We start from the raw sequence: 72089 nt of genomic DNA, 5'->3' as shown, positions 1-72089 counted from the left end.
CTCAGCCTCCGAGGGGGGCCGGCCAAGCAGTTTGCCAGGGTCTGTTTCAGTTCCCAGTCTGGCCCAGTTGGCTGCGCTAGCAGGGGCCATGGGTGGAACAAGCTGCAGTGACCCCCTGATGAGGGCATTGGCACGTATTTGTTTTTTTACAAATTAAACATTGCATGAAACATGGCAATAGCACCTGGAGAAGCAAGAGAAGTATGCCTTATATGGAGCCTCATGATGAATTCTTTGGTTACCTCGAGGAGACCGTTCACCCAGTGCTTCATTTGTAAAAGGATGAGTGCCTGTTCCCAAAGCTCTGCTCAGAAGAGTGGAGCTGGCACTAACACCGAAAGTAAGGCTGCATTGTCTGGAATCCATCTCATGCCTCTCTAATCCACTATCAGACACTCCCTGCCACTTTACTTCAATCTTGCAGCATACTGCTTTCTCCCATTGAGGTGTTTTTTCCGCCCCTTACCTTTTTGATTTGGTTTCACTCTCTTGCACTCTGTCAACCACGGACTCAAATTAGCCACTGAGTTCAACTGAGAAACGATACACCGCCGGTGGGCAGCAAGATTTGGTCTGCCTCTGGCTGAGGCTTAAAACCTTCCACAAAGGAATTAATATCAGCATAAGAAATGAAAGGAAAACAAACAGTAATGTTAGAAATCCTGTGACAGCTCAAAAACACCCACAGATTAGTGCACAAGGTCATTAACATCAAAGAAACCTTGCCTAAAATGAAAGCAAGGACAGTGAAATCTGAAAACAAGTACAGATAATAGTCATGGAAAGGATAGCGATGAACTCCTTTGACAGAAATAATTGCACTTCTATTATTTGCGGCTGTTGCTCATCTGGAATCTATGAACTCATTTTTTTATAAGATTATAGGATCGGCTAAGATTAGAGTTCTGGAGTGCCGCGTTCTGTAAAATTTGAGAGATGTAATTTTCCTTTCTTCAGAGGCTGTCAGCGGTGATCACTTCCATTCGGCGGATATCCGGAAGGCTACAAGGTTGCTCACTAGACAGACTGAAGGAGAAACTTTGTGACAGACGTGATCATTGTCCAAATGGAAACTTGCTTCAGAGAGGATTGGCCATCTCTACATCTGCCCATACCAAAGGTGTGCAACTGACAATGAAAGGCAGAGTTGGTGGATAAACTAAACACGCATTGTCATAGCCAACAGTTCTCACCTTATAAGTGTTTAGCCATGCAGCACATTATCTTGGGATAAATACAACATGACTTAAATTATGTTATGCTTGTGCAATTTATATTTAAGCATATTTTACTTGTGTTTAATAGCACTCGATTTAAAACACAGTAAGTGCATTGCTAGGATAACTTGGTGTGTTATGACCAAAAGATGTTTTTCAGAAAAAAAAAATATTTCCTAGAAGGGTTACCTTGTTAAAGTCATCGAGACCCATCAACAAAAGCAACAGCTCATTTATTGACCAATAAATATGGCAAGAAATATTGAAAATAATGTTACAAAATTAACTAAACATCGTTGAATATAAACCTGGACATTGTATCTAATACCTAAGCGTCCTAGCACCATAGAATACTGAAGGATCCTCGCCTGCGTAATGCCTTGGAGTAAACTCACCAGTCACACAAAGTAATTATAGCTTGTTGCCACTGCATTGAAAAACTTTACAAGCAACATTCAATGATTTAAATATATCACCGCCAGGTTTCGTAATTATTAAAAATAGCCACACAATTGTAATGACCATGACCTGCACACTGCACTCGAGAGTCTGCCACCAGGGAGAAATTACTAGCCACCATGATGCCAACTGAGCCATCCATATTTATATGTTTTATTGGTACTAACATTTGAGTAGGGCCTTCTCCCTTGGACATACAAAATACACCAACTGTCGCTATGGAATATAGTTACCCCAACATGCAAGTGGTACTGGCACCTAGGGAGTGCGCCCACTGAGGACCAACAAGTCCAGGGGAAATTTACTTTTGAAAAATGCTGCCTGGCAGGATCAACAGGAGACGTGCACAAACCCAGGGAAAACCTCTGGTAAACTCAAATATTGCACTGCAGAGGAGACGAGACATTACAAACGAGTAATTATATCACATGGCCCCTCTAAATAGTCTAAATAGGATACCCTCCACCACTTACTGGTAACCCAGCCCAGAAGCCCTCTACGCTGAAACACAATGTACAAAGATCGCATCTGCCCGAGGATAAACTCTTCTCCTTGGATTTGACTTGGCTGACGAGTGCATGCAGTCCAATTCTTGCATTGGCGTGGGGAACTATTTGGACGAGGACCGCACCGCTTGTGTGGGATATTGCGCCGCAGCTGGCGCAGGGGTGAAGGAGCATTTAAAAGTCTTTCTGTCCCAGTTCTCATGATCTGAGAAAGAACAGTGTCACCATCTTTTAATGTGTTCTTGCCTATGTATAAATAATAACAAGACCGCTCTCTTGGAACAGCACCTCCGACATCAGACTGCATTTGGCTGGTGTTCGGCAAGATGGAATTGAGTTGAAAAGGTCATAGGGTGACTTTTAAGAAACTCAAAAGTCCCTTGCACCTTAAGGAATATTATACGTAAAAGAAAAAACAAATTAATCCAGCTTGTGCCACGCTTCTTGGCTACGTGTGTTCAATTGGGAGTCAAGTGATAGATTAAAGCTCAGTTTCTTTATGGGAGTTTTATTCTGATTGGCTTTGGCCTCCGGGTGATTTTATTTACGGTGTGGGTACATCGTCCTTGGTAATATCCTAAAACAAGGCACGTGAATTCATGTTTTGCGGCTGTTTTTCTCAGCGCTCGTTCTCTGTAAGGGTGACAACATTCAACTGGCAGAAGCCGTGGATGTGCATGCTCAGGCTTACGAAGCCTTTAAGCTGCCAGAATAAAAAAAAGAAAATAGGCCCACAGACAAAGCAATAAGCACCAAAGTGGAACAATAGCAGTAGGAAAAATATTAGCAGAAGACAGGACAGTGAGGAATGCTTACCCACTAGCAAGCAAGCCTTTTTAAAGGACAATCAAAAGAAAATTTAAAAAGGCAATGAGTGGGCTGTAAGCCCACAGAGTGATTACAGCATGTTCCTAAGATACTGCGCATGTGCTGCCTAGGCTCGACCAAAAAAGGTAGGGGATCTAACCAAGTTAGGCTGTATGCAAATGAAATCATGGCATGTGACATCACAGTGCATGACATCGCATAAGGCATCATAGGAAAACGCATCGCAACCCATGACCTCACAAAAGTGACATCAGATCTCAACACTTCACATATATGTTTGCCAGGTCTATCATGAGTACATTCAAGTGCAGTACAATATTTAACAAACTAGATTTTGCAACAGGCTTGTGCCAAAAAAGTGTTGGAACCCTGACGCAAAATCTGGGCCTCAACTTAAACTTTTCTTTTTTAAAACCCTGCCACAAAGAAATTGGCTACAAGGAGGAACGTGTCAGTAAACCTTTTCAGCTTAAATGGTTAGAGACTGAATTTAAAAATATCTTGTGGGGTTAAGGCACTTGCTGCAGAGAAATTTGTGTGCTCAGCAAACCTAAAGGAATAATAATAATGGTAAAATATCTAATTGTTGGAGAGGTCTGTGTTTTGTCCTGTCCCAGTTTTGAATCAAAGTTGAATAGAGGGTTACTATGTCTCCTGCAAAGCACATTAAGTAACATGACAGACTTTTAATGTTATGTAAATGGGTAAGTGGACACACAAGCTTTACTTTCTATTCTAGCACCCAGAACACCTCGGGGTAGTTTCCCTTCCTGATACTTGATGTAAAGCACACTGTCCCCCTAGGACTGAAAGGCGCTATATATAAACAATATGACACTAAAATGTTCGACAACAGAAAATCTTTTACGTGGACGTTTTCTGCATTTTCTCCAAAAGGTTAAATAATATTTGTCAATAGATTAACTAATCCACCCCAGTCTTTTGGCGTCCACTTAGTAGTTCTCCCTTCTCAGGTTGATTTACATCTGCACTCTTTTATTTATAGCGCTAGTTCCAAAATTCCAAAAATCAGCGATAGCGAGCGCTGTATGAGAAACTGAATTAGAACCAGCTAAAGCAAAGTTCTGATCTGGGTTGTAAACGTCTACTCCAGCTGAGAAAACTGCTGCTTTATGGTTGGTGTTTACTGCTAGGCTCCCACCTGCACTGCACAATAAATACACCCAGTGGCAGCTCGCGAGGGAGTGCTGCGGGGCGGTGGGGCGGGGAAGGGGGAGGGGCAGGTTGGGGGGGTAGTAGAGTCCGACATACGACAGACAGGAGTAAGGTACGTAATTAAATAAATAAAACAATTTACCTTGCGCGCGCTGCATCTCCAACTCGGCGATACAGCGCGCGCAAGGTAAATTGTTTTATTTATTTAGGTACTTAACTTACTCCTGTCTGTTGTATTTCAAACACTACTAACCCCCACTCTGCCCCTCCTCCGCCCCACCCCACCACCCTGCAGCACTCCCTTGCCGAACCGCCACTGAATACACCACCAGAGTACACAAACTTTTTTATTTTATACAAACGTTACAATGATAATAAAGACAAAAAGAGGGCGGCTGAGTAGCTCGGAACAGTACAGTTACTTTGTTTCATGAATTCAAAAGTGTAAAATCGCATCACATAAAACTTGTCCTGCCATCAGTCCTGTAACACGCTTGTATAACCGAACATTGTAAACATACAGTATATTTAGAGCAAGGAGGTGCTCTATTCGGTGTTTTGGAACAAGAATGCTTATCAAGGGGTCTCTGGTGACATGATACCATGAGGTCAATTACTGAACATGTCACCAGAACCTCAATACAGCTTTCTTCGACCATGACACACACCACCAATCAGCACTTTTATATTACATATTTTAAGCACAGTTATCTTGTAAAATAGCTTTATATAGCTTTTATTGAGGTATGAAATATCTATTAAAATCGGTGGGTTAGGAACCTGACATTATTTTTTTTTTGTAGGGAAAAATAGAAAAATGTTAAATTATGTTTTATCAAATGCATGGATATATTAGCAAAGAAGCTTTGCACTTCTCTGAAGTATTGATCGGCTTTGTAGCTGCTCTCTGCATTGCTCTACTAACAAAGGGTCATTCATGGAGGGAATGCTGATTAAAGCACTATTTAAATGTGTTGTGATGCTCACATGCTAGCCTTCGAGAAGGAAATCCGACCAAAAAACTTGAGTGCAGTACGTTAAACATGGGTGTCATTTGGAGGTAGTCAGGGGTCACAGCTGTGACCTCTAGCCTGCTCCCTGCTATTCCTGGTGCTTCCTTTCTGACCCCTGGCCTCAGTGGAGGCAAAGGTTTTGCCCCCTCTCATCAGAACACTCCTGGACCTGGCAAAGTTCCGAAGAAGGACTGCCCTACTGTCTGAAGAAGGAAGACTGGACCTGCATTCCTTGAACACAGGACCCCAGAAGTGACTCATAGGATCAGTTGGCTGACCTCCTGTTTGAGACACAGAAACAAAACAAGCTTCTAGAGGCCTCCCCTGCATTCTAACTGATCAGATCCAATTGGCCCTGTCATGGTCCCCTCTACTGGCATCTGTGAGAGTGAGTCCTAACCCCCAATGTCCTCAAGGTCCAAAACATGTTGCTAGAGTCGGAGTGTACCCCTCCCAGTTCAACTGAAGGTTTGACTGGACCCGTCACAGTACGATGCGGGAGGACGCAAGGTCCTCGCATCCCAGTACCTCACAGCTCCTGGTCGATTACTTCACTGGATCCGACACAGAATGTCACAGGACTAAGCAAGGGACTTGCATCACAGCAACTTACAGCTCCTGATCAGCATCTCAGTGGACCAGAGGCAGTGCACCATAAAGCCTCGCATCTCAACATCGTGCTGTCCCTGCACCAAGAACACAAGGTACTACTCCTAGCGAGCCACACCTGGTCATGTACCCGACCAATGCGCCACCGTGGTCAGCCTGAATTTGTGACATAGTCCTTCCCTGTGTAACCAGGTACCCGCAGTTGTCTTTTCGCACATTTTGCCACTATTTTTACCTTAAAATTCAAAAACTCATAACTCTGGTTCTGCTGATTGGACTTTTGACATTTTGTTGTCATTTTAATTATGAAACTATTCTTTATATTTCTGAATTTGTTGGGATTTTTCTTATGTTTATTTAGTGACTTTGGTGGTTCACCCTGGCAATAATTGTGATTGTTCTTTAAAGTGGGTTCTCACCCCCTTCAATAAATCGATTTCTACACCTGTCCTCCCCGAAACACTGGTTAATCACTATCCCGAAAACAATAAAATATGTCTTACCTTCTACTTCTCTCAGAGTATTGTGATTTTAGCAGCCATTTCAAACCTTTATGATCCTCACTCATTTAAAGATAGCTTAGGTTTCTGATTAAAGAAGACTAGTCTGGTCAGCAATTCCTCTTCTCCTAACACCCCCCCACTACATCAGGACTAATATGCTCTTGTAAAGTTGCCCATTGTTTTAAACAAATGCACTAGTGACCTGAAGGACCTGCTTTGAAGCTGATAAGCAATACCAAGTCCTCTAAAACAGCCCAGGAAAAGACATGCCCAATGAAGAAATGTGTGTGTGACCTGGAGGTGAGGAGTGAGATCCGGCTCGGAAAACTGAATTTTATCCCTCCAAAAGTTCTACAATGAAGACCCCTGAGGCTTTTTTAAATTGAAAAAATGACCAATGAGTTGATTTATAATAACTCTTACCATTTAATTGTCAAGAAGCAACTTGGTTTGTAATGAGCACTACCTAAATGGTTGATATTATGTTACTTTTCGACATCAAGCAAAGGATGGATCGAACAGATTTTTGTGGTACTGACCGTGGGCTATCCCCAGCTGGATCAGCAATAGTTCCTTGCTTTTAATATTTTATAATTATTTTGTGGCCAGTATTTGCTCTCCCTAGTATTAATGTGCAGCGCAAATCTTCCGTGCCCAATCAATGGGTGCTGCTCCAGTCTGCCCTTCCTTATGAGGTCTACATTCAAATCCATTATGTAGTGAATGATGCAATGTGTGCTAATCTGCACCTTTTAGACAGACATTAGACTTGCATTTAACGGATTGCTCATTCAGCGGGCTTACAAGCAAAACATGCATTGGCAAAGTCAAAAGTTATTGCCTATGCTAGAGCTATTGGCTTTTGCAATGTGTTTCGGCAATGTGTTTTAGCCATATTTTACACAAGTGAAGCTGCTGTCCAGTATGCTTAAATGTTAGTTGCTGGAGTGTGGTGGGGTAGGGTAGAGTGGGATCCATTGGGGTAGAGTGGAATGTAGTAGATTGGGGTTGAGTGTATTGGGGTAGATTGGCATATAGTGGATTGGGGTTAGAGTGGGGCAGAATGGAGTCAGGTTATTGGAGTAGATTGGAGTGGCCAGTTGGGTAGATTAGCATGGTAGATTGTAGTAGGGTACATTGGGGTGGAGTGGAACAGATTGAGGTGGACTGGGGCAGATTGGAGTGGAGTATATTGTGGCAGATTAGAGTGGGGTAGATTGCAGTGAGGTAGATAGGAGTGGGGCAGATTGGGGTAGTTTGGGGTCAAGTGGAGTGTGATATATTGGGCTAGATTGGAGTGGAGTTGATTGGGGAAAAGTGGAGTGAGTTGTATTAGGGTAGACTGAGTGAAGTCAGGTAGATTGGATTGGAGTGGAGGAGATTGGGGGAGTAGAGTAGATTGGAGTGGTGTTAGGTAGATTGGGATGGGGAGGTGGTAGACTGGAGTGAGGTGTAGTTGGGTAGAATGGGGTAGAGCAGGGTAGGTTGGGTTAGAGTGGGGTAGATTGGGGTGCAGTGGTTTGGAATGGAGTTGATTGGGGTAGGTTGGAGTGGGGTAGATTGGAGAGGGGGAGTGGGGTAGATTGAATTAGATAGATTAGGGTGGGTGGAGTAGATTGGGGGGGTGGGACTGGATTGGCCTAGATTGGAGTGGGGTAAATTGGACTGGAGCAGATTGGATGGGGTAGATTGGCATGCAGTGGAGTGGGGGATGGGGTAGAATGTAGTGGAGTGGAGAAGATTGGATTGTAGTGGAGTGAACTGGGGTAGACTGGAGTGGGCTAAACTGGGTTAAACTGGGGGGTCCCAAAGGACCATAAAAGCATTACTAAAAAAATCTTCTTTGGATTCCACGGATTTGGCAAAAAACAAAAGTGCGGGCTACCATGCTTTGTTTATTATCGCCCCCTGGGTGGGCCAGGGTCATTGTTTTAATAAGGGACAGTCCCCCACTTCCTATGGCTTATTCTTGCCCCAGGGACCACCACCTCCCTGGGGCATCTTAAAATATTATTTAAGACCTCCCCCACTGTCCCGAGGACCACCACCTCCCCGGGGCTTATTTCTTTTTAAACAGGGGGCCTCTCATCACCTCCCTGGGTCTTTCTTGTAAATTATTGCAGGGGGCGCAATGACCCACCCCTGCAGCCCCTAGGGCTACCACCTATCCGAGGCTCTAATTACAAATTTTAAGTGGCTCAGCTAACTTAAACGGCTGAATTTAACTGATTTTGTACCAGTAAAACCTTATCCTAACTATAACATACCTGTAACCTTTGTTTTTCCTCCAATGAGAATATATATATATATATATATTATCTACTGGCGGTCGACAGTAGATAGTTATAGTTAGGACCTATTTTCCATAGATAGATAGATAGAAAATATTTATTCGGTTTTTCAAACAGAAAGAACCATAAAAGCACATTGACAAATAAAAACTTGATGTACATAAATAAAAAACCCAAGTGTTAAGTATGTATTATTAACAACAGACACAATTAAATATGTATCATGATAGCAGCAATTCTAGACACTTAACTCGCCCTAGTGTTTCTGAGTTTTAAGGCAGATTTTAAAAAACCCATCAAAAATAAAGTACTTTCGGGGTTTAACATTTGTAAATAACAAAGGGCTGGTCTAACCTGGGTAAAGTTCTGTTTTTTTAAAAGAGGCTTTAGATAGAACCTCCGGGGTAAATCGTAAAAGGGGCAAATAAATAAAAAGTGCACCAAATTCTGCGGAGACACATTGTCGCAGCCGCAGTTTGGCAGCACTTGACCACGATGACAACCCCGTGGAACAGTTAAAAGAAGATGAAAATAATCCAGCCGGAACCTGATTAACAAGTGTCGCTCGAAGCCGGACAAGGGCCAAGATAAATGAGGCTCCATTAAAGGTGTAGTTTTCAACATGACCTGTTTTTGAACACTCCGTTTAAATAATTCCGCCTGTTCGTGATTCATTTGTCGAGCTAAGGAAAAGGATTTCCTCACAGACGCTACATCAGCAGATGTGATCGACTCAGGGTTAAAAAAAAGTTCTGAGCGCCCCACGGCAGAAAAACAGTCCTTCAGATATTTTAGCCAAGGGATTTTAAGCATATTATCCCTAGATATTGCTTCTCTTAGGAGTAGGTGGTTTAAAATCAATTCTTTATTAAGCCAACATTTTAACCAAAAAGTTAGTGGCCGTAGTGCTAAAGTGTCACTAATAAAAGGTGTACCGGTTTCTTCGTGCACTATTTGGTTAGGAGTCCCCTTTGGAACCCCCAACAATTGTTTCAGGAAAATGTTTTCTGCCACCACGATATCATTAACTGCCGCATGCCCCCAAAGTTCACTGCCGTAACTCTCTATTGCCACACTCTTTGCCTGATAGATCTTTAATAGTGCAGTAATAGGACGTTTACCCATTTTCCTGGCGAAATTAAATATTGCAGCGTTAACCCGAGTTATCTCCCCCCTTTTTCTTTGGAGTAGTGGTCCCCATTTCAACTCATCATCGAATATACTCCCAAATAAGAGAATGTTCTTGTTGTGGGGACCTTTTCTTCGTTGACCCTAAATAGGTACGGTTTCTTAGGGCGCTGCCCCACCTGCATTATAAAGGATTTGGTGTTGTTAATCGATAGGTCACGAGCATCCATGAAACTATGAAAGGCATTTAATAGGGTTTGGAGACCTCTTGCGGTCCTAGCCATGAGGACGGCATCGTCCGCGCATAATAATACAGGCAAACCCTTACGGCCGACATAGGGGTAATCGGTACCAGTATTTAATAAGAACTCCTCCAAACTGTTAATATATAAATTAAAAAGAAAGGGGGTCAAAATGCAGCCCTGCCTAACACCCCTGTGAACACTAAAATCCCTTGACACCCTTAGATCCTGTGAATACCTCACGTTGGCCTTGGCATCCTGATGCAGGTCCCTCAGAATGTTAACCAAATTAGGCTCCGCCCCCATGGCTCCCATGGCCTCCCAGAGCTTCCCCCGGTTGACACAGTCAAACGCGGAGGAAAGGTCCATGAACGCCATGTGGATGGTACCTTGCCGAGCCATGGTATATTTCCCTAGTACCATGTACAGGTTGAGGCATTGCGCTATTGTTGAATGGCTGGGCCGGAACCCATATTGGATTCTGGAGATGATCCCGCGCTCATTGGCCCAGGCTGTTAGCCTGTTCAGGATTACTCCACCCACTACCTTGACTGGAATCAATGAGCGAAATCGGCCTGTAACAGGTAGTTCTATTACGGTCACCTTTCTTAAATACTGGTACTATCGTGGATGTCCCCCAGGACCTAGGGCAGCCAGGTTCTGCAGCTGCGTTAAGCCCGGCGGTGAGAACTGGCGCCCAAAGGGATACTTTGGATTTAAATAAATCCGGGGGCATTCCATCTGGGCCAGGCGCTTTATTACTTGTTAACCCCAAGATGCCTTTCTCAACCTCGATGATTGTAAAATGTGGTAGAGATAAACTTTGACCACGTCTGTCCACCTCTATCTGGGGGGTATTACTGTTGAAGATGAAACTAAAGTGGGATACCCACTCATCTTCAGTGATATTGGTGCCAACTGAATTGTCCCCCACATATCAAACATAGGTTTGTTAATAATATCCCAAAATCTTCCGCTGTTACAAAGGGTATTCGGATCTAACAGTTCTTGCCAAATTTTGTTTTTTATATCTGCCTTGCGCTTTGCCAAGGCCGTTTTGTAGGACAAGCGTAATGACCTAATCAATGTAGGATCCCTGGGGCTAATCTTCAAAGCCGTCTTTAACTCTCGACCTGCTTTTGAGCATGAATGGTCGAACCATCTGGGGTCCCTACAAGGAGGGCCCGACGTTGGGACAGTTAGCATTTCACCTACTTTTAAAACGATCCCGTTGAATCCTGAGAGGATATCTGAGGGAAGGGATATAGGAGACACACAAGATGATCTCTCGGGAGCACAGGTTTTGTGGATCTTCTCATATAATTGAGCCAAATTCACCTTAGACCATTTTAGGCGACGCCTTCCGGCCGTGCATTTCAGAACACCACAAGTTGGCATCTTTTCCCGTAGATTTAAAAGGTTGCCAACCATTGAGATACATACAGGGTTATGATCACTATATGCGTTTTCCTGGATTTTAAAGCCTGAAATAGTTGATTGTAGGCCATTAGAGAGAAGGATATGATCAATAAAGGACCCCCCGAATGCCCTTTAAATGTGGGGATGGGCTGATAACTGCAAACATCAACCAAGGACATGGCTGAAATTAAATCAAATTCATTTAATAATTGATTCAGCATGTCTCCCCGGCCAGAGTGTTCAAAATGAAGACCCCTCATCCTGTGGCAACCCAAAGTTCCCATTGCAGTGTTCAAAGGGTTCCCACAAGGGTGCACATTAAAGTCCCCCAAGATGAGGATCTGATGGGACAGACTTTCGCAGAGAATCCGAATGAAATCACCCAAATCAACAATCCTACATTCCCCTCTTGGACTTACAGCATTGTAAAAGTTAATCAGGGTCACCGTTTTATTCGCTCTTTTAATAGGAAATCCGCAACATTCTATTGGGAATATCTTTGGCACCGGTTGATGAATCTTCGCGAAATTTTCCAAACTTTTGGCCAGCTCCGCTCCGCTCCGCTCCTACCCAGAAAGTTTTGCGGTGATCCGTCAAGCGGGGACCGAGAAAAAAGGGGGGTCCCAAAACGCGTTTTCCCCATGCAATTTCCCATAGGATCTGTTGTCGCAGCTACAGCCCGAACCGCTGAACGGAATGACACCAAATTTGGCAAAGAGGTAGTCCTCAGTTCGGACTCGTGCCTTTTGCATATATGGTGTGAATCTGTTCAGTAGTTCCTGAGAAAATTAGGGTAAAAAAGTTAGTGATATCTATGGCCAGGGAGGATCCGCGGACCCTAACCGCACCGTAAGCGCACCCTCCCCGAACCGAGCGCGCACCTTCCCGATCGCACGCTGAATGCTAATTGGCTGTCGAGTGTCCCTCTACATTCGAAACCAGGAACTGTTGGCGGCCATTTTCTGCCTCGGTAGAAGCGAGGCAGAAGATGGAAGGGGAATATGTGTGTAAAACATATAAAGGAGGCAGAGTGAAAATACTCTGACCCTCTAGAGGTGCTTAGGGGGTCCCAGAAGTACCCCCTGGGGCCCCCTTTTTAGAAAAAAAAAAAACACGGGGAAATGCGCGCACGGTGCGCGCATCCTGTCGCGTTGGATGCACGGATTCTCTTGCGGTGGGTGCGCGGATCCACGGCAACGTTTTTTGAAAAACGACAAGAAATCATTGGTTGTATGACAACTTCCTACACTGAAAGGTAGGGTGTATATTTCTGTTTTTTAAAGGTATGATTGTTATTGGTTAACAAAAACAGATTGTAAGGAACATTATATATGATAAGCTGATATGTTGAAAAGTCAAGCACACTTCCTGTCTTGTGTAGGAACATTGTGTGCTGAACTTGTGACCTGTGAGCTCAGTGCAGTGTTCCATGACCTGTTTCTATGGTAACAGGCAGAAGGCAGATTGTGGGAAGGGTTGAAATGTATTTCAGTTGGAAAGGGTTGAAATGTTTAACCAATAGAAATGTGTGTTTGCTTTTGAGTTTATGTGCGAAGGATTGTGATTTGATGTTTACATGTATATGTGTGGAAAATGAAAGGGAAACTTTTTCATTCTTTTCTTTTGCTGAGAGGTGCACAGTGCAGAGATTATGTAAAAGAAAATATGGTGAGTGATTGATATACTTCTTAATCTACAAAAGAACTTGAAAGAGGAGTTATTTAATTGTGAGGGGATGTATGTAGACTATTTTGATTTTAATCAGACTAATGTATTTTTCCTGCTAAAGTGTAGGGAGTACTTTTTTTCTCTACAATGTGTGTGCATGTAGAAACCATTCTGTGATGAGCATTTGTGTTTTTCATGTGTTTGTAAACAGATAACTGTGCAGTTTTTATATTTTGGTAGAATTAGAAACCAGTCATTGTTTATGAATTTATGAAATGAGTTATGTTATGTTTCTATACTAAAATGTAGTACTACTTCTAGATGAATAAATGTGTTTTGGTATAGTGCAAGGGATAGTGTTGTTTGTCTAGAATCACACAGTGAGTCTGTGTGCATTTGGGAACCACTGTGAGAGAAGCATTTGGTAACATCATGTATTTGCTGACAGATAACTGTTTTAACTTGTCATGTTGTGACGTTTTAGTAGCATTAGAAGACAGTTATGGCTTATGATTTGATGAAATGAGTCAGGCTTTGACAGAAAAGTGCAGTCCTGAAATATGTAGATTGTGTGCAGTTCCCTTACCAGTTGCACTGTAGTGAATGAGTTTTAGTAAACTCCTAGGGATAGTGGTGCATGTCTAGAATCACAGTGTGAGTTAGTGTGTATTTGGGATCAGTGTGAGAGAAGCATTTGGTGATATCATGTATTTGCTTACAGATAACTTTTTTTAAACCTGTCATGTTGTGAAGTTTTAGTAGCATTAGAATCCAGTCTTTGCTTATGCGTTGATGAAATAAGTCATGCTTTCACACTGATGTGCTATACTTAAATATGTAGATTGTGTTCAGTACCATTAACTCTTCCAGACTAGTGAATGAGTTTTGGTAAACTCCTAGGATAGTGTTGATTGTCTAAAATCACACTGTGAGTCTGTGTGCATTTGGGTAAGGATTGTGAGTTAAGCATTTGGTAACATCGTGTATTTACTGACAGATAACTGTTTTAAAACCTGTCCTGTTGTCAAGTTTTAGTAGCATTAGAATCCAGTCTTTGCTTATGCGTAGATTAAATGAGTCATGCTTTCACACTGATGTGCTATACTTAAATATGTAGATTGTGTTCAGTACCATTAACTCTTCCAGACTAGTGAATGAGTTTTGGTAAACTCCTAGGATAGTGCTGATTGTCTAAAATCACACTGTGAGTCTGTGTGCATTTGGGTAAGGATTGTGAGTTAAGCATTTGGTAACATCGTGTATTTACTGACAGATAACTGTTTTAAAACCTGTCATGTTGTCAAGTTTTAGTAGCATTAGAAGCCAGTCTTTGCTTATGCGTTGATTAAATTAGTCAGGCATTGACATTAAAGTGCAGTCATGAAATATGTAGATTGTGTGCAGTTCCTTTACCACTTCCACTGTAGTGAATGAGTTTTGGTAAACTCCTAGGGATAGTGTTGTTTGTCTAGAATCACACTGTGAGTCTGTGTGCATTTGGGAACCACTGTGAGAGAAGTGTTTGGTAACATCGTGTATTTGCTGACAGATAAGTGTTGTAAAACATGTCATGTTGTCAAATTTTAGTAGCATTAGAAGACAGTTATTGCTTATGCTTTCATTATATGAGTCAGGGATTGACAGTAAATTGCAGTTGTGAAATATGTAGATTGTGTGCAGTTCCCTTACCACTTGCACTGTAGTGAATGAGTTTTGGTAAACTCATAGGGATAGTGGTGCTTGTCTAGAATCACACTGTGAGTTAGTGTTTATTTGGGATCACTGTGAGAGAAGCATTTGGTAACATCATGTATTTGCTGACAGATAACTGTTTTAAAACCTGTCATGTTGTGAAGTTTGAGTAGGATTAGAATCCAGTCTTTGCTTATGCGTTGATTAAATGAGTCATGCTTTGACACTGATGTGGTGTACTTAAATATGTAGATTGTGTGCAGTACCATTAACTCTTCCAGAGTAGTGAATGAGTTTTGGTAAACTCCTAGGATAGTGTTGCTTGTCTAAAATCACACTGTGAGTCTGTGTGCATTTGGGTAAGGATTGTGAGAGAAGCATTTGGTAACATCGTGTATTTGCTGACATATACCTGTTTTAAAACCGGTCATGTTGTGACGTTTTAGTAGCATTAGAAGCCAGTCTTTGCTTATGCTTTGATTATATGAGTCAGGCTTTGACATAACAGTGCAGTCCTGAAATATGAAGATTGTGTGCAGTTCGCTTACCACTTCACAGTAGTGAATGAGTTTTGGTAAACACCTAGGTATAGTGGTTGTTGTCTAGAATTACACTGTGAGTCTGTGTGCATTTGAGAACCACTGTGAGAGAAGCATTTGGTAAGATCGTGTATTTGCTGAGAGATAACTAATTTAAAACTTCTCATGTTGTCAAGTTTTAGTAGCATTAGAAGCTAGTCTTTGCTTATGCATTGATAAAATGAGTCAGGGTTTGACACTAAGGTGCAGTACCATGTACTATTCTGTTCACTGTGGCAGAACTGAAAATTTAAAAGTTTTACCTAAGCACTGTCCTAGAAGTAGTCTGATTATTTAGTCAGTTTCTAAGTACCAAATAGACTGCTTCAAATGTCTATACAGTATGCATGTAGTGTTTTAACATACTATACACTTGTCTTTTACACCTTCAATTCCCTAGTCAGTATCCATACACTTCCAGGAAACATCCTGTCACTTCCTTTGCAGTCCTCTAGAGACCCATTCAACAGCATGTACTAATCCATTCACTGTGCCAAAACCCAAACATTGATAAATTCACCAAGACACTCTCTTTCCAGTACTCTAATGATTCAGTCATTGCCTAAGTATTCATGCACTGAGCCAGGTCTTAGCACATGGACTTCTTCAAACCCCTATCCACTATGCATGCAGTCCTCTAAGCACCTACACACTTGTCTTTCACACTTTCAATTCCCCAGTTAGTATCCGTTCACTTCCAGCAAACACCCTGTCACTCCATTTGCACTCCTCTAGTGACCCATTCAGCATCATGTACTAATCCATTCACTGCGCCAAACCCTAATAAATTCACCCAGGCACTCTCCTTGCAGTACTCTAATCATTCAGTCAGTACCCAAGTACTCATCCAGTGACCAGGCCTTAGTATATGGACTGCTTCAAACCCTTGTCCACTATGCATGCAGTCCTCTAACCACCTGCACAATTGTCTTTCTCACCTTCAATTCCCTAGTCAGTATCCATACACTTCCAGGAAATACCCTGTCACTCCCTTTGCAGTCCTCTAGTGACCCATTCAGCACCATGTACTAATCCATTCACTGTGCTAAAACCCAAACACTTATAAATTCACCAAGATACTATCTTTGCAGTACTCTAATCATTCAGTCAGTGCCTAAGTATTCATACACTGAGCCAGGCCTTAGCACATGGACTGCTTCAAACCCCTATGCACCATGCATGCAGTCTTCTAACCACCTAGACACTTGTCTTTCACACTTTCAATTTCCTAGTCAGTATCCATACAGTCCAGCACTTGTGACTGCCTTTGCACTCCTCTAGTGACCCATTCAGTACCAAGTACTAATCCATTCCCTGTGCGAAAAGCCTAGCACTTATAAATTCACCTAGGCACTCTCCTTGCTGTACTCTAATCATTTAGTCAGTACCCAAGTAGTCATGCAGTGAGCCAGGCCTTAGCACATGGACTGCTTTAAATGCCTATGCAGTATGGATGCAGTCCTCTAATCACCTACACAGTTGTGTTTCACACCTTCAATTCCCTAGTTAGTATTCATACTCTTCTAGCAAACACCCTGTCACTCACCCAGTGTGTCTCCTTATAGTACTGTAATCATTTAGTCAGTTAGCATGTAGTCTTTTAGTGAGGTAGGCTTTACTGCATGAACTGCTTCAAAGTAGTATGCACTATGCATGTAGTGTTTTAACGATCGTCACACTTGTGGTTCAGGGCTATAGTTTCTTAGTCAGTTTTGATATAAAATGTGTTTGTACAGTAATGGAATAGTATAAATTTGAAAGTTATTAATATACATATATTTATGATTCTTTTTTACAGATACAGAACAGGAGTGTTTCTCATCTGTTTGCACTCTTCTCGTGCAAGATTGTTTGGATGAAGGGTCCTTAGGTGTTTCATCATACTTGCTGTGCCGCACGGGTATTTTTTGTTAGATTCCCCTGTTAACAGAACTCTTTGGCAAATCTTGCGAATGAAGAAGGTGGCATTGGTCTTTGTTTGGAAAAAGTGAAAAATGTCTTCACCACTGAAGAAAAACGTTGTGGGCGTGGTGCCTTCTACAAAAAAAAATCCTCAGATTCGGTAAATTTTTTAAAGCGGCAACATTTACAGTTTTTGTAAGTTAAACTTATAAAATTTTGTTAGCTGTATACATTTTATATATCTGTGATTTGTTTCTTGTAGTATTTTGTTGAGAATACCATGTTGGGTTTTTTTTAACAATCTTTCTGATTTTCCAGGTCTGTCGTCGACATACGTGGTTCCCACAGGAGTGTTCCGCCTTGTTGTTTTGTATTATTGTTGTTACATTTTGTTTATTAATTTATTGTTTATATTTATGTTAATAAAAAAATAAAGTTTGAAAATAGTTTATCGTTTATATATTTATTATTATAAAAAATAAAGTTTGAAAAAAAATTAATAATGTTTTTGTCTTAACTGCTGTGTGACTCTTTCTTGTTCTTATTACTGTTATTTGATGGAGTCAGCCATGGTGTTAAATTTTGGGGCACTTATCGCTGGAATACTGGTGATATCTGCAGTTTGCACCAACTTCTGAATAGTGTGTTAGATTTATCTCAACTTTACTTCCGTTAAAGTGCTGATAATGAAATGGAGAGTAGCCGTTCCTGTGCAAAAAGACACGAGGTGCACCTTTGCGATTTATTCTAAACACTAAAATCCTGTATTGTATTGCACTGATGTATTGGCTGCACTTAAAGTGTACACACAAAATCTATTAAGAAATCTCATTGCATTTATATTGATTGGGGTGCGTCAGGTGCTGGATCTTGACGAGATACACTGCTCAGTTCGTATATTGTTGTGCACATGAAAAAAATCACATCACAACTTTCACACCAATTGCAATGTGATACAGATTCCGGCGATAAGGCACGTTAGCACCAGGGATTTTACACCTGCTTTCTGCTGGTGTTAAGCAGGACAACTATCTGCACCATGAAAGGGAACACAGCCAAGAGCCACACCAGAACACCCACAGGTGCCATAGAGTCAATGAGCATGATACAGGGATACCCATGAGAGCCAGAAGACTCATCTCAACAACTCCAGGACCGCCAATGCCCACCAAACCCACATCTTAGTAAGTGTGTCCCTGTGGTCATTGTCTTAGCATGATAGGCACGAGCCCTGCAACATCACAGTGTGCTGTCACCTCAGCGTTGGCAGTGAGCCTGGATGTGTAGCTACGTACCCATCCTCCTGCATGCACAACTGGCGTGTGCTGGTCTGTCGTTCACAGGTCAGTGCAAAGGGTGTGCCTATCCGGCATTGGGGAACGGGGTGTCTCGGACATGTCCGTGTACAGGAAGTGTGGTAAGTGTGTCTCTGTGTTCTGGTGTGGCCTGTTACAAGAGCATTTGAGATGTCATCAGTGATGTCATCAGTGATGTCACTGACCATGTCATGAGTGATGTAATATGTGATGTCATCAGCAGTGCATTGCGGGGGCGTGAGTTATAGTTGGCTGAACTAACTATAACAGGGGAATTTCTAGGGTTTTGTACGAGGGAAATGTCCAGCTAACTATAACACCCCTGAAACCTATGGTTTTTTCAGTGAATTTCTAAGGTTTTTTAAATGCCAATTCCTAACTATAACGCCCATGAAACCTATGTTTTTTTTTAGTGAATTTCAAAGGTTTTTTAAATGCCAATTCCTAACTATAACGTGCATGAAACCTATGGATTTTTCAGTGAATATATATATATTTATATATATATATATATATATATATATATATGCAACTACTCGAACTCCTCGAACCTCCGCTGCAATACAGCAGCAGCAGCAGCAGCGGCGAACAGAGGAAAACGGACCCCGATTACTGGCAGGAAGATTTTTATTCTGCTCCTTCACTTAGTGACGCGTTTCGGGCACAGCCGGGCCCTTGATCACACACTGGTAACAGTTTGCCAATACAATTTAAATATGCAAGGTGAGTTTACTTCCTGTGTCACATGATCATAGACACAGGCAACAGACTCGTAAAAAGACAGATTTCGTGAAATCACTTGAACAATCGCCATAAATTTCTTAAATACATCGAAAATTGCTGGAATGTGTGTGCAATATTTCTGTATAAATACAAATAAATAAACATCATATAGAATATATATCAATTAGTTCAAATTATAAAATCGAACATGATATAAATGCAAATACATATATAAATATATTTACAAATCAACACTGGAAATGGATAAAACACATTTATAAAAACTGTTAATAAATAGGATAAAAATATCGCTAATAAAACAGTATCAAAATAGTGCCACATAATCCAGATATAAGCCAGCGGAAGTCATACATGTCAGCCTAAATGCTTGTAATGATGTGGTTATGGCCTGATTGTTGTTGTTACATGTCTTGATACATCATCTGAAATAAATATAAAGTGCCACAAACTATGTGCAAATATAACAAACTTTATCCTTTCCTCAAAAATCATCACTTGTTAGAAAAGGATATCAAATATAAGTAAAAACCCCTAAAAAAATCTAAAAAGCCAAAAAATGTGCAAAATGTTCAGAAGCAGCTAAGGTTCTGTAATGGGTATCAGATACAGACAAAAAAACAAACAAAAAAAAACACACATTATTTACTCCTAAAAAAACTATTTTTGTCCCCGAAAAAATAACGGGAAGGAGTAGGTGTCTAATAAATAGAGAGGTGACTAAAAGACAACAGTGCACAAAGTGTAAGATAACAGATCTAAGATTTGGACGTCACAGTAACATAAGGGGAATAACCACACACTTCTATAAGAAATTGTGCATATCTTCTGTTGTATTCAACCCATGTGGTACTTTACTATCCAGTTCTAGAATAATGCGGGATTCTAATTGCCTTAGCTTCTTTTCCTTATTACCACCCCTTCTTAAGGGGGGAATCGCATTGATTACAAAGTACGAGAGGCAGCTCAGATCGTTATTATGTTCTCGTATATATATATATATATATATATATATATATATATATATATATATATATCATACCTACTGGGGGTTGCCAATAGGTAGTTATAGTTAGGATGTGGTTGCCATAGGAAGAGCGTTTGGCCAATTGAAAGCTCCAGCTGAAATGCATGTGCCCGCCCTTGGGAGGATGTTTTTTAAAAGAGAAAATAAAAACGATTTGCAGTACCTTACTTGGTTGTGCTGCCTGTTATTGGAACTTCGCCAAAGAACTGGGATCAGAATCAGCGTGGAGAGAAACGCCAGTGGAAAAAAAAGGACCCTACGATCAGCCCATTGGAAAAAAAATGACCCTACGATCAGCCCAGCTCTCCTACGCCATGGTGCCCCGCACCAGAAAGACCAGAGCGGGAGGCCGCTCCTTCTCCTTCTGCGTGGCTAGAGCCTGGAAAGACCTTCAGCTCCACCTCAGACAGACAACACCTCTCCCCATCTTCGCAAGAAACCTCAAAACCTGGCTCTTCGACAGACCCCCTCCTTGATGGGCTAGAACCTGCGACCCCCCAACCCCAGCGCCTTGAGCCCCTTACGGGTGAGTAATCGCGCTTAACAAACACCTGATTGAAACAACGGATTGATTAGTTATAGTTAGGATGTGGTTTCCATAGGAAGTGCGTTTTTTGATTTGCCAATAACTTTGGAGTCGTTTGATGAATCCTCACGAACTTTTTAAAACTAGTTTGACACTCACTTCAGCTGCTGTCTTGAAAATGTTGGGGTGATCCGTCAAACAGGGGCTGAAAAAAAAGGGGGCTCCCAAAATAGGTGTTACCTATGTTAATCTCCAGAGGAAATTTTAAACAAGGCTACAGCCCAAACTGCTGAACAGAATTACACCAAATTTGACAGAAAGGTAGCTGCTGGTTTGTGAGTTGCTGTAAATCCCTTCAGTACCTTTGGAGCTATTTAAAGAAATGTTCAGTTGTGTGCATAGGGAAGCGAAGGATCCGCAAGCCCTCCCCATCTCATGCCGAGATCTGATTGGCTGCCAATACTCCAATCCCGAAAGTGTTGGCAGCCATCTTGTAACTCAGTAGAACTGAGTCACAGAAAAACCATTAAAAATGAGAAAAGGGGGAAAATTAGAAATACCCTGACCCCTTAGGCCTCTTGGGGGGTTCCCACAGGGACCCCACAGGGCCAAAGAAGGATTTAAAAAACTAAATTTGGCACGAGTCATGCTGGATCAGCGAATCCCGCTGAAAATTAAAAAGAAAATGAAGCGCGGACTCCCATGCTTCGTTAGGAATTGGGCCCCTGGGTGGGGCGCATAAGCCCCCCCTCCTGGGGCTTATTAGGCTCTGGGGACCATCACCTCCGTGCGGTTTATTGTAAAAAGAAATGCAGGGGTTGCTTGTTCAGCAACCCCCGCAGCCCCAGAGGGACCGCCACCTCCACAGGGCAAATGGAAACATTAATACGGGGGGGCACACATCATGTCATTTGAGATGTCATCAGTGATGTCATCAGTTATATCACTAACAATGTCATGAGTGATGTAATATGTGAGATCATCAGCAGTGCATTGTGGGGGTGTAAGTGATAGTTAGCTCAGGTAACTATAACTGTTGAATTTTAATTATTTGGTATGATGGAAATCTGAGTCTAACTATAACGTCCCTGTAACCTTTGTGTTTCTTCAGTGAATTTCTAAGGTTTTTTTCATTCTATTTGCTAACTATAACGTCCCTGTATCCTTTGTTTTTTTAGTGAATTTCTAAGAATTTTCAAAATCTATTTCCTAACTAAATCATATCTGTAACCTTTGGTTATTAGGACTTCTTCAGGGCAAGATGGTGGCACACCGTCCACCCTTGATTTCAAATAATCATATGCCCATTTAACCTGCTTGTTTCTATGTTGAAAATTATGAATTGGACGAAAGTCGGTGCCCTTCTTTCGAGTATAGGTTGAATTGGACACCATTCATATAATTGGCATCAGATTTCTATATTGGATGTCCCTGTGGCAGATGTTGTTGTGAAATTATGGGTTATCAAGCGATCCGCATTTAACGATAGCCAAGTTTTATTATAAGATATACAGTGGACATCTGTACATATTTGGGAACTTTGTGGAAAATTTTCAATATAGAAACAAGCAGGTTAAATGGACATATAAATACTAGAAATCAAGGGTGGACGGTGTGCCACCATCTTGCCCTGAAGAAGTCCTGAGTCAACAGGACGAAACGCGTCAGCTGATGGAGAAAAAAGCAATACCACTATTGATTAAAATGAAAACAATAAAATTGGAAGATTGAATCGTCAAGATCAGAATCTACTTGATTTGATTGCTGTGGATGTTTTGTGGTGCTTAAAATCATATTTGCGATTGTTCTGTGTCTCCCTCAGTGGAGAGGTACCCTTGGGTAGGGGGTCCTTTTGGTTTTCATAGCACGCTATTCATCATTCTTATTTCTTAGGTGACTTACGGTACAGGTGCTGCCATGTGTGTATGGTCCACTGCCCTTTGTTTTTGTAGTAAACCTTTGGTTATTAAGTGAATTTTGACATTTTTTTAACTAGCAGTTGCATTTTCAGAGTGGTGGGAAAAGGGGGGCGGGCCTCTGACCGGCTCTCAGGAATGCCAGTGTAAGGGACTTAGTGGATGTAACGGGAGGGCTTCTTGGGTCCCAAGGTCCCTTAGCATCCAACAGGATTTTACCCCCCAAGCTGTATTGAGCCAGGAGGTGTGTTTGCAGAGTGGTGGACAAAGGGGGCGTGGCCTCCAAAGTTCACACAGCAAACATACTCTGTGGAACTCAATGGAGTTAACAGGAGAGATAGTTGCCCCCCAAGGACCCTCAGCAACCAAGGGGACTTCATCCCCCCACCAGCGGTGCATCAGGAGGCATTTGCAGAGTGGTTGAAAAAGCGGGCATGGCCTCTTACAACATTTCAGCAATGCTGTGGTGTGAGACTTACTGCAGGTAACAGGAGGGGTAGTTGGTCCCCAAGAACCTTCAACAGCCAAGGGGATTTCATCCCCCCCACTAGCAGGGCACCAGGAGGTGCCTTTGCAGAGTAGTGGAGAAAAGGGGCGTGGCCTCTGAAGTCCTCTCAACAATCGCACTCTGTGGGACTTACTGGAGGTAACAAGATGGCTTGCTGGCCCCCAAGGTGCCTCAGCTTTCAAGGGGACTTCATCCCCTAACCAGCAGTGTGCCAGGAGGCGAGTTTGCAGAGTGGTGAAGAAAGGGGGTGTGGCTCTGAAGTTCTGTCAGCAATCCCACTGTGTGGGACTTACTGGAGGTAACAGGAGGATTCCCAAGGACTCTAAGCAGGCAAGGGAACTTCAACCCCAACCAGCAGTGCACCAAGAGAGCATTTGAAAGTGGTGTAGAAAGGGGGCAGGGCCTCTGGCAACTTGCCGGTTGGTTTATTTATTTGTTAGGGGAGGGGGCTGTGTGCCCCGCTTCCCTAGGACAATTTCGGCCCTGGGGACCCCATCCCCCCGGGCAAGGTGTGTAAAAACTTATTTTTTTTAGCAACTTTATGGGAGGGGTGCTGAGTGGTCCTGCTCCTCAGGCAATTTTGGACCTGGGGACACCATTCCCCAGGGACCAGCATGTTTCTAATAATTTTTTTTTTCTTTTTTTTAAATATTTTTATTGGCATTTGCACAAATTATCATATAACAAAAAAAAAGAAAGGATCTTCATGATACAGTACAGTGTTCATGATATCAAGATTAGGAAGTAGGAGGAACAAAGAAAATCCCCGTTAACTTGAGTGCAGTTTCAGAAAACCATCATTCCTTTGCCTCATATGGTTTATTTAGGGATCTGTGCCATAAATCTCCCTATTCATAGTTGCAAGGGGGTTGACAAGGTTTAAATGTCTCCTTAACTCTATTCCTTACATGACGATTTCAATAAGGCCAAAACCCTCCATATACGCTCCAAATATTCATCACTGAACTCAATCCCATTATAGGGTAACCAAACCATCAATCAATAACTGAATCCCGCCAGGGGCCTACCCCTATCCCATGGTCCTCTAGAGATATGCATTACTATCAGTGTGGATCCCGCCCAACAAAGGCGGGGGTAGTGAGGGGGGGACAGAAAACAGGAAACCGCAAAGAAAAGCAAAAAAAAAAGAAAAAGAAAAACCCAACAAGAGAGAGAGAGACAAGGAAATACTCATATCACCCCGTCTCAAGCCCAGGGTCCGTCTAACCAATAGTTTGCCCCCACTATTTCACCCAACCCCTGTCCGGTACTCCAGTGTCTCCAGCTCCGCACTATCACTCCTCTCCGGATCATCCCTAGACTCCCATGCCTGTACAATAGCTCCCCAGCGCTCGGCAAGCGGTTTGCGCCTCTTGGTGATTCTGACTTCTGTAATAAGGGCCTTCTCCTCCGCCCTTGCCCATCGTGTGACCTCTTCTCCCCAGAGCATTATAGACGGGGTAATTTTAGCCTTCCACCTAAGCGCTATCTGCCTCTTCACCAATAAAAGCGCTAAGTCTACAAACCGGTGCCCCAGCTTGCGAGCCTTTGGTCTGGGATAGAGACCCAGTAAACAGACCTCTGGGGTACAAGCCAGAGTCCCATCCAGCACTCCATTGACCTGTGCCAGGACCTCACCCCAATACACAACAAGCTGGGGGCAAGACCACATCATATGGTCAAATCTACGTCTAGGGCTGCACATCTAGCGCAGGAGATGTCCGTCCGCTGATAAATGGTATTCAGCCTATGCGGGGTCAGGTATGTCCTGTGGAGCACATTAAACTGTAGCACCTTAAATGCCGTGTTTCTAGATACCTTCTTGGGGCTTCGTATGACTTTCTGCCACTTTTGATCTGTGAAAGGCCTGCCTATGGAAGCCGCCCATCTTCCCCTAAGGCCTCCCAATTCTTCTGGCGACAACCCCTGTATTGCCAAGTACAGCCATCTGATCAGGTGGCCCGCCGAGCCCAAAGTTGCCACCGCTTCCAGTGCTGAGTGTGGATCCAGTTCCGTAGTGTGGGGTCCCCATAACTCAACTATGGCCTCACCCTATGGTAATTCAGGAACTGTCCCGCCGGGAGCTCATGGTATTCCAGAAATTCCTGTAGTGGGAGCCACTCACCATCCCTATAGCAATCCCCAATGGTGTGTATCCCCACCTCATACCACCCAGTCAATTGTCGGTGGGTAAGCGGTGGTCCTCTTCCTGCCTGCGGGATACCTGTGAGGGGGATACCTGGAGCATACCGTGTTCTGGCTCGGGAACGTGTCATACAGCGGTCCCAGCATTTCACCGCCATGGAAAGCTGTACCCCCATAGGTAGTATCTTTTGCTGCCTATCCAAAAGTCAAGGATATAATCTGGCCGGAGCCGTCCCCATCGGTAGCGATAGAGTGTCACTGTCTCTACCGCCCAACCAGCGAGTCAGCCACTGCAGCTGTGCCGCCAGATAGTACCCTTCGAAATCCGGGGCTCCGAGTCCTCCGGAAGCCAATGGCAGCCTCAACGTTTGCAACGATACCCGGTTCTGGCCACCATCCCATATATGAGAACGCAGCAGTTCATCCAACGTCCGAAACCAAGCCCTGGGGATCAGCATTGGAAGCTTCACAAAGTGATATAACAACCGGGGGAGCATCACCATTTTAGAAAGTGCCAGGCGGGCCATAAGGGGCAACTTTAGTGAGCGCCAAAATGTGACCTGGGACCTGAGGCTTCTTAAAGAAGCCCCCAGATTCCCTTCGAACATATCCATCTGTGTGTGGTATATCCGAATCCCGAGGTATTTAATGGAAACCGGTGCCCATATCAATGTGTTCGGCACTGTCACAGGTCGAGGCGCATTTTTCTAATAAATTTAAAGGGAGGGGGGCTGAACAGCGCCCTTCCCGGGCCGGTTTTGGCCCTGGGAACCCCATCCCATGGAGCACAGCCTCTAGTGTGTGTGCCCTGGTCCCACGAAGGGCATCCACTTAGCAATGTTGGGGAACGTGGAGGGAGCCTCAAGAGCCAGCATTTATTTGACACAGAGAGAGCTGCCGTACAAGGAGCTCCTTCTCTGTCAAAGTAATTATACTCACTTTCACCAAGCGAGAGCTTATTTTGTGCTTTTGGTTGCCTAAAGTGGGCACAGTTTGCTATGTCTTGGCAGAAGCGGTAAACCTGCTGCCAAGTCATAGCAAACAGCTATGTCCTGGGGGTGGGCACCCCGGAACATATCAGGAGCCAGCCCTGGGGGTCAGCGGTCCCCAGGGCCCCCCTCCAATCTTTACTTAAGCCATATGTAGCTGGTAATCCCGTGGGGTGTCAGGGGGGCCACATGGGCCCACTATGTTAGCTGCCCTGGGGAGGTGAAGGTCCCTGGGGATGGGGGGTCCATGACGGATCTGCAGGTCCAGATCGCAATTAAAAAGATACACTCACTCACAGACTCACTCACTCACTCACACACTCACTCACACATCCATATATCCATAGTCACTCACACACCCACTCAGAGACCCAGTACACCACTCATACCTCCATACAACCAGTCATACATGCGCTCACATACCCAATCACACACTCACACGCCCACTTACAAACCTACAAAATCACTAACACACCCAATCACACACCTACTCAGAGAGCCAGAAACCCACTCACACATTCATGCAACCATTAATACACCCACTCAGAGACCCATAAAACTACTCACATACCCACTTACACATTCCTACAGCCACTCATACCACACTCAGAGACCCTTAGAGCCACCCACTCACGCACCCACTCAGAGACACACAGAGGCACTCACACACCCACATACACACCCAACAGCCACTCACACACTCACTAACAGACCCACACAGCCACTCACAGACCCACACAGTCAGTCACTCAAACACTGACAAACCCACCACACACTCACACACCCACTTACACACCCTGGCTACTGTGACATTATAAGTAGGAAATAGCATTAAAAAACACAGATATTCACTAAACACTAAACTAAACAAAGGTTTCAGGGACTTTATACTTAGGAAAAATAATTAATCAAACCTTAGAAATTCACTAAAAATCAAAAGTTACAGGGACCGTATAGCTAGGTGCAGACTTTACACACACAAATCCATACAAGTTCAGCAGTTATAGTTATAGTTATCTCATGTAAATATAATGTTGGAGGGAGGATTCATTACGGGTCAAGGAAGCTAGGGGCGGTACTCAGAGCCCCGGGAGCCACCACAGAACTGAGCAGGAGAGTGAGTCAGGGACAAAAGGGGCACCTTAATTTGAACCGGGGTGCCTAGGAATGCTTGCTCTAAAATTGAAGAAAATAGACATGTGAGACATGGAATTGGAGGCAGAATACAATGGCAGTTTAATGAGAAGATGCAACTTCAAAGAAACTGCAAGACAAAGGCATAAAATACAGAATTCAGATAATCACATGGAGCTCATCATGATACCCTCCGTATCTGCACTATTGTACTGTCAGAGAGAAAGAGAACACATTTATAAGTGCAATTGAAGAAACCGGTTACATCAAGGAGAAACATTTCGGAGTATAAGAACTCTGTTACCTAGGAACTCTCACGTTTACTCTAGAGCAAGCATTCCTGCAATTACAATGAATACATTATGTAAATACAAAAAAGGAGAAACAAATAAAGAGAACAATGATTAAACATGACAAGACATTTCATATGGGTAAAATACAACATAATGCTAAGCAGACGCAAGAGCTTCTTTTGCTCTTGGGGAAAACTCTACGCAGTCCGTAACCCACATACAGACAGCGAGGTAGTCCGCTTGATGTTTGTGAGTGCTCCCTATTTATACTGTTTTTTGGGGTTCTTTGCACGCAACTTCTACCTACGTAAGTTACCCAAATAGCTTCGTCTGCAGTATTTACCAGACATGTCGTCATTTACCCACTTAATGCTGACAATGAACTAGGTGAAAAGGTCAGTGTCTCAGGCCAATCGCTTGTCGTAAATTTCGCAGAGCAAGCAGAAACTTTAAGCAGACATTGTACGCGACTCAGAAAATATAAACAGATATTGTGCGCGAATTGAATATAGACACATATAAATCTCTTCAGTTCTCCTAACTTGACACTCTGCGGTTGCCACTTCCCTTAAAAGCGGGACCCCTGCTCAGGAAACAAGTGCCATGCCAGGATGCAGCTTACTGTATGTCGAAGTCTCAAGGGGATGCTGAACTTTGATTCCGATCACAGAGCACGGTAGGGTGGGGGCAGAGCTATGGTCAATGTAACAAAGGCCTATATTTCGAACAGAAGGGCCTACACAGCAGTTTCATGCTGGTTAAGTGGGAGGGATGTCCCAGGGTGACTATATAGCAACACAGGACCCACTGGTCAATGTAATACGGCCTACAAATTAGGCTGGCAGGGCAAGGGCAAGGGTCTCATAATGCAGGTGTGGCCAGAACGGGCCAGGGGCCCCCTATGATACAAAATCTACCCTCTCTCATTCCCCCCTCTTGTTCATAATATGAACAAACTCCTGACAGCATACCTATCAGGTCTTTGAGGTATTTGGTAATGGTAGACGCATTTAGGGTGGTCCCATCGTTACTCCTACAACTTCTATAAGTGCCAAGATATTCACATTCCCTGTTCTATGCTTGTTCTCCCTTTGCTAATTATGCAGTTCTCAGGAGGTGCAACTGCTACGTACTCGGTATGTCTACAGAAGAGGATATTGCACATTAGGACAAACAGGTATGACATTGTAACACATGCTCTGTCAACTGTCCCCCGTCCCGTCTTTATCAATGGCAATTCATTCAATGTGGCACAAAAGTCATTATAATAGCAACAATGCTGCTACTAGTATCCATGATCATTTTCTCTAATTGTTCTGAAAGTCTTGAGCAAGTCATGAGGCATTGTTCCAATCGTTGGTACGTGTGGCTAGTTGGAAGAATGTCTTATCTTCTGCTGCGTCTGTACTATGTTCCAAAAAGGTCTGCTGCATAATGATGTAGTGCCTCAGAGATGATACCTTTAATCAGAAAAAGTAACCGTTGGTGCCTGTCTTCAAGTAATTTCGAGAGGTTTGCAAGCACTTCTTATTACTAGGCACATTCGATATGAAGAAACAAAGTGAAGAAAAGGTAAAGATGTCACATCTTGTAGACTGAGGGGTTGGGGCGTCGATGTTTCCAGACGTTCTTTAGGTGACGTATCCTAGGGGCCCGCTTACACACTCGTCCTTTCTCCTCTGTGTAGCACGTTCAGCCCTTCAGGATGAACTTGGGATACCATTCCCACTTGGTAGTTTCTGTGGAACACATGTAGTATCTGTGTGGCTCCTTGCCCCTTGCACAACCCCTCAATCACATGTGAGATGAACGTCGGTCCATTTTCAGAAACAAAAAGCATACGTTCTCAAAAGCGCGGTATGAACTCTTTCAGGAGGCATTTGGCAATAGTTTGTGCACTGCTGTTCTTGAATTGGCAGGCCTTAGTCCACTTGCTGATCATGCACACAATAACCAACACGTACTTGTAGTTTCAGTAGGGGGTATGTTGATGAAGTCCATTTCATGTGGGGAAATGAAGTGTCCTGAGGCAGTGGAAATACAGCTTTAGGAAAACAGTCTGGTCCTCCTATCACATCGTACAAGTGTTGAACCATGAAAGAAGACGGACCAAGGGAGCAAGCATTATGGTTGGTAAACATTCCTTTCCATTTGGGCCTATTCATATCCCTTTTCTGTTTGCATACATCCTCCTCTGTTCCCTTCTTCCTCTCCTTCCACCCTATTTAGTGTCATAGGCTATTCTTTCTTGAACATCTGCCTCAATAAATTCTTTACCAATTGATACACAGTCCTTGGGGGAGGTGTGTGCAACACATTCTACAATCGGAACTGGAAGCAACAGGCCTTGCAATAGTTGAGTTATTAATGGTACACACTGCATGTGTTGTCCAGCAGAGAAGAAGAAAAGAACCCAAAAATGATATTGGCATCCCTATACAAGACCTTACAACGAAATTCACTATCTTAAGAGCAAAAGAGGAATCAAAACACTGTACCACAGCTTGACCCAACAGAAAACACAGATGAAAATCTCTGTCACAGTAACACCTTTAGTAATCAAAACCCTCCTAGTTGTCAAGTTGTGCCCAGGGATGTGTAATTCCTATAGCCCCACGCCCAGGACACATCCGTTTGAGGTCCTTTGGCTGTCAGTTTACAGTACCAAACTAAGGATCTGTGAAAGGCACAGTTTGCAAAAAGGACAATATCTGTGTCCATGTGCTAATGCTGAATGTTCATTGATGCAAAGGCTTCATTATCAGGGTGAGCGCTCCTAGTAACTGTTGTAAGCTCAGACTGCACTACTGACAGTCGTTAGAATATGAAAATGTGTACACACTTCCTAGGACTGTGAGACTATGTATACTGCTCTCAGAATGCTCTTCAATTAGATGCAAATATTTGCAGAAGCTTGAAAGCAAGACTGGTAATTCTTTGCTTCACAAAAAAGAATGCAAAACAATTAGCTAAATTACTGGAATAAGGTAGGTACCATTTCTTTGCAACATAAAAATAAACAAGCATTGGTAAAGCCAATGAAATTGTTGTTCAGCCTTTTGGCTTTGTCAATGCACAACTTGTCTTGGCAATATTTTCATGAAACCTCATTGGTGTGGGTGTTGCTGGGCCCTCATCTTTATAACAAACATTGGTAAAAGCAGAAATTGTTGTGGTCTCAAAAATCACACATTGCACAGTAGTTCCTGGCACTGGATAAAACAACTGTGTGTGAATATGCTCCCTGTGAAAGAACAGAACGAAGTCACTCACAGTGAAGCTATCTGCACACATTGTATCATTAAAATATCATAATACGAAGCACATAATTACAAAAGATCAATACCTAAACATAATATAAACACAACATTACTACTTTTCTTTACTCCTATCCTCTGTGTCCCTGGCAAATGTACTGCACTGAGAATGCATTTTAGCACATTCACCTTACACGGTAATCTATTCTTCCCATATTCTTGTGAAGATGGCGATGTTCCTGTTGTGGCTGATCACCTGTCCTCTTCTTCTTTGGACTCAAGGTTGATGGGGCGGATCCTTCTCCTTCTGCCTAAATACCTGAGTAGAAAGAAACTTCGCAGCGGGTGTTAATTTATACAAAAACATGCCTCTTACATAATTTCAATGCCACTTTGATACCCAGTTGATGTGACCTATACCTATACATATATTAATTGATTAGGGAGGAGTTTATGGGGCGTTAAGCTGTTGTCAGAACATTGTAATATTTGCGAGTGAAAACAGTGATCCATGGGCAATAAACTATTTTTGCTTTCTCTCAATTCTCAATTCATTACCCTTAAACAGTCTGTTCAGGCATTGCTGAAAGTTGTTGCTGCTTTTATATCATAATTGACACATGGACTAACTGTCATCCAAACGTGTGGGAAAATGAGGTAGGCCTGAGCCTGTGGAATGATACATTTTCCTATTTGTATTATATTTCGAACCAGACACGAGGTGATGAAAACAATAAAATTGAGCTCATGTAAGCAAACAACCCGAAGACGGAAAATCCAATATACTCTTCTTGGAGACGCAGGGAAGAATCTAGTGATAATAACCTCTAATCATTCATTAACTAAGAAAGCGAAAGAAGAACCCAAACAAAAGATAGAAATTTTTAAGAAAGATAAAAACTTGTAGTGGTTGAAGTGCAAAATATATGCAACCACCTCTAAAGTCTGCAACTCTATATACCTTTTATTCTGACAACACTGCAATACTGAGTACTGCCTACAGTCCTTTAACATTAAGATCTACTCTATATCTGCACGTATTATTTATTCTTTTGTATTTTCCTAGTACTGGGGCATGTGGTAGCTACCTGTGGTAATCTTATTCCTACGAATCTCTGGTTGTCTCATATTTTGAAGGCTGCACACAGCTGTGCATATCCGAAAACGTATTCCTCACTTCCTCTCACCCATCTGTATATAAACACATACATATTCCTTCACTGAACTGCTCCACGTGAAACCTGAAAACATTATTTTCAATCTCGGCTTCACCCGTTACCAAATTGTGTGATTCTAGGCAACTCTTCCTCTTCACTTCCACAAACAAATATATTTCTACACATACATTTTCCTTTCTACAAAATCCTATGTTCACTTCCAAACACAGGAAGCACCTTTCCTGCCTGGCTCAACGCCCAGAATCTGTTGTTGGCCAGGACTGCTACTTCTGAAGGCAGCCTCAAAAATCTGTTAACCCTTCAACACCATGTAACATCCAGACACATGTTGTCTTTAATTGTACGTAAAATATAGCCTATTTTAAAATAATATGGCTTTTTTGTAAAGCGCACGTTTACTCAGAATGGTATTGTGGCGCAAAATAGCAAACCTTTACTGTTCCCCTAACTCCACGGTACTAATTTTATCCAATTTGGAAAGATGAAAGGCTGAGGAGACCTAGCAGCACTTGACGTGTGCCCATGAAGTGGAACCATGGGTATATCTAGCATGCATTCCACTACATCATTTTATCTCTAAAGTGTCACTAACTTTCTTGGCCATGAGACACAATTTCAGGATTCTTCCCTATTAACTAATCCCAACTGTGTGCTCTTTGTGGCAGCACTTACTGGATCTGCCCTAGCATGATGGGCTACTGCTTGTGCCTGCTTCACTTGCTGCTGAATTTGGAACGCAGGTAGGAGTAAATTATTCTGTACTTGGTTGCTCAGTACTACAGCACTTAGTGCAACCTTCAGTGTGAATTATAATTGGCCATCCAAATAGAGAGATATTAATATGCATTTGAAACTGAAAGTATCTCCTTTTCTGCCAGGAAACTATATTACTTATATTGATGGCGTTTTTGTTAGTCTTATAATATTGCAGTCCATGACCCATAAATATCATAAGTAACAGCTCTATTTTACCTGGTATCACAACTTCTATCATTGTGCTCTGGGTGGTAAGGGACGGCAGTCCTTAACCTCATCTTATTATGTCATTCTTCCTTTTGTGTGATTGGTCTATCATTTGACACTGGGCCAAGTCTAGGGTGTAAAGCAACCAGAAAATGCAAAAAAGGTGCTGTGCGTTGTGGCGAAAAGTGCATGCAAAAACCTTTCTCCCTTTCCTACTACCACTTTACTGAATATTCAAGTCGAAGGAACCTGTACTATGGGTGCAAACACACCAGAAAGGTGAGATGAGAAGCCTGAGGTGTCACTGTCAAAGAACAGAATGTACTTAATGTAGAGTGTTATGAGTTAAAATAGTGGAGCCCATCTAAAACTGTGCACAGAAAGACGTAATTTAAGAGTCGTGAAGGCAGCTACTTGGAAGCTAGACACAGTATTCACTGGTAGCACCGCGCACCAGTTGCGTGGTCTCTAATTGAACCTGTCTCCGTTAAAGTGGGTGTGCTTGGCACGAACCCAGATGTTCCTGCTTATCACTTCTTACTGTAGTGCATAAGAGAAGTACACCTACATATAACATCTCCTATGGCACCACTGCAAGAGAAAGAGATGAGGAGGGCCCATGGGCAAAATAAGAGAAAGTATTTCTCTTCTAAAAACAAAAGGTCTTACGTTGAAGTGCCACCTTTATTTATCAAATCATTAACCCAGCAGAGAATATATTCATCAGTTTGTTAACTCCTGAAAGGCTATTCAAAACTACAACTGTAATTCACCAAAAATAGTGACACAAAAATAGATGTTTATGACGCTCAATCATCCAGAAGGCGAACCCTCAAATGAGAAAAGTAATCGTGCAAGGATTTAAATTTCAAAATACATTTAAATGCAATGAAAGGGTGAAATTACATGGTCCTGGGGCACTGCACCAAGGCAGTTTAACTTGAGGGGGTGCTTCTGCAAAAATATGCCAAAATAGACGTGTAAACGACAGGGAACAATAGCTGTCTTATCTGTATGAAAGAAGAACCCCTTTGTTTAAGGAAAATTCAATATATAGCCTGGAAGTCTTAACAAAGTCTTGGCATTTAAAGACACATATCTGAAGCGAAGAACGAACTCATATAGTGCAAATACTTACAAAATGCAACATACACTTTACTGCAATGCCAGGAATGCACATGTTAAGTTAGGAGGGACAACCATTAGTGCTTTGCAATAATGTTTCAGAATAAGGGCTATGCAGAGGAGAGAGAAAAAGACCATTCCATAGCACAATAAGAAATCAGAGCTTCAGCCAAAGATGCTCAAATAGAGGGCTGAAGGAGACCACACATGCGTCAGTGACCCAAGGGGTCACTGCAGCAGGGTAGTCCGTTGAATGGATTACGGAGCAGATCTTTATACTCTTTTAATGACGCACAGTTGACCACAAAAGGACAACATTATCAGGTGCCTCTGACCTATAGGACATGACGTACTTGTGGTCACTTCTGGGAAAAAGGCCTATAAGCCAGGTAAGCGAGGGGAGAGACGCTAAATTGCAAATCGAGAGAAGGCGACAGACATCATATCTATTAAAGTACACCGCACGTAGCTGACAAAGGAGAAGAACAGAGGACACCCATTACAAATATGGAGAGAGAAGTCAAAAAGGCGTTGGCTAGTGCCAGGCCTAAGGTGTAGAAAACCACAATGCAACGTGAGGAAGGAAGAAAAGTAGCTCCGCTTTTGGAAACTCGCAGTTGGAAAAAAAGACACTGTTAAACGTTCAAACAATACAATCTACACCAAATAAGTGATTAAAATTCAGAACAAATTTGAGCTGCCAGATGCAGTCCCATAAACAAATATTTGTGGCACAAGGTGAGAGACGCCAGACACAACCTCCTGTTGCCGAGGACATGCATAAAAATATAAATGTGAGGAAATAGTTAAACAATTCGAGATATATTGTTGTGCACTACGTGGTCAGTCATCTGAAAATGACCTGTGCAAATTAAATGTGGTGCTGAGCCACATGGATCAGACAGGGGCTAGGGGGCAAGGAAAATGATATAATACTATTTATTCACAAAAAAAAGGCAACAGCTCTAATACATAAAAACAGTTACAATCCTAGTTATTATTGGTCTTACTAAATACACGAAAGGTCGGTGCGCCAGGATTGTGTACCGCTATTATTCTGTCATCTAGTATGTGCAGAACTACCCCAACTGACTCTTGTTCACTATAGCTCATCTGTATCTCTTAGTACTATATATATATATATACTGCTCTCCTTATGTGTCAATAGTTAGGGAGGAGGCAGGGTGGTCAAGTATAAGCTTGTCCCCTAATGCCTCTTTGATGGTTAAATAAAATGCCTCTTTAATCTCCCGTTTATCTGGGCCGTTATAAACTCCTTCTGGTGAGAAGTCAGATCACTTCAGTTATCAGTGGCAGATCAATGCATGTGGGAGTACAAAAAGCATTTACATTCCTCCCTAGTTATTGAATCTCACTAACAAACCAATCTTCTGCATTTGGCAGTGATCTTCTGTTACAATGGTAACCCTACCTAGCAGGTCTTATCCTAATAAAACGATACAGACCAGTCAACATCAATTAAACATAACCATCATGTCCTTATACATTCAATATACATCTGCATATCATAAAACATATCATCAAATCTGCATATCATAAAACATATCATCAAAAAATACAAATAACAAAATAACTGTGCACGTAAATAATATGGCCTTACTAAAAACAGCTTCTGTGTCAGTCAGTGACCCTTACTGCAGTGCCCATATAAGCACCAACCACAATAAAGTGCAATTGCTTCACTTTAATGAGCCTCTGTATGCATTATCAGACGGTAACCTGAAGTCATGCAGTCATGAAATTCTACATGTGTTTCACGAAAGAAGTAAGTCAGGCACGTTCAGAGTGTCTATTCTCAGACAATGACTGCATACCTTGCCCTCTGAAGGACAAAAATAAAACACGTGCTTCCTATTTACAAAATGGCGCACGCACAAAAGGGAAACTGTCACAGAACTACCAAAAACTCATAACATCCAATAAACCAACCCGGGGAACCTCATAAAATCATCATAATCCAGGCGATATCCGTTATCCAGTAGCTAAGTGGACCGACAATATCCAACCTCTTTCCTACCTTGTATTGATGTAGGAGAGCCTCCACTGTATCCACACAGCACTCGGTGGAGCACTTTTTTATTGCTGAAAGAATACGATAGTAAATCGTATCTCTCCTTCTCTTCTACCAGGCCGACCCGTAGCCCCCTGATAAAGAGGCGCTCTCTGTTTCACTATATACAGAGAGACCCAACAGCAAGCTATACCAAAAGGAATAGCATTGAAAAGACTGCAGACATAAACAGCCTCTCCTTATCCCTTATTCTTTTTACTTTTTTATTGTCTTTCTTTCTATGCCTGTTTTCCTACAAAAACAATGTAAAAATGTAAAATGTAAAAATTTAATAATAAAAAAAGAGCTAAATAAGCCCGTGAAAGGCGCAAGACGCAGCCTTCTCCTCCGGGCACTCAAGACAAAAACAATAGCACACACATCTATATATAACAAAAGGAAACAATAAACCAACAATTTCCTGACCGTACTGTCCAGCTCAGAATTCCATGCCGCACACACAAGCCTCCCCAGTTAAAAATGTCCTTAGCGAGGCCAACCAGACAGGAGACAGGAAAGAACTGAGAGCGCCGAGAAAAACGCAGAAGCCTCACAAGCGCTCCTTTCATAAACCGTCACCAAAGCGTCACCTCACGTCAGGTAGCCTAATACTCACCCGACTGCTTGTACTCAAAGGCGTCGGCCAGAAAGGAGTCACGAGTGCTCAGTCTGCGTCCCCTCGAACCCAGCCGTTACTGCCCCCGTCTGCAGGCACTGCCACTCCGAGACACACGGCACCAAAATGTTGGAGGGAGGATTCATTACGGGTCAAGGAAGCTAGGGGCGGTACTCAGAGCCCCGGGAGCCACCACAGAACTGAGCAGGAGAGTGAGTCAGGGACAAAAGGGGCACCTTAATTTGAACCGGGGTGCCTAGGAATGCTTGCTCTAAAATTGAAGAAAATAGACATGTGAGACATGGAATTGGAGGCAGAATACAATGGCAGTTTAATGAGAAGATGCAACTTCAAAGAAACTGCAAGACAAAGGCATAAAATACAGAATTCAGATAATCACATGGAGCTCATCATGATACCCTCCGTATCTGCACTATTGTACTGTCAGAGAGAAAGAGAACACATTTATAAGTGCAATTGAAGAAACCGGTTACATCAAGGAGAAACATTTCGGAGTATAAGAACTCTGTTACCTAGGAACTCTCACGTTTACTCTAGAGCAAGCATTCCTGCAATTACAATGAATACATTATGTAAATACAAAAAAGGAGAAACAAATAAAGAGAACAATGATTAAACATGACAAGACATTTCATATGGGTAAAATACAACATAATGCTAAGCAGACGCAAGAGCTTCTTTTGCTCTTGGGGAAAACTCTACGCAGTCCGTAACCCACATACAGACATCGAGGTAGTCCGCTTGATGTTTGTGAGTGCTCCCTATTTATACTGTTTTTTGGGGTTCTTTGCACGCAACTTCTACCTACGTAAGTTACCCAAATAGCTTCGTCTGCAGTATTTACCAGACATGTCGTCATTTACCCACTTAATGCTGACAATGAACTAGGTGAAAAGGTCAGTGTCTCAGGCCAATCGCTTGTCGTAAATTTCGCAGAGCAAGCAGAAACTTTAAGCAGACATTGTACGCGACTCAGAAAATATAAACAGATATTGTGCGCGAATTGAATATAGACACATATAAATCTCTTCAGTTCTCCTAACTTGACACTCTGCGGTTGCCACTTCCCTTAAAAGCGGGACCCCTGCTCAGGAAACAAATGCCATGCCAGGATGCAGCTTACTGTATGTCGAAGTCTCAAGGGGATGCTGAACTTTGATTCCGATCACAGAGCACGGTAGGGTGGGGGCAGAGCTATGGTCAATGTAACAAAGGCCTATATTTCGAACAGAAGGGCCTACACAGCAGTTTCATGCTGGTTAAGTGGGAGGGATGTCCCAGGGTGACTATATAGCAACACAGGACCCACTGGTCAATGTAATACGGCCTACAAATTAGGCTGGCAGGGCAAGGGCAAGGGTCTCATAATGCAGGTGTGGCCAGAACGGGCCAGGGGCCCCCTATGATACAAAATCTACCCTCTCTCAATAACACATACCCCAAGACAAATATAACTCGCACCCTCGCCATTCACAAATTGTCATCAATATTTTCACAACAAATGTTGCAGTGATATTATCAATGATGTCAGAGAAGTTGTCATGAGTGAGGTAATATGCGAGGTAATTAGCAGTACATGGCAAGAGCATGAGCTATAGTTACCTTCGGGCATGAGTTATAGTTGCTTGAGATAACTGTAACTACTGCTGCTAAATTTCTATGTTTTTGTGTGTGTAAAATCTGAACCCGGCTATAACGTCCCTGTAACCTTTATTTTTTTAGTAAATTTCTAAAGTATTTTAAATTCTATTTTCTAACTATAACGTACGTGTAATCTTTGTTTTTTTCAATGAATTTCTATGACTTTTAATGCTATTTCCTAATATTAACCTCTCTGTAACCTTTGTTGTTTTCAGTGAATATGTGTGTATATATATATATATTTGTAATGGAGGGCACACAATGTCACTAGTTATATATAGGGAAATGTTCACAACAGATATGCTAAAATTACATAAATAATTTTACTAATAACGTACATGTACCCTCTTACTGTGGAGAATGCATGGATGAGATGTCTAGTTCTAGTGAGTGGGGGGTATCCCGTAATTTTTACTTGTTATTGAATATCTCATGTATTAACCCTGATCTATTTCTGAGGGCTCAGAACCTCTGTCAGTATCTCAGGTATTTTAGATAATATGTATTTTGCCAGATATGCTTAAAAATTGTAAATAAAAGTACTGGTGAGCAAATGAGTGAGTTTTCCTGATTTTAAACGGCCCACTACCATACACTTCTTAAGGCTGCTCATTAAAGGAGCTTATCTCAATCCTGACTGCACACCCTGTATTTTCCATTCTTTGAGGTTGACTTTCTTCTCTCTTTTGGTGCAGGATTGGTGTAACTATAGGTTCTAGGCTTCTGAATGTTGATGCTGGGCTATATGTGGCATCATAGCCCTCTCATCAACCACACTTTCCAAACACAAGCACTGACAAAAGGCCATGATACATCGAATGGCAACGACCCATTTTTTTGTACCAGCATATTGCAGGCAAGTTGCCCTTGGTGGGAACTATAAGGATGAAAATGTTTACAAAATTAGCAAAGCTGTATTCAGTCCATCAGCACACAGAGACAGACATCTTTTGCCTTTCGCTAATCAGAGAAAGTCAAAATAGGTGTTCAGGAAACTAGAAAGGACTGTCCAATGACCAGTTTAAGAGATGTGCACAATATGGCTGTATTTCTCCCACCAGAAAAGTACTGATATGCAGTGTGAGAAATATGCATTGAGTGTGAAATACCTTCTTATCTCCTTTTTAACATTGGAGTGAGCGTTAACATGCAGAATTAGTACTTACTACACCAAAACAATTATATGGTGAAGATTTTCAGAAAGCACTACTATATGTAGAACTTGTTGCTATAAGCACCTAATTTAGCAAGTTATTCCCTTTATTTTTAATGAAAACTTGACATTCAAGGTATCTACTCTACAACATACTGTAAAATACTTCACCCCACGATGTCAGTATTTACCAGGGTCAGTAAATTCCTCAAACTTGCTTTACCCCTCATATTGAGACCACCTCTATAGCTTTGAGAGTAGGTAAGTCTCTGATGATCAGTTTTGCAAAACCTCATAGTGCATGTGATTATGGGAGCAAAGGCTTGTCACATAGCAACCAACATTTGCAACAAATGACCCTAGTCTGATAATTGGATCAATGAGCAGACCCTTAAATCCTAAGGTGAATCTACTTTTACAGCTGCTCTCAGAGGCACTTAAAAAATATACCAATAAAACCTTTCCATTTTTAGGTTTAACATTAACCAGGACTTTTCGATTTTACTAAAATCATGCATATAATATGCTTGCTCTTAGGGGCATTGTTGTTGTGCCATTCACTTTTCCCATTTTAACTCCCCCCCCACATTAGCATACAGAATGTAGAAATGGATCAGCCCAATTGAGTCTTCAGCTAATTTCACTGTAAGTGGCGGCTTTCTGCACTTTCACAGAGAGCACATCCTCACAAAGTAGTTCCCTTCATTTCACAGGACTGCTAAGGCAAAGTATGCTTTGTTAGGAGAACAATATGTTTTTGCTTTTAGCCAAGGTTTATTGTTTATACTGACAAAGTTACAGCAGCTTCTCAGAAATAAAGTTTTGCAAAAAATGATGACAAAGCAAGCATTGACAAAGCCAAAAGGCTGGCATGCAACACCTGACCTATTAGGATTTGCCCGTACTTGTTATGTTGACTGATATTGTCTTACGCATTGTTAGAACTGGGGTCCCCAATTCCGACGTGGTAGCTTGGCGCGATGTAGAAAGGCACCCGAAGGCAATGTGTAAAGCAGTTGTGCAGCACTCACCCACATGGACTCAGTAATGCGCACACAATGAAGGACACCACACCAAGTTGTCTGTTAAAGCAAGATCTTTTATCTAAGGCAAGACATGGCGCATAAATTCATTTCAGGAATAATGGAGGTAATTTCAAGATAGCAGTCAATTCATTCAAGTAGCTAAACAGATAATCGCAGGGCAACAACTAGTTCATTCAGTTAAATGAAGCAGTGCGTTTCAGGGCAACAATTAATTCATTCAGTTAAATGAAGCAGTGCATTTCAGGGCAACAATTAATTCATTCACATCAATGGGTCAGCGAATCTCCAAATGGCAGGTAATTAATTTCTGCGCAATACAGTCGTTACTTCCTCTCTAAAACTTCAGGCCCATAACAACAAGGCTCTCTGTAACTAGGGCCTCATAGGCACAACATTTTAATGTTCACAGTAATCAGGGTAGCACTGGGTTGGTAGGGATATCCCAGGCAACACTTCCTGTTTAGGAGCACTCTGCAATGGGTATAGAACAAGGGCTAATCCCGGTCTGCTACATTCATCACAGTCTCAGGCCCAGCCTAACCGCTCCACAATGAAGACTCAAGCGGGCCTACAGGGCCTAGTTGCAGCTCCCTGAGGTGAGGGGCGGTCACGGGGCTGCCACCCTGATCGCACGATGCTCCTCGGCAGCCCCACCGTCCCCTCTAATTTCAGCCCTCTCCTTGGGGGTTACCTGTGGGTTCGGGCCTCCAAAAAGTCGGCGCGGCTCTGTCCCGGCCTGGGGGCAGGTCCGGGGCTCCCGCTGTCCTTGGAGCCCCCGCGTCAATGTTCTTGGTGGGCTCCGGGCCTTCCCTCGACCCGGGAGCCAATGAGGTTGCCTGGATCTGGGGGCAGGGCGCGGAACCCAATGAGCGGGCAGCTTCCGGAGGGGGCACGCCCGTAGGAACCAATGGAGGGCCGCGGCCGCTACTGAACGTGGCCGATGACGTGAATCACTGAGGAACGCCCCGGGGCCTAGCGCGGCCTCCATCACTGCCGCGGCGGCCCTCCCAGGCTTCGGGGGCCGCAGCGGCGAACTTGGATGACAGAGGGGCCTCAGAGTAGCGGGCGCCGGCCCGCGGCGGTGACTCTCCGGCCGTGACGGTGCTTCCGAGCACAGCGGTAGTTGGGTGGAACCGGGCTACGGCCATGACTGGCTGGCGGCGCTTGAAGGGCACAGCGCTGGAGTGTCCTAACAGGTAGGGAGCATCACAGCAGTTCAGCTATGGCCTGGGCTGCGGCGGTGATGGGCTGGCAGCGCTTTGAAGTCGCAGCGTCTGAGAGTCGAAACATGTAGGGGGCACAGCTGTTCCAGCCAGATGGCGCTAGGGGGCACAGTTCTGTCAGGTTAGCGTTAGGCAGGCACAGCGCTTACCGGCAGTTCCTGGTCAGCAGCGCCCACAGTAGGCAGTCCCCCTCTTCTTCACAGAGCCTGGTTTGCCCAGCGCTTGTCTCAGGGGGGGAGGTTCACAGCAGGTCTCAGTGCAGGGAGGCAGGGTGGGTCCCTGCGGCAAACTAGGGGTGGTACCCTGGGTTTCCCCCTCACTGGGCAAGATCAGTAGGCAGGCAGAGTCCCTCATCTAACTTGGGTACAGCAGGGCCTAAACTCACTCAGTCCCAGTAGTGTAGGTTCCTCCCCTAGGCCCAACCGCCTACGCTCCGGCAGAGGTTCCCCCAGGTCCAGTGGTGCCCCAACTGACTAGTTCAGTTTCCCTCCTTTCCTCTTATACCCCTAGGTCAGGTGACCCTCCTGTAAAGGCGGCAAAGCATAACTCCTCCCTGGGCTGGAAGGTTCCAGGAGCTTCCACATAACTGTCTATGGGACAAAAAGGCGGGATGGTAAAGATACTGTATCAAGATGTCCCAGCCTGCTCCTAACCCCTAGTGCGTGTATGCAATGGCTACTCCGCAGTAGCAGGGGACTGTGGCAGCCATGTTATTAGGAGAGAGCACCTGCACCTCAGCACTGTTTGGCAGTGGTAAGGTGCCCAGAGGCATAGGGCCAACAAAGAGATGGTGGCAAGAATAAGGCGACAAGGGCGAAGAAAACGGGGTAAGACCACCCTAGGGCTGACAGGTCTAACACGCATGTTTATGTTATTTTGCAATTGGAGTGTACATGAGTAAAAATAAGGTATGGCCTGTGAGAAAATCTTTAGTTTCCTCTCCTGACTATTTCCTTCTCTGTGTGCATAAAATATAAGTGGGCCCTGAAAATGTTAAAACTTTACTTTTTTTACATTAATGGTTGGACAGTAATTAGTGACAATAAATAACAAACTTTCTCCAGATGGTTAAAATATTGTATTTCTGCAAACCTCAGCACAATATGAAAAATCTGTGCCACCTAAGTGGCTTCACATTTCAAATACCCTGATGACCATGCTAAGAATATTAAAATAATGGTGTTTGCAGCAGTGCCTTTTCTGTTGTCTCAGAACTACATTATTCACAGGGGAGCTGCTACCAAAAATATCCCAGAGAAGTTATAAAATTTAAATTCTATATCCAGGAGATGAACCAGAAAGACAAAACCAATGTTCCTTCACACTATGTAGGAGCTTTTCACTCATCAATTTATGCTTCAGGGGAGAGATTCATCTGGGATTTCAGCTAGCGGCCAAATAAATGCTGACATGTCACGTCTCTATTAAACTAGGCCCTCTGTGATAGTGGCTCCGAATTCTAGTTTTCGCGGCTGTGTACACAGCCAGGATCCCTCTGTCTGTTAGATCAGATAAAACCCAATCCTTGATGCTCAAAACACATCTGTATTTTGATGCATTGTGAAATTGCCTTTTTTTAAATGATTTTTTTATGATTGAAACTCAACATCTAACTGCTGTTGTGTTTATGCAGAAATAAAAACTTACTCAGGGGCTCACTTAAAATCCCCTCAACACTTTTAGTGTCTATAACTTGATGAAAGATGCAACATTGTGAATTTTACACTGCAAATGTATTTACTTGAGGTTGTGTGTTAGCAGTAAATCTAGAAGCACTCAACCCATGCCGTATTTTCTGGGAGAATGAATCACATGTCCTCTGTATTTCCAGGGTCTTGTGTTCTCATTGTTTAAAAAACCCGCACTCACAATAAACCTGCGGTGCAGTATATCTTGGTTCTCTGCCTTATAGGTTAAGTGAAAAGCATCATCATTGGGTCTTTTTTATTCACTTTAGTGTTTGGTTCTCAAAGTGAAATGCTGTCCTCCAACTGTTTGCCAGAGCAGCCTCTGTAGTAATAAAAACATGAGATAACAACTGCAGCCCTTTTTACGTCGAGCCTAGAACAGCGCATGCGCTGTTGCTCGACATTTAGTATACGGGTTTCCAAAGTGCTACCTACCAGACCTCGCTGGCCTAGCGCTTGCGTGCACGCGCGCAGCCGCCAATCACTGCTGCGCGCGCACCACTCGCGTGCTTGACACACAGCGCGTCCCGTCCTCGCGATCACTTTCGCTTTCACGGCCGCGCGGCCGTTACTTTTACGGCCGCGCAGCCAATGCGTGTTCGTTTTGCTGCAAAGCAAGCACTCGTGCAGCTCCGTGTTTGTAGTACACTTGTTGCAGATGTTTGTATGGTAAGGTTCCTTCCGTCGACAACCTTGCCAGACCAGAGGAGTGAGAAGCGGGCTTAGCTCGTTCTTGGAAAGGAACCAATAAATGTAATGTACTTCCACCCGAGTACAAGATAGACCTGTACATTTTATGGTTTTTCTTACTCCAGATCCCCTCCCAGATGCATTAGATTTTTGCTTTCCATTAATACACCGATCACGAACATTTCATAACAAAACATCCCTTCGCGTCACAGCATATCTCAATAAAAACTTACTCAAAAGCACAATGCAAGTTGCCCAACATGAATTAGCATCCGGATAGTGTGCCAGAAAAAGTGCGTGCCCCTGTGAGTTGCGTTGTTCCTCGGGTTGGTTCTTCGCTTCCGGTGTTGTCCTTGGGAACCCTCACTTCCCGCTGCTGTTACCATTTCTATCGCTAATGGAGGATTCCACCGGGCTTCTGTCAGTCTGTCTATGCTTGTGCTGTGTTTCATCGAGGTACTGCTGAACTGCCTTCAGCCCGGCACTCTCTACCAGCCTTTTACTGAGGCTCACCAGCTCTGCATCGTCAGGCTCTCTCCCACCCTTTTCACCTACGTATCACGATAAACAAAATGGGTCAGTGGTAGGACATAACCATGTATATCTGACACACAAACGGACATATAACTCAACTCTAAAGGGTCATAACTAACAAAGAATGTCTACCAATGAGACATCACAGGCACAGACGCTTCGTGTGATGCCGCACATATGTTGGCATTGATTACTTATGCGCAAGATCAATAAACAAGCATCTGCAATGCAGTAGGTCTCGCATCTGCAAGAGATTGAGCTACTGGCATTGTAAATGACAATGCCTTTTGTTTAAGTGTTTTGAAAACCTGTAAGCGGCGCGTAAACACGCACTTTGTACTTATAGTCCTTGCTTACGAGAAGCAAGGCTGTCAGCAACTGCGCCTCTTTTACTGCCTGCCTTGCTTCTCGTAAGCAACAACTATAAGTACAAAGTGCGTGTTTACGCACCACTTGCAGTTTTCAAAACATGTAAATAAAAGGCATTGTCATTTACAATGCCAATAACTCAGACTTTCGCAAATGCGAGACCTATTGCATTGCAAATGCTTGTTCCTTTTAGAACCGGATCGCCTAAACTGATGAAGAAAGCTCAGATGTGTGATAAATTCACCATCATGCTTTCAAAGCTATAAGCACAGCGCATATACTACTTTACAGCCAAATAGCTTCTAGAAAGTAGAACTAAGCCATCTCTACAAGATTTTGCAGCCTCTACATTGCTCCAATATTTAGTTAATCCCTAGTGCTAATTATAAAAACAGCCACCAGACTATCAGAAACCCTGACTGTGAAAATGCAGATAAGCGAAGGCAAACTAAAAACGACAGTTCATATCTGTCTTTAAAAAAAGACTTGAAGAAATCAATAAAGAAATTAATGAAATGAAAGACTACATTACCCAGAACAAGATACAAAAACTTGGAAAAGTTCTGAAATGTTTTTCTCAAGAGAAAATGTCCCCCTACATCAGAGAAGACCACACTATATCGGAAGCACAAAGTGACAATAAATCTTCAGATGGCAACTCCTCGGATAACACCGATTGGAGCAGCGATGAAGCACAATACAAATGCCGTAACACAGGACGAAATAGATGCCCCACACGATGGTGGCCAACACCATGGAGAACACCACAGTTCGGAGAACATCAACCATCAGTATTCCAACCCCATGAACCACAATTGTTATTGTGGAGGAACCCCTACATGCAGGATCCACCACCCCTTGCATCACTCCAAAAACGAGACTGCCTTTTTTAGGGAGAGGCCCCAACCACCGCTGAGGAAGGAGAAAAGAAGTGACCTGGAACGAACAAGATCGACGAGTCCTAACACACAACATGTCAAAAGACCAAGAGATACCATGACCCAGCACAAGGACTCACTAATAGTGAACCTGACTAACCACACCCACAGTGATGACCAACACAAAGTTCTCAACAAATGTGAATGGAGTTTTTATAACAATGAGAACCCAAGACTCTGGAAATACACAGGACATGTGATTCATTCTCCTTTTATATTAAGTATACCTGGCGGAAGCCGAATGAATGTCAGCTGCTCCCTCCCTCTCTTGAAAAAAAGAGTATTTTCTGGGTAGCCATTGGTGAGCTCGGGGTCAAGCTCATCACTTACTCATTAGTGTGACCCCCGTATACATCAGGTTGATGGATCTTTGCTGTCAGCTGAGACATAAAGTTAAATCTCAACATAAATCGTTATCAATTATCATTACTTTAGTTCAGTCAATAAAGAGAAGTAAGTTGAGTTAAAGGGTTATATAACTCTTTTTGTTATTCATACTTTCTATTAAAGTATTATTATCCAAAAGTAATCAGTAAAGGTTAAAAATCAATCAATCAATATTTAGTAATAAAATAAACCACATCAGTATCTCAAAATAAACACTAATATAATAAATGTAACAATCATGTTCCAATGAGAAATGTGCCTACTCTAAGCAAAATCACCATAAATGCAAAGAGGGTTAAAGGTGTCAGCTCAGAAACCGATAAAGAGTTCTGATGAGAGAGAGAGTTGAGCATGAGCATAAAGCTTTAGTATAATAAGCTATAGAGTATTCTCAGCTCAATAATAACAGATCAAGAAATAACTAAGACTTCTCATAAAGAGATGTCCAGGCAACTCAGTACAGAGATTCATATCAGAGAGTCAGGAAATTCTTCTTTAGAAAAATCTACAAATGAAGCTTTCAATTTTGTTTCATCTATTTTGTGCACAGATGAATTTTCAGATATAGATGCAGGCATCTCTATCTCGAGAGTAAAATGTAATCACACTAACAATTTTACGAATACTATTAGTACAACTATTAATTAAGCCTGGACGGAGATCGCGTAGCGGCACTATTTGAAGCTCCGCAAATCGGTAAAAAAACAATCTGCAGCGCTATGCGGAGCTCAGCAAGTGGGCAGAGTTGCTTGTTCCGCCCACTCGCTAGACGTTTCTGATGTTCGGCAACGCGAATTGCCTGTTTATAGTGAAATATTGTGCGAACTTCACCATGCGGTCGTGCATGGGCACGCCCATCTTGTTTTTTTTGTCTGTTATGGTTCTGGGCCTGTTTTTTTCATCCTCCCTAAATCTTTGTAATCCTTTGTTCCTAAAACGTGTTTTCTTATTTTTTTTATTTATTATCTATACCTCTCTCTTCTTAAGTGTATATTGTACTGGCATTTGCATCCTTTGGGCAGGCCTCTGGACTGGAATATTCTGCATGTGTGTTTGATTTGCTCCCAGCATTTGCCCATCACCACTCAGTCTAAAATCCCTCTTCCAGTGCCCAATTCAGTTTTAATAAGGATAAGGATTCGACGTTTTCAACGAAATGTCTATCTCAGAATTTAGATGAATCCTTGGGCAACTTGACCTCCAGCTTGAAAACCAACCTCTTGTATTCCACTAACATTCCCTCCAAATTACTGATTCTGAAATCCTTTCTGTGTCTATTTTGTCTGTGCAAGCATATATTTCTGCTTCAGTCTTTTCTACTTCATTTCTTGCCCATCAGTACAGTATTTTGCATACCTCATGATCTCATCTAATTATTTTTTCTACCAATGAATCCCATTTTGCTGCATGTGCATACTAATCTCTGGGCGCAACCCAAGAACAAACTGTGACACAAAAATCCCCATATCAATTTTCAGGATTTTCTTGTCCGCTTTGTTGAAACACCTACAACAATCACTCATAATAAGGATGTCCTGACTTCTTTGCCTCTTGAGTAGTTCTATTGATTTTCAGCCAATTAATGTTTTTAGCTGGAACCTTTAATTTAAAAAATGTAATCACCTCATTGAATGTTGTCATTACCATGGGAGAGGGTGCACAAGTACGCACATCTCTCGAAGGTTCACAATGTGGCCACTGCACAGCTATTCTACACTCAGGCCAAAAATCACTTGGCACTGCAATGCTAAGTAATGCATTTCCAACTTTTCACAAAACTTTTGAAATGTTAACAAATTAGTCATCTTTTGTATACCGTTGTGCAGGATTCTCTCTCAATTTCAAAAAATTGTTCATGGATGTTGCAAGAGCACCACTACTCCATGGCACATGCATATAACCTCCTCCTAGTATTTACCTCAATGGGAAAGTAAATGCCTCATCTTCATCTAGAGGTGCTGGTGGTGTCTTAGTATTTGCTTCTGCTGCATCTGACAGTTTCTTTTTTTACCTGCTTCTTTTCCCATTTGCTCTCAAACCTGTCAAAAGCACTCCATCTGCATATGCATTCACCAATTCTGCAATGTGTAACCTCATCCCTGAAGATCTCATTGTCACAATAGCTTCATCATCTAAATCTGGCCTAAAGTATCTCTGCACTGGAACACTCTTTTTAAGATCTACTTCATATTTTCCTGCCAATTCAATGAATCTGTCATGTATGGCTGCTCGCCTTGTGATTTTCTTACTTAACTATATCAGTTCATTTTCCTGAAAATGTTCAAAATAGGAAATATCAAGACAACCTCTGATAATTTCTTCAACTTCTACCTATAACTTCAGCACATCTAAAGGTCTTGCCTTTCCTTGACTGCCAAGTAGTGTCTCTGATCTCTCCACTCTCTTAGTCTCCAAAGTCCCTTCAGACCATGGGGAAAAATTGATTGAACATTTTGCAGTGGTATCCTTGCAATATGTTTGTGAATTCTACAATATCGAAATGAACCCTGTCGCAGCTACTCCTCCTACAGCTCCTTGAGCTTTAAGATTCAGGACAATATTTATAAGGGCAGTCGCAACTGACCTTGGTAATGTCTTTGCTGTCACAACTTGTGGTACTTATACTGGAACAGTCACAATTGAAGCAGTAGCACGTGGAGTTTTTGCAGTATGAACCACTTCAACCCTTGACCCTACCAGGTAGGTCGCTCCCCCTCCGCACAGCACCGCCTGTGTGCCCCTGCCCCAGCTGCCGCTGCTGAGGAAGTTCGAGGCCCTCCTCCACCCACAGGCTACCACCTGCGCCTCATCCCTGGTGGCCAGTGGTAGGCCGTAGGTTTGTTCTTCTCCGCTAGTTTTGTAGTGTATTGTTTTTCACTGTATTGCCGTTATTTTCATTGTTGTGCCTGTGACTGCTGTTCTCTGTCTTCCGCCGCTGCTTGTACTTGATCTGTGCCGTTTTTTCCCTCTGTTCCCCTCGCTGTCCCCATATCTCTCTGCCCAGTTTTTCCTTCTGTACCCCGCGCTGTCTTCGTGTCTCTCTGCCCATTTTTTTCTTCTGTACCCCTCGCTGTCTCTGTGTCTCTCTGCCCGGTTTTGCCTTTTGTTCCTCAATCTGCCCCTGTAACCCTGTGCCCGTTTTTGCTTTCTGTTCCCTCGTTGCCCTGTAACCCTGTGCCCCTTTTTGCCTTCTGTTCCACTCGTTGCCCCTCTATTTTTGTGCCCTTTGCCTTCTGTTCCACTCGTTGCCCCTCTATTTTTGTGCCCTTTGCCTTCGCCCCACACCGCTCACGCTGCTGCGTCCCCTGCGGCCCCGCTCCCCTGACTGCCCATTTGCTGCCCCCACCTCCCGCCTCCCAGCTGCTCCTCCCTCCCAGCTCCCCATATATGCCGGCTACTGTGTGGCCACGCGCAGCGGGTGTGCCTAAGGCAAGCCCATTTGCGCCCGTCCATGCCTGGACCGCTCCCAGCACCAGAACCCCTGGTCCCGCACCCGCCACGAGGAACGCCGCCTCTACGATGCCAGCACTCTGCATGCCTTCAACTCTGGACGGACCCACACCTGCTTCAAGGCCGCCCCGAAACGCACACAAGGCCCCTTCACCTGCCGGAACACCAGCTACACCAGCCTCAGACCCGACGAACCCCCCGCCAAGAAAGACCTCAACCACCTCCGATGTACCCTACTGAACGACCGCTCCGCACGCAAACACGCCGTCGAGCTCTGGGACCTGCTCGAAACAACATCCCCGGACGTCGCCTTCCTGACAAAGACCACACCACCGAACTCCTCTGGACCGGCCACCGCTGCATCCACTTCACTTTCCAGAAACGCACCACACACCACCGCACCCAACAGATCCCCCGCCGCTGCTGGAGCAAAATCACCGAAGTCCAACTACATGAAAACCTCGCTCTCAACCCACCCACCGTACCCTCCAACACCGAGGACGCTGCCCACAGCCTCAGATGCTTAGATCGAGGACTGCGCCAACACCCTCGCCCTGCTGAAGAAACCCCTGTACAGAGACACCAGCAAGTGGGCCAGCTGGTTCACCCAAGAACTCCTAGCCTCCAAGCAAGCTTGCCGGAAACTAGAGAAGAAATGGCACAGTGAACAGACTCTGGACAGCCACGCAGCACACAAGGACACCATCCGCAACCACCACCTCCTCATCAGGGCTGCCGAGAAGACTGACTCGACAACAACGCACACAATAGCAAAGAGCTTTTCAACATCGTGAAGGAACTCTCTAACCCCAGCTCCAACACCAATGACATACCACCGTCGCAAGCCCTGTGCAACTCCCTCGCCACTTTCTTCCACCGCAAGATAGCAGACATCCATGACAGCTTCAACACCCAGACAGCCCCAACAAACAGCAACACAACAGACTCTCCACACATTATCGACCACGATCCCCTGCTAGCCTGGGCCAGCGTGAGCACCGATGACACCATCAAGACAATGAGTACAATCCACTCCGGCTCTCCGTCAGACCCATTCCCACACCACGTCTTCAACATAGCAAGCAACTCATCGCACCCCACCTGCGCAACGTCATCAACCTCTCCCTCGAGACCGCGACCTTCCCAGAGAGCTGGAAAAATGCTGAGATCAACGCCCTACTCAAAAAACCCAAGGCAGTTCCAAGAAACCTCAAGAACTTCTGGCCCATCTTTCTGCTCCCATTCCCGGCCAAGGTCATCGAGAAGATCGTCAACAGACAGCTAACCAGATACCTCGAAGAAAACAGAATCCTGGACCCTTCCCAGTCAGGGTTCCGCAGCAACCACAGCACCGAGACCGCCCTCATCGCCGCCACCGTCGACATTAGGACCCTGCTGGACAACGGTGAGACCGCAGCACTCATCCTCCTAGACCTCTCCGCTGCCTTCGACACTGTCTGCCACCGCACACTACGCGCACACCTCCATGCCGCAGGGATCCGAGACAAGGCCCTGGAATGGATCACCTCCTTCCTCTCCGGCAGAACCCAGAGCGTCCACCTCCCCCATTCCTATCCGCAGCCTCCGAGATTATCTGCAGCGTACCCCAGGGATCCTCCCTCAGCCCGACACTGTTCAACATTTACATGGCCCCGCTCGCAGACGTCGTCCAACAGCACCTCAACATAATCTCCTACGCTGACGACACCCAACTGATCCTCTGCCTCACCAAGGACCCCATCACAGACAAAGCCAACCTCCACGAAGGAATGAAGGCCGTCGCTGACTGGATGAAGATCAGCCGTCTGAAGCTGAACTTGGACAAGACGGAGGTCCTCATCCTCGGCTTCAACCCTTCAGCCTGGGACAACTCTTGATGGCCGATGGCACTGGGGGCAGCCCCGACACCCACTGACCACGCACGCAACCTGGGAATCATCCTCGACTCAACGCTCTCAATGACCAAGCAAGTCAACGACGTCTCCTCCTCCTGCTTCAACACCCTCCGCATGCTCCGCAAGATCTACAGATGGATCCCGACAGATACAAGAAAGACAGTCACCCAGGCTCTCGTCAGCAGCAGACTCGACTACGGAAACGCCCTCTATGCGGGAGCCCCGACCAAGCTCATCAAACGACTACAACGCATCCAAAACACCTCGGCACGACTGATCTTCGACATACCACGCCACGGCCACATCACCCCCCACCTGAGAAACCTGCACTGGCTCCCCGTCAACAAGAGGATATCCTTCAAGCTCATCATCCATGCACACAAGGCACTCCACAAGACTGGGCAGCCTACCTCAACAGATGACTTTCCTTCTACATCCCCAACCTCCAGCTCCGCCGACCTCTCACTCGCCACCATTCCGCACATTCGCAGAGCAACCACCGGTGGGAGATCCTTCTCCCACCTCGCCTCCAAGACATGGAACACCCTCCCACTGAGCCTACATCAGACCCAAGACCTGCTGACCTTCAGGAGGACACTCAAGACCTGGCTGTTCGATCAGTAGCGGCCCCCCCCAGCGCCTTGAGACCCTCATGGGTATGTAGTGAGCTTAACAAATGACTGATTGATTGATTGAACTGGTGCAGGTGCAATTTGATGTGCCGGAAATTGTCTCTCAATCTGAATTATACTTGGCTCAGCAGGGGCTGTATCCAGTGTTGCATTATTAGTTACATCACTATCAGTAATTGTTTTAGGGACCACATAAGGTGGTGAATGCAAAGGCAATAAATCATTCAAAATTGTCAAACCCTGAATCACTATCAGTACCTGTTTTCTTTGCAGCTTCTTCCTCATTTCCCTGTTTATGATTCTTTTTTACCTTCACTGTAGTTATAACTGGATACATTCTTGCTCCCTGAATTATACATTTTTGTCCACCTTTGCAGTCCTTCCCATTGTGCATCTGCATAATTTTGCACAACCTTATTTGCTCTACTCTGATATTTCTTCTTCTCTTTAGCATTAACTGCTCTTTCCCATGCATTTTATGCTTATTATTGTGTGGGTCTAGGAGGTACTTTCATCTCCTATAATTTCTCCCTTAAATGATCAATGACCTTTAAATTGAATGTATCATATTGTGAAAACTTCACCGGACCCTCATTTGCAGTAATCTCGCACCATTAACGAAGCCATTGACATGTATGTAGTTCCACATTTGTCATCATGTAATGAGCTGAGATACCCTCTGGGGGAGCCTCTTCACCTTGCCAAACTGGGACTTTTACTTCACACCTCATCAAATCTCTAAAAGTTTTAAATTTCATTTTTGCAATATTTCAACAGTAAATGTGCAACAATCAAACTCAATTTCAATGTTTTGATACTGTTTTAATTCTGTATACGTCAATTCCTTTCTCCAATCCTATTACAGCTTTAACACTTGAAAACTCGTCAACCAACCTCAACACAGCACTTTTACAACAACTGACCTATGCCTGCGTGGCACTCTGTGTCATCATCAACCAATATCAGTGCAACAGAACATCAACCTACCAAGTTCAGCGTGGCACACTATGAATTGTTTTCTGACTCCCTGCATCAATTTACCCTGCTTTACAATTTTCTTGTACACAAATTCTACAACTCTAAGCAAGCATAATAAACAAATAACTTTGTTTGTTTTATTAACCCCTTCGCTGCTAGGCCTAACCCCCCCCCCCCCCCACCGTGCTAAGCCTTTTTTGGGCCTTTTGGGGTAGTTCACTCTTAGGCCCCTGTAACTTTTTGACCACATACGGTATCCACGCTAAATGTGCGTCCTATTCTTCCAACATCCTGGGGATTCTAAAGGTACCCAGGGTTTGTGGATTACCCTGGAGGGGACCCAGAAATTAGCCAAAATACAGCTACATTTTGTTTTTTTGGGGAAAAATGGGAATGAAGTGCAGCAAATGAAAGCGTCCGGGTTTTTCCCTGCAAATGGTATCAAAAAAGGGTTTGTGGGGCTGAAATCACCATTTTCCCAGCTTTTAGGGAATTACAGACTTTTGTCAGAAAACCAAAAATCTTTACACAGTTTTGGCATTTTTCTGGGACATAGCCTATTTTTGTTATTTTTTGTGCTTTCAACCTCCTTCCAGTTAATGGTAGAAATGGGTATGATAGCAATAATGGATCCTCGAAAGCTATACCTTTTTTGTACAGTAGACGAAATTCTGAATTCAGCAAGTGGTCATTTATGTAGATCCTTCAAGGTTTCTTTATAGAAACTAACAGTTAAATGTAGGAAAAATTGAATTTTAGTTGCAAAAAACAGCCTTTTGTGTCAACGTTTTCACCTGTAACATCTTCTAAGTATGACAGCTCTTTGAAAGCAATATACCGTTACATCTGCGGGACCTGACTGGTTGTGGGGATATATAGGACTTGTAGGTTCACCAAGAACCCGACGAACCCAGAGCCAAAAACTGAGCAGTGACTTGCTGGAATCCCCAGGGTGTCTAGTTTTCAGAAATGTGTGGGTTTGGTAGGTTTCCTTAGCTGGCCACCGAGCACGGGGCCAAAAACCCAGGTGACTCCCCCTTGCAAAACCAGGTTGTTTTGTGATAGGCAATTTTGATGTCACCTCAGAAGGTTTTGGTCCCTTGCCTGTCGCGGGTCCTTGACCCACCCACTCGAGTGAGGTACCATTCCTATTGGGATACTTGGAGAAAGGCGAAGGGGTAGGGCATTTGTTGTTTCTTTCTGCAGCATGAACATGTTGGCACAATATTGCAAGGAAAATGTGACAGACATTTTGAGGTTTGCAAGATAACTTGTTGGGATCCACAAGAGAGACATCACCATGTACTCCCATGGGTGTTTAGTTTACGACAAAATCTACAGTTGGTAGGTTATTCTTAGTTGAAATGTACACCTTGGCAGAGAGACGAAAAAAGACAAAGATTACTGCACACCCATCTATTCCTCAAGCACACACACATACTGCTTGGATTTGGCACAAGGGTGAGTGATGGTTCAGTATATAAAATTTTATTAACAAGAGATTTCACAAAAATGAAATGCACGGGGGGTGTGGCCAGCAACTAACGAAGATGGCCACAGCTTAGGAGGGCTCCGTGCCTGTACTCTGCCCGCCGTATAATCCTGCCACTAATCCGCTGCAACCTGAGAGTTCCCATGGCGGCGGCGCTCTAAGAGTCCGAGGTGCCGCATTGGGAGAAGATTCTGGCCCGGGCAGACGTCCAGGCGTGACACAGCGAGCCCGGCGGAATCCGGCCCGGTGACCGCGTGGGAGCCGGGGCTTCGATTTATCCTTTCCCGGAGAAGATGCCCTGCGGAGGGCGACGGAGGACGCAGCAGCGCCCCGAGTGATCTGGCGGTGCCGGAGAGACGTGCGACCAGAGGTACGAGGTGAGAAGCGCAGTAGACCCCCCCCTCCACCGGATGTCCGACTGGACGGAGGAGCAGCAGCCCGGGGCGAGTGGACGGTATCCTGGGCCCGGGGAGCGAGTGCTCGCCATTGAAGGAGGACGATTGCCTGTGGGGCCTGGACTGCCCCGGGAGGGGTGCGACAAGGGTGAGACGAGCCCCCGAGCTGGGGGTGCAGTACCGCACTGTAGCCTGACGTGCTGGGACCGGCTGCCTGAATGCCGATAGGGGCCCATAGCGCGGCGGGGAGGCCGTTCCCCGGGCCTGCTCTATATACGCTATCCAGGGTGCCAGCATAGGACTCCTTGCTTAGGCCCCGATAGACGCCGCCGAGAGGCTCCAGGATACTCGGAACGGGTGGTGCCCCGGGGACATACGAGGCGCTGGGGTGCAGCTTCGCAGCGAGTGGGCGCCAGAGTGACAACCTGCGCAATTGCTGGAGGGGGCAAGCGGGTGACCCAAGAAGGACCTGGTTACACAGCGGGAGGCACGCGGCAGGCATTCGGGGCTGGGGCGGTCCACCCCCACACAAACTTGCTCACCAAAGACCGGTGAAACTGACAGGCCACGCGAGGGAATACCCCCGTGGTAGGCAGCGGCGATAGCCGGTTCTCATCCGTATTAAGGACTTTTGGAGGGGCTGGACCCCGCCCCCGCCTCTTTGACAAGATGGGGAGCAAGGGGCAGCGTTCGTCATTCCACAACAAGCTGGAAAAATACGCATATCACAAAGGGCGCACCGAGACGCCGCCTCCGCAGGGCGCGGCGGGCTCGGGCCTGTCGCCTGAGACGCCGCCGGAGATCACACTTAAAGACGTGATGGCTGCACTAGCACAGATGAATGGCACTATGGGGACGATCTCGACTGATGTGGGGTTGCTTCGTGCAGACATCTCCAAAATGAATGAGCGAGTCAAGGAGGTAGAGGCAACCACAGAGACTTTGACTAAGGACGCTGCAGTCTTCAAAAGCCAGATACGTGCACTGGAACAGACGCAAAAACAATTGCTGGACAAGCTGGAGGATCAGGAGGGACGGTCGAGACGGAACAACATACGCCTAGTGGGTGTACCAGAGAGCGTCTGGGGCCCGGCCCTAGATCTCTTCGTCGAGAAGCTGATTTTGGATCAACTGCAGCCTCGTGGTCTCTCCAATTACTTTTCCGTGGAGCGGGCGCACCGAGTACCTGGGGGCAGGCCCCGGCCGGGCGCCCCGCCGCAGCCGATCCTGGCCAGAATATTTAACTTTCGAGATCGGGACGCTATCCTGCAGCGGGCACGCGTGTTCCCCCCACTAAGGCTGGATAACTGTACCATCACACTATACCCAGACTACACGGCTGCGGTGACCAAACAACGTAGAGACTTCCTGAACGTGAAAAGGGAGCTGCGCAGTCGTGAACTCAAATACGCAATGCTCTATCCCGCAAAATTGCGTTTTGAAGCGGAGGGGAAGACGTGGTTCCTCAACATGCCCGAAGAGGCCTCTGACTGGCTAGAAGGCTCGACCCGCACGCGATGTCCGGCGTGCAGATCCGGCACGCGTGTTGCGGCCGCAGACATCGTTGCCCTCAGGTGACAACAGTCCGGAACTAGAAGACGCACACTGATGCAGGAAATCCACACGGCGGACTGAAGGGGTACGGCTGGTGCGTGGGCATCAGCTACGCGAGATGCCGCTACTGGACCGATGTGTGGCTCGGCCCACGCTGGGCTGTATAAGACTCATGGATTTTTGGACTCTCAGACTCTTGCAACGAATCGTGCAACAGCTCGGCGATGGCGGAGCGGCATGTAGAGACTCTTTCCCCCCTACGCAAGTATACAGTTATGGGAATCAAGCACTCTGCTGAGTTGGGGTGGCGGGTAGTTCAAAATCCGCCGGGCAGGGGAGCAGGGAGGGGAGGGCACAGTTTCTAAAAGTTACTATTGGTTTGCTTGGAAGTGTTGTTGTGACGCATAGGATTCTACTATATGGCACCCACAGCGCTGCAGCGACTAGGGCGACATATACCTTGGGCGGATTCGGGCGGTGGGAGGCAGATGGGTTGCGACTGTAGACCCCAATGGCTGAAACAGGGGAAATTGTACAGACTCCCCATGCGCCCGCCTCAAGCCTCACGGTGCTGTCCTGGAATGTCAATGTGCTGGGCGATAAAATTAAACGAGGACTGGTACTGCAATATATCAAGCGCAGGGGTCAGGCAGTTGCACTGCTCCAGGAATCGCATTTGACAGGCTCGACCAGTAAGGCCCTAGATAGATGGGGCTACAGAATGGTGATACATTCCGACTTCACTACGGGTTCGCGGGGACTGGGGATATTGGTGAACAAGCGCTTCCCGCTGATAGTCACTGACTCCCGGAAAGACGACCAGGGATGTTTTGCGGCAATCACCTGCCAATGGGAAGGGGAGACCATACAACATAGTGGCAGTCTACATCCCTCCCACATTGCATCAAACCGCTCTGCGTGCGCTGGGGGAGTTTCTCCTCTCCCTTCCACATGGCGACTTAATAATAGGGGGTGACTTCAATGCTACCATGGACACGTCCCTAGATAGGCAGCCCTCTAGGGGGCCCAATGCGGCCAGTCTTCAGCTGCTGGAATTCACGGAGGCTCTTGGGCTCGTAGATATATGGAGACTTCGACACCCCGCTCAAAGACAGTATACATTCCATTCCGGGGTACACAACAGCCTTTCTAGACTGGACTATATTTTTACACTAGCGACCGGGACGAGGGGGGGTACAGAGGTGACGCACCTCCCTAGAGGCATATCTGACCACTCTCCAGTCCTCCTCACGTACACAGCGGTGGCCCCTCGGGGGCGTAGGGTCTTCCCACTGTCTCCTGGGTATCTCAAAGTCCCGAAAATAGCCAAGGGGCTTCTCTTGACAACGAAACACTACTTTGCGGAAAACAAAAACACGTTCCATCCCCGACGACATTGTGGGAGGCCAATAAAACGGTCCTACGAGGGCAGGCTATCTCGCTAGTAGCAGATCACAAAAAATCCCAGAAAAAGGAGGTTGAGGGGCTGGAGCATGCGCTGCAGGTCGATGAACACACGACACATCAGATGCATCTGGCGCAGCAGGAATATAAATCATATGTCTGGGGGATGGCGCACACTAGGCTCACAGAAACTCGGCACACTGTATACGAAATGGGCGATAAAGCGGGTAAATTGTTAGCCTGGCTAGATCGCAGGGAACGAGCCGGTAGATGGGTGGCACAGATCCAACTAGCTGACGGCACGTCTACGACAGAACCACAGCAGATAACGGAGGCATTTGCATTACACTTTCACGGAATTTATACCCCGAAAGCCACGAATACCGTGGACGACAACTTGGCCTTCCTCCGGGACATACATATGCCGGTCCTGGCCCCTACGACAGTGGCCGCCCTAGAAAACGACCTGACCCCTGAGGAGCTTACGGCGGCGATAGCTGCACTACACTCGGGGAAAGCACTGGGGCCGAATGGCCTACCTGTAGAATTCTATAAAAAGGCAGCGCCGCAGATTGTGCCCCACTTGTTGAATATGTACACGGACAGCCTGGAGAAGGGGGCCCTGCCACGTGACCAGAGGTTGGCCACGATAGTGACTATCCACAAACCCCAAAAACCTCAGCACGAGTGTACCTCCTACAGGCCGATCTCCTTGATCAATGCGGAAGCAAAGATTTTGGCAAAAGTGTTGGCCACCAGGTTGCAGGTATATCTTGCCACCATAATACATCCGGATCAATCTGGCTTCATGCCTAACAGGAACACCGCCCTGAATCTACGGCGTCTCCACGGGATCCTTGCGCATCAGCACACTATTGAGGAAGAGGCTGTTATTCTGTCACTTGATGCCAAAATGGCGTTTGACCTAGTGGAGTGGCCCTTTCTTTTTGCTGTTCTTCAGCATGTGGGGTTCGGTCCCAAGTTCTGTGCATGGGTCCAATTACTCTACACACGCAACTTGGCGCAGGTTGTAGTGAACGGCCACGTATCGACGACTTTTCCGCTGGGACGTGGAACGCGGCAGGGGTGCCCCCTCTCGCCGCTTCTTTTCGCGCTGGTGCTGGAGCCGTTGGCGGCCTGGATTCAGCAGGACCAGGTTATCCGGGGTCTCAAATGGGCAAGGGGATGGGAGGATCGCATATCCCTATATGCGGACGATATCCTGTTCTATCTGGCGTCACCGGCGAGCTCCATTAATTGTCTCCTGGACATCTGCACGTCCTATGGCCGAGTGTCCGGGTATACCATTAACTGGGAAAAATCGTGTCTCTATGTGCTCCGGGGCCCCCCACCGCGGCTTCCACAGGGATGTGGGATGCAGATAACAGAGGAGGGTTTCAAATATCTGGGAATATATGTCACCACTGACAGGGCACAATTCGTCGCAAAGAACCTCGCGCAGCCCCTTATGCGGCTTCGCCGTGATGTCAGGCATTGGCGGTCCTTGCCACTGACGCTGCTGGGAAGAGCGGCCCTCTTCAAAATGATGGCTCTCCCTCGTTTCTTGTATGCCCTACAAAACACGCCCTTTCCGGTCTCCCACACGTATTTTGCAACAATAACTGCTTAGGTTACCAGCTTATTATGGGAAGGGAAGGCACCACGAATAGCGATGCGTAAATTGACGAAAGGCTGCTATGATGGCGGCATTGCCCTCCCCGATATAATAATTTACTACTGGGCTTCGCAACTTGCGGTAGTAAACCAATGGCTACACGCGCCAGGTGATGATCCAGCGTACCGCATGGACCGACATCTGCTGGGCGAGGGCGGCGTCATGGGGGCATTATATAACAAAACTGAGAGACACACTCTAACAGGCCCGACGGCGCACACTGTTCAGATATGGCATGAGGCGCAGAAAAACCTGGGCTGGGACGGGAAGATAACAGAGGCCATGCCGCTGTGGGACGTGCGGAGGCTGGGTAGACTGCGTAATACTAAAGGATTTCGACAGTGGGACCTGATAGGGATCTCACGAGTGGGGGACCTCTGGAGGAAGGGAGAGGTGATACCATTCGAGCAGTTGCAGACTGAGTATGACATGGATGATGCCGAAATATTCAGATACATCCAAGTCAGACATGCGCTCATGGCACAGATAGCGCCGGGCACTCGGCTGGCGGAAGCCTCGCCCTTGGAGGATAGACTCCTCACGGACCACCTTACCAAACGAGCCATATCCCAGACATATCGTAAAATCATAAACAATCAGCCGGGCCCTTTGATGGCCCTGAAAGCGAGATGGGAGGGAGAGATCGGTGACTGTGACGAGACGGAATGGCAGGGGGGCATAGCTTCCCCCAGGGAGGTAGCGATACCATCCAAACTCAAGCTCATACAGTTGAAAATACTACACCGCACATACTATACACAAACTCTCCTTTATAAACTCAAGCAGACAGACTCCCCCCTCTGTCTTCGACGGTGCGGGCACGAGGGGACCCTCTTTCATACCCTGTGGACATGCCCCATAGTGAGCCAATACTGGAAGGCGGTCATGCGTACACTTTCGCAGGCAACACACATCACAACGCTCCCGGAGCCCAGGAGGTGTCTCCTAAATATATGGGAACCCACTGATCTTAACCGCGCACTGCAAACATGGGTAACAATAGGCATGATGGTTGCAAAACGAAATATAGCGCAGAAGTGGGGGTCCAGTCAGTCCCCTACCCTCCCCCAGTGGTGTAGGGACATGGATTCCATCATGGTTGCTGAAAAGGCAGTGTATATCCATAGGGGATGCCCCAAGAAATGGGCACAGATATGGGGGGCATGGAATATTTACTGAGGAGACATATGCGAGCCCCCGAGGGAGAACTCGGATTTAGAACTTAGTGAATAGGCATACGGGGGGACGAACTGGGAGATGGATAGGCGCCGCTGTGGTCCTGGCTAGAGTGCTTACACTTAAAGCAGAGATTCTGTACCTGACAATGATTGTAGTGCTGTTTTTGATGTGGAATGATACTACGTATACTGATGTAATGATTCTCAAGGTATGCAATGTCACAGATTGTTCTTTATGTTCTAAGAAAACCAATAAAAAGTTTAAAAAAAAAAAATGATATGCACTGTCAATAACTGAAAGGACAAAAAACTGAACCAGTGACTCACAGCTTGTGAGCTGTAAAGCCATGTCAAGGCACCAACCGCTTTACAGGCCATTCACACACCTTTCATACATGATTCACACAAGACCATTCACACCTCCACGGACAAAACCAACACATTACAACAGCCACAAAAAGGGACAATGTATACCCTGCTTGACAAAAACAGAAAAGACACATTTTTCTGCACAGCCACCTATTCCTCAAGCACACATACACACTGGTTGGATTTGGCATGAGGGTGAGTGATTGTTCAGTATATACAGTTGTATTAACCAGAGATTTCACAAAAATGAAATGCACTGTTAATAATTGAAAGGACGAGAAACTGAACCATTGACTCACAGCTCGTGAGCAGTAAAGCCATGACAAGGCACCAACCTCTTTACAGGCCATTCATACACCTTTCATACGTGTGACACATACAAACCATTCACACCGCCAGCCCTGGGCCCAGCACATTACAACACTCACACCAGCAGACAGCGCCATTCAAGGACCCATCACTTTCACATGCCCACATTCCTGACACAGCAACCACACCAGCTCACGGATTGTGTGGAGTGGCATTTGGCTAGCAGTGTGTGTAGTGACCAGCAGCTAGTCACTACTCACACATCGCCAGCCGAGCACCAGTCCATGCACACTGCCAGCCAAGCGCCAGTCCACACACACCGCCAGCCAAGCGCCAGTCCACACACACTGCCAGCCAAGCACCAGTCCACGCACACTGCCAGCCAAGCGCCAGTCCACACACACAGCCAGTCATGCACCAGTCCACGCACACCGCCAGCCAAGCGCCAGTCCACGCACACCACCATCCAAGCGCCAGTCCAAACAGACCGCCAGCCAATCGCCAGTCCAAACACACCACCAGCCAAGCGCTAGTCCACGTACACCGCCAGCCAAGTGCCAATCCAAACACACCGCCAGCCAAGCACCAGTCCACGCACATCGCCAGCCAAGCGACAGTCCACGCACACCGCCATCACATTTAGGATTTTTTTATACAAATAAGAAAACCCAAACAAATTGCAAATAGATACAAATCTACTAACACAAAATCTGAAACTAAATAAACTACACAAATGGCAACCTTGAAACTGAGCAAAAAATATTAAACAATAGAGACCAGGCAGTTCACTTTATCACTCATGCATGCTCACAAATTTTTTTTTGCATGTGGTACATTCTAAAACAAGCAGGCACACACAGCCCAGGGTTAGAAGGACACGCGGGCAGTACATATGAGTCTGCTTCCGCGTACCTCTTCGCCAACAGACTCTGCATCTCCTACTAGGAAAGTCTTTTGAGGGTTTGGGAGGAATGTGATCAGGAAAGTGGCGATCTTTCAATCTAGCCACATCCTCCACCACTCCAACTCAAGGAACACTTGCCTGTTCCATTAAAACAAGGCTGCCTATTACAGACTCCTGGAACTTAGCAAAAGTCATCTTTGACTCAGGACAAGAATCCTTGAATACAATAAAAGCATTAAAGGTTGGCAAGTGGAGAAGATGGATAGCCAACTTCTTATACCAAATGTAAGCCTTACGAAGAGCAGCGTAAGGTTCCAACCTCTGATCTACTCTATCAACTCTACCCATGTGCCTATTATAGTCTAAAATGCACACAAGTTTGCGCACTTCAACAACCTGACCCCAAACAGTCACAGGTGAAGTGCTTTCATCATGGATGGTAGTCAGCATGAAGACATCTCTCCTGTCTGAAAACTTCACAGCTAGAAGCTCCTCGCAACGCAACGCAACGCACTGCACTGTCCCCGCACAAGTTTTTGACAAACAAGTTCTTTTGGGAAACCTTTACGGTTAGAGCGGATTGTGCCACAAGCAACAGTGTCCACTTTGGCCAATTCCCTGAACAACCCCACACCAGTGTAGAAGTTATGCACGTACATATAAATGGTGGCCTTTGTTAAAAAGTCCTGTGCCAAGTTCCCACACTATTTTCTCAGTCACTCCAAAAGTGGACGGACAACCAGGGGGGTTAATCCTGGATTCCTTACCGGTGTACACGCTGAAATTAGAGACATATCCAGTCCTACTGTCATACAGCATATATAGCTTAATTCCATAGTGTGCCCTCTTACTAGGAATGTATTGCCTAAAAACCAAGTGGCCCCTGAACATCACCAAAGACTCATCCACTGCTATTTCTTTCCCTAGAGCATAGGTCTCAGAAAATCGATCAACAAAGTGATCAATGACAGTCCGAATCTTAAAAAGACGGTCACAATCAGGGTGATCTCGTGCCAAAGCTAAACAATTATCAACAAAATGCAGCATCCGAAGCAGAAGCAAATACCTATCACGACTCATGACTGCCAGAAATATAGCTGTTGCCATCAAGGGACTAGTAGACCAATATGGAGACATTCATGGCTTCCTCAGCAAGCCCAGCAAAAAAGTTAAACCCAAGAACTTCTTCATCTCTTCCAGATTTGTGGGAGTCCACCGGGTAGCTCTAGAATGGGGCTTAAGGCTGGCACTGTTGTCCCTCAAAAACTGTTTGGCATACAAATTAGTCTGCTCAACAATCTCTGCCAAAAACACATCGCCCATAAACAACTGAAAAAAATGTATCGGCAAAAAGTTTTCTGTATTCACACTACACCCTGGAATACCAGTAAAGTCTGGCAATGCCGGCTGCACCATGCCTAGGGCAACCCAGAGGTCATCACTTCCAACTGGAAGCCTTGCAGCCCCAGGCTGCAACCCAGATGCCTCTTGCCGCACTATACCAACGGGAAGCCTTGCAGCCCCAGGCTGCAGCCCAGATGCCTCTTGGCGCACTATCGGCACATCAATGTCCTCCTCTAACACAGGCACTACACCGCGCTAAGAGTATCTTCATCCGCACTGAGAGTAGCTTAATCATCCGATGATGCCATGTGGAGAGAAAACTCACTGCCTGAATCTTCCCCTGCCTCCTCTGCCTCAGATGCAGAGTCAGTCTCTGAACCATAGTCAGAGGAAGAGTCAAAAAGCATACCAACAACCTGCTGAGCAGTAATCCTGCGGCTAGCCATTATCCTTACTAAGAAAGGAGACTTCACAAACAAGTCAACAACAACCAACATTGTGTAAAATAAGTAAGTAAAAATAATGTGTGCCTTTACCACAAAGATCTATATACTCAAAAACTATACGATTCACTTGCAAGAGACCGCTACACTCACCAGCACCTACTCTGCAGAGAGACAGCAAAAATGATATCCCACTAGAAAGAAAAAAACAAACAAATTACTCACAAGACAACAAAATACACATCGAGCACAAATGCAAAAAAATGTTGACACAAAAAACAAAAGCCAAATATAATGCTAATATTACACCATTTGCAAAAAACACATTCATGCAGAGAAATGAAAAACATTTACAGTGTACAAAAAAAAGTCTCTTACCAAACACAAGCAACTACACAAACAGCAGAACCAAAAGTAACAAAACCACAACTTGGAACAGTCTAAAGAGCAAAAGCTTTTAACTAGAACAAAAAGGAATAAATAAAGTATTATGATTCACAAGAAATAAAACAGTTAACATTATAATACACTATGTCACCACCCAAATGGCCAGATGGGCCGTCAAATAGGGCTGTGCAAAAATGGGGGGTGAACTTGCCCAAGGGATCGGGTGAGCTTGTCTGAGGGTGGGGCAGAAAACAGCAGACAGAAATGTGACCCCTTGCAAAACAAATAAATCCCTGGTGCCTAGTAGGGTTTTCTGCCTCCCCCTCTCGCCTAGGGCAAAAAGGCCAAAAAAGGGGGCAGATCTGTTCCCAGGAGGGGCAGAAACAACATTAAGCAAATTTATTTACAAAATCTGCCCCCTGGAAGCGACGCTTGCCCAAGGGGTCGCTTCCATTTTAATTTCAAATAAGTCCCTGGTGTCTAGTGGGGTTTTGTGCCACAACAGGGGCTGATCTGCCCCCGGGGGGGCAGAATACACATTAAAAATAAATGCCTCCCCGGAAGCGACCCTTGTCCAAGGGGTCACTTCCATTTAAATTTTAAAGAACTCCCTGGTGTCTTGTGGGGAATTCTGCCCCCCCCTGGGGGCAGAAAGGCCAAATACACAGGCCGATTTGCCCCCAGGGGGGTCACAATACCCATTTAAAAAAATGTGGCCCCTGGAAGCGACCCTTCCCCAAACGGTCACTTCCAATTTTTTTTAAGTATCCCTGGCTCTAGTGGGCTCTTTTGCCCCCCCGGGGCCAGAAACGCCAGAAAACGAAGGCCAACAGTCCCCAGAGGGGGCAAAAAAGTCTTTAAAAAAATGTGCCCCCTAAGGAAGCGGCCCTTGCCCAAGGGGTCGCTCCCTTTAAATAATTGAAGGACTCCCTGGTGTCTAGAAAGGCCAAATGCATTGGCCGATCTGCCCCCGGGGGGGCAGAATACATATTTTAATGAAGATCCCTGGCTCTAGTGGGCTTTTCTGCCCCCCCTGGGGCCAGAAACACCAAAAAACCAAGGCGATCTGGCCCCAGAGGGGGGCAGAAAAGTCTTTAATTGAATTATCCCCTATAGGAAGTGACCCTTGCCTAAGGGGTCGCTTCCTTTCACTAAAAAAAAATCCCTGGTGCCGAGTGGGGGCATTCCTGCAGCACTATCGCGATGCTGTGCACGATCGTGCTGCAGGAATGCCCTATATTGAGACATCAGGGGAGAGGAAATACTCTTTCTTCTCCCCCGATGCCTCAATACACAGAAAAAGGCCCCCCTGCCCCACCGGAACACACAACCGTACGTGCTCCTCCTGGACACGCTGGAAACAAATGGTTTCCAGCGCATCCAGCGCTTCCTGATGACATCGGCGCGTGCTGTGCGCGCTAATGTCATGGGATTGCGTGGGGGGGTCAGGGGTGGCAGCGGAAACTCTTCTGCTGCCATCCCCCTTTGTGGGGGCTAGATGGGCTGCCCATGGGGGGAGCACCAGCGCTTCCCCCATGGGTGGGTGCCATGACGGAGCAGTTCCGTCATGAGCACAGCCCAACTGATGCTCATGACGGAACAGCTCCGTCATGAGCATCGAAGGGGTTAAAAAAAAATCTTCATTCATACAAGAATGAATCAGAAATAAAGTTTAAACACCCTCCGACTTCACAACACTTACACACAAACAAACACACACACACAAAATGAAATCTTGACCAGCAGAAATCACTCTACTTGATCTAGCTTCCTCTTTGCACAATAGATTCCAATACCACCAATCAATGTTAGTACAATTCCAACAACATTATAGTCGCTATCTCAAATGTGCAATTCGATAGTACTTCACGAATATACACCACAAATATTAGCAGACAAGTATCAACACAACTGCAACTGTTCAATTATCTATCCTGGGACCTTAGATGACCTTGAATCCAATAACCACTTCAACTACCCAGGGGTATATTCACAAGGAACTATCGCCGAGTTAAGGGCACATTATCACAGCCAAAGTTGCGATAAACTTATCGCCCCAATCACAAGTTGGTGTTAACAGCCCACAGCACCAGTTTACCCGCGATAGCAGCCGCAAAAAACATCACCACAGATGACCCATGCAACTATCGCTAATGAGATGCAGAGTAGGCGTTCCCGTGCCAAAAGCCGCGACAACACCACTCCACAACATTCACAACAACCATCCAGAACTGCGATAAGAACACAAAACAGGCGATAAGGCGCGTTAGCAGCAGGAAAATATCACCTGCTCTGACCTGGTGCAAAGTCGGATCACAGCCTGCACCACAAAAGGGAGCCCAGCCCAGAGCCACACCTGAAGAACAACAGATGCACCCGGGCAACTGAACATGCAGCCCGGAGGGCCAAAAGGGCAACAACAGCTGCCGTCACCCCCGCCCAGGAGCCCCTCTCCCCGGCACCCCCCGACCAAAGACATGGCACATCAGCTACACCTAAACATCTACAAAATAATCAGCTTGATGTCGCACAATCACAACTGGTGACATGCATGTGTTGTCACAAAAATGAGCATCACACATTCACTTTCGAAGCAACAAATGCAACTTTATTAAAATGAACACTGAAATGAAATGAAAACACATGGCGGCTCCCCTCGGGACAATCCGTAGGTCACAGCCTGCAAGACAAAATATCATGATGAGAAGGTGTGTCCTGCTCACATCAAAGGACAGAGAGAGAGCGAAGGAGAGAGAGAGGAAGAGAGGGAGAGAGAGAGACAAGAAGAGAGGGGGAGAGAGAGATAAGAAGAGAGGGGGAGAGAGAGAGAGGGAGAGCGAGATAAGAAGAGAGGGGGAGAGAGAGAGAAGAAGAGAGGGGGAGAGAGAGATAAGAAGAGAGGGAGAGAGAGAGACAAGAAGAGAGGGGGTGAGAGAGAGAAGAAGAGAGGGGGAGAGAGAGATAAGAAGAGATGGGGAGAGAGAGAAGAAGAGAGAGGGAGAGCGAGATAAGAAGAGAGGGGAAGAGCGAGATAAGAAGAGAGGGGGAGAGAGAGAGAAGAAGAGAGGGGGAGAGAGAGATAAGAAGAGAGGGGGAGAGAGAGAGAAGAAGAGAGGGAGCAAGAGAGATAAGAAGAGAGGGGGAGAGAGAGAGAGAGTGCCGCCCATGCACACCCAGGTCTCACTGCTCACCTTCCGCCACCGGCGTGTAGACAGGAGGTCCCACAAATATGCTGCTGCAAGCCACAAGCCCGGGGCCTGCGGACATGGCACCCTCCACACTATGCAGCCCCACTCAACAGGCCACCAGGTCTCACGTTTGGTGCTGGGTCTAGATTACTCCATGGCATAGGACATACCAGTGCGCCCGGCATCATCGCAGGCTGCACACCCTCTCAGCCCAATGGGTGCCACTAACTCTGGGATCCCGTAAGCGACATCACGTGGTGGTAGGCCGCATTGCCCGCTGGCTCTGGCCTGCACTGCGGTCCAGCAGGGCACACAAAACCTGAACTGTCCGGACCGCCGGGACGGGGCATCATCGCAGGCTGCACACCCGCTCAGCAGCTTAAGGTGCCACTAACTCAGTGCACCCAAAGTCACCGTCCGGTGGTGGGGTGCATGTGCCAGCCGAAATGCTCCGAGTGCCACTAACCCTGTGCAATCCCAGTCAGTGCCACGTGGTGGTAGGCCCGTGATGGCCGCTAGGCCTCTGGTGCCACTAACCCTGTGCGCAACAACTCATGGGGCCTTTATGATTGAGAACCGTGGAGTGTCCGTTATCCAGTCACCACTGGCAGAGGGGAATGTGACGTCGTCTGCCCCTTATGTTGGCGGAGTCACGTAGCCTGTGACGCCGGTGCCGGATGGTTGGGGTGTGAGTGCAAACCTGCCCTCAGGGAGTGGCTGTGATATGCTGATAACTAGACCAGTGACCTGCACACCACCAGCGAGTACGCCTGCGACGGGTAGCAATGAGGGGCCCCCTCAGAGCGTAAGCGGAGTGGTCTGGCCTGCCGTATGCCGGACCAGGGCAGGGTTCGCAACAATGATTAGGTTCTGAGCGTGGTTCAGTCCATGTCCGGACATGGAAGTGACTGATGCGTGTGTCCCTGTTGTACTGTTCACGGGTCCTGGTACACAATATACAATGTAGCACCCTCTGACTGACATCCCACAGGATGAGCATCATTGACGCAAGGGAAATCACTGTCCCTAGATTTATCCACACATTCATACATGCATATCCAGTGCAGTTCTGCAGCTGGAGCGGTACAGGGCAATGCTGAGCACACTACACAATATGGGCCGGTGGAGGGCCAGCCAGAGTCCATCTGGGTATGACAAGTACTGCGGAAGAGGTAGGGTACAGTCCACAGTCTGGTCGCCATGTCACTGGTCATCAAACAGGATATGGCAGTCCATGTCGCTGTCCAAGGTGAGTGCATCGGAGTGTATCGGGGGTCAGTGGAAGGTCATGAGACTATGTGCGGCACCAAGCAGAAACAGGCCAGGTGGCGGAAATGAATGCTAGTGCCTCCTGATCATAAACCCATCCACTTCCTCATCCCCGGATGTGTGCTCTGCCCCACCTGTGGGTGTTGCAGTACCGGCTGAGGCACTGTGTGCCACTAACACATCAGGTGCCGGATTGGATACGTCTGCCGTACTGTGAGGCAATGGCACACCAGGGGACGGAGATGTGGATGGGCTGGGGTCAGCAGCATTCATCTGCGCCACGCCTTGTGGCAGCAATGCCATGATGAGGATCTGCAGGGCATGGTAGATCCCAGCTACATTTTGCTGATGTACAGCGGTGGCTGCCATCCTTTCCGCCTCCATCCGCACCATGTCCTCCATGAGCCTCTGCATGTGTGCCATTTCACGGCTGGTATCGCTGGTGCCCCTCTGAGTGGACAGGCGTTCTTCTCTCCACATCAGGACTCCAGCGATGTCAGTTAGGGCTCGTTAGAGACCATGGAGCGGGCCTAGACACCCAAGGATGGTGTCCAGTTTGGTGGCAATGAGGTCAAACCCCACCCGCACCTGCTCAGCCGTCTCCCTCTGGGCCTCCAGCACACGGTCTTGGAAGGCTGTGTGTTGTTCCTGGGGGTCTTGGAAGACTGCTGGGGCCGTGGGTACCTCCTGCTGGGTGGTTTGGGTGGTGGGTGGGGTCTCCTCGATGCAGCTGGTCAGCCCTGATCCTGGAGGTGAGTCGCAGATGATGTCAATGATGTCTAGGAGGGCTTGTGCGCCGATGCTGGGGTTGTCCTCCTTGTCATCAGTGAAGAGTGGCTGGGACTGCTCTGCAGGGGGTGTTGACAGTCCCTGCTATGTGAAGGGGAGATGGTGTACTGCAATGTGTCCACATGTATGTAGCCTCATGGTACATGTTGACATTCAGACAGCATGGCACTGTACATTTTGACAGTCTATAGATCTGGGCGATGACCCAGAGTCATTGAGGGTGTGCACTGTGATCTGCTTGATTGTGCATGTGTGCCATCGTGGCCATCTCCACCCGTCCCTCTAGTAGCTGGTGGTCACTCACCCTGTTGTGGTTGTGTTGTGTCCTGTCAAGCAGTGTCCGGTCCCCCGACTCCGGCCACAGTATCCACACTGATGACTGTCGACACCAGCCCCTCCATGTCATCCAGCATGTCGGGTACCTCACAAGACTTACTTTTGCTTGCGAAGTGATTCCGCAGAGACGACAGGAACACCCGTCCCTGCCCCCACCTGACCCCTCCCGGGATCAGGACCCAACAGGGATGAGATGGGCGCAAGGAAAGGAGCCAGAAAACGGGAATGAGGTGGGAATGCGTGGAAGGTGCTGCGCAGGATATCCCCGGGGCAACTGGAAAACAGAACAAGAATGAAAATAAGTAAGATCCCCTGCTTCCGCCCCTTATCAAGCCTTCCCTAAAACACACACAAGCGTTATCCTGCCAGGACTCACCGGTGTGTCTGCTGCTCCAGGCCTCCAACTTGCTCAAGACGGATTGAATACTCCAGGAGCGTTCCCCAGCATGGACCCCCTTGTGAAGGTTCGAGGAACTGATAGATGACTCGCTCCTGCGCTAGTCACAATGGAAGAAGGATTGCGCAAGGCTCTGACTCCCTATAACGTAAGAGGTAGCGCTTCTGCGCTGTTGGGAAAAAGAAAACAAGCCTGTTGGCGTTCCAGTGCGGAAACCAGAATACACAAGGTCAGCGCTCCAGCGCGGTGAGATGATACACAGTGATTGGCGCTCCAGCGCGGTAGCGAAGACAAAACAATATACGCGCTCCAGCGCGGTAGCGAAGACAAACAATATCCGCTTTTCAGCGCGGTGAACTAATACTCAAAAGCTAAAACAAGATATGCGCTCCAGCGCGGTGTACAGGAAACCGCAGGTGTTACCGCTACAGCGCGATAACCCGGAACACAAGGTAACGCTCCAACGCGTTCAGCAACAAAGTAGACTGGTGCTCACAAAACGGTGGGTTACTGGATACTCCCACTCGACGTGAGCCTCTGGCGAAATCTGAAGCACAGAGCCGGCGGGAAGCGCGGGCTAAAAGCGTTTCCCCCGGAAGTGCTTCAGTGCTCTGCAGGAACTAGACCGGGGCTCATCTTCCAACCGGAAGTGAGTCTCCCGGCAGTGTTGTGTGTGTTTACAGGATGTCGGGGGAACGGCAACCGCTGTGACCCCGACAGAACCCCCCCCAAAAACAAGCCCCCCACCGAAACCCCGAACCTCAGAAAGGGCAAGCAGGACGAGGGCTCAGGGGGTGACTCAGATGAAAAGCACGGACCAGAAGGGGAGCATGACGGACATGGGACAATGGTTCCCAGGATCGTTCATCCGGACCGTAACCCCTCCAGTCCACCAAGTAGAAGAGTTTACCTCGGACACGGCGAGACCCCAAGATGGCCCTGACCTCATACTCAACATGGCCCTCCACCACCACC

Source organism: Triturus cristatus, chromosome 11, assembly GCF_964204655.1.
Source record: "Triturus cristatus chromosome 11, aTriCri1.1, whole genome shotgun sequence".
NCBI classification, from domain to species: Eukaryota; Metazoa; Chordata; class Amphibia; order Caudata; family Salamandridae; genus Triturus; species Triturus cristatus.
This window is presented reverse-complemented; position numbering follows the sequence as displayed.